The sequence below is a fragment of the Conger conger genome, chromosome 6 (assembly GCF_963514075.1).
Source record: "Conger conger chromosome 6, fConCon1.1, whole genome shotgun sequence".
Classification (NCBI taxonomy): domain Eukaryota; kingdom Metazoa; phylum Chordata; class Actinopteri; order Anguilliformes; family Congridae; genus Conger; species Conger conger.
Window position 1 is genome coordinate 28,994,759 of NC_083765.1, and position 60,948 is coordinate 29,055,706.

The window sequence follows — 60,948 nt, forward strand, 5'->3', positions numbered from 1 at the left end:
GTTACAGGATAGAAACAAAGTGGTACACTTTTTATCCCTCACTGAAAAGATTTTCTGTTTTTAGCTAGATACAGATTATTGTGGCTGTGGCTTGTGTTCTTAAAAACACAATGGAGTCACAACACTGGACAAATCCACATTCAAATTTGAGGACAATATCATAAAAAATTAGCATTCTGCACCACTTTTCTAATCAATGTCTACGCAGTTTACTAAAAAGTACATTTGGAGACTACAAAAGGACACATGGAAACTAAATGATACTATGGCTCGTATGACAAGTAAAATACATTTTACTTGTCATAAAAGCATGTTGCTTACTAAACTTTACAATACTTTATATGCTGAAAAAAAAAAGGATTTGCACATCCCCTAACTCTTTGTCCCAAACTCCCTCAGTTATCCTCAGACAGCAACGGGTCGAGAAGATCATAAAGAATACGATCCATTGAGGTCCATTGATTGATGTTTTTGTCAAATATCCGACTGCCATCAACAAGTCACACACTTTCTATAACTTTCACATGCAATTTATTATTCAAAAGCAGGCTGGCTCCTTATTTATAAGCATACTGCAAAGTAATCAAATATTTATGTAGATGCTCACCAATATAAAATTGGGTCATGTCATTGAAATTTTGTTGTCAATGGTGATTACACTGTATTCCACAGAAATATTCACTAAGATGAGATTCAAAGGAAGTAGTGTATTTAGATATATAGGCATCGTAAAAAAAAGATTTGTTTTAAAAGTCAACATTTTAGGCATGAAAACTCAAGAACTGTTTTTGCCAAAGCACAACACCTTCGTGCTATTGAAAATGCTACAGTTTTGTTACCCAGGCAATTTTTTTTATGCAAGCCTGAAAAATTACACACTGCTGGAAATGTAATGTCAGTAGCTAAAATAATTTTTAGTCCTCACTTTAATAACATGCCTGTAGTTGGTTCTTTGATTAGCTGAAGTTATATAGAATTTTCTTACACACTGATGGGGGTAATGCATTTTCTCTGCAACTACATTACAAATACTGGTCAGAGACAGTTGACAGTTCTACTTGGGAGAGAGCCTATACAAAACAAAGATAATAGAATGTATGTACTTTTGTAGAAGTATTTACGGAGCCCCTAAAGGAATATTGCGTTCCTGTAGCATAGTGGTTAAGGGATATGACTGGGACACTCAAGGTCGGTGGTTCTAATCCCGGTGTTGCCACAATAAGATCCACACAGCCGTTGGACCCTTGAGCAAGGCCCTTAACCCTGCATCGCTTCAGTGGAGGATTGTCTCCTACTTAGTCTAATCAACTGTACGTCGCTCTGGATAAGAGCGTCTGCCAAATGCCATTAATGCAATATTGCAGGGGAAAGAAATCGTAAAGTATCTCATGCCCACAATAAAACTAAGTCATGCTGGCATACCTGTTATCATAGTGTCTCAAAATTGCGCCCTGAAACAAATGAATGAAAGCAAAAGAAAAAACAACCATCCAAGCCCTGGGCCGGTGAGACTTGAGGGGTTAACAAAAGATGATAATATACATTTTAACCGTGTGGGAATTGTTTGACTACAAATCAAAAACTGTGGAGTACATTTGTTATTGAAACAAACAAACCCTAAATGCTTCAAGAAATGCTGAATCACAAGGGTCATTATGTAGAGGACTTGTGTAGCCAAGGGAAATTTCTTCAGTGGGAGGGGTCAGATATAAATCCCTTCTAGCCTTGAACACTTGTCAGCAGTTATTCGAATCTTGTTAACAGCAATATCAACATGTCTTTATTTGTTCATTGATGCTGGTGAGGGTTTTTGCTGAGACATTTCAGTGCTGTGCTTCATACTCTTAACCCTTCAGATCTTAATTTTTCCCATGAGATAAAATAATGTTTTTTCTTGTTCATATTACATTTAGAAATGCAAACATTTCAATTAAACATAGTTTTATGTTTAATTGAAATGTTTGCATTTCCAGAAAGCCTCAAAAGACAGGAAATTAAATTGATCAGCCAGAACGCTAATATCAGCCCACTCTCTGTCAAGGTATCAGCACAGATCCCAGACAACTTCTACAGCCATGTACTGTATAATTCCAATTTTATGGCAAACAACATGTACTCACCACTGGACAGATTGTTTAAGATTCAAAACACTCAAAGAATTCACAATCTTAGAGTAGTAACTCTAAAGTGTATTGCCAATTTTGCATATTAAACTTCTAGGCAATATACTTAATTTGCACTTTTCTCAAGCATGCATTATTTCCACCATGTCCCATGTGTCCTATTTGGCATCGCATATCTTGTATCACTCTTTCAACGTAGCTTGCCCACAAACTGTGCCGTTACATAGTATACCTTTTTAAAGTGTGAATAATTGATAGATCCCACATTAAAGTGTATATTGTAGAGTATAGATTGTATATTGCTATGATCTCATTCATATGAAGAAGAAGATATATAGCCTACAGTATGTACGTATATGGGTCTATACATAATTATTCATATTTGTCCAAAAGTAATTGACCAGTCATGGCTAACTACTGTGCATTCACAGTCACTCAACGATAAGGGCACCCACAAAAAAATGAATGAATGCAAAAAAAACCCTTACCGACCAAGCCCTGGGCCAGGGATTAATAAAAGTGGTTAATATGCTCTTTAACCATATGGGAATTGCTTGACTACAAATCAAAAACTGTGGAGTACATTTCTTGTTGAAACAAACCCTAAATGCTTCAACAAATGCTGACTAACAAGGGTCATTAAATTGAGGACTTGTGTAGCCAAGGGAAATTTCTTCAGTGGGAGGGCTCAGATATAGCCTTGAACACTTGTCAGCAGTTACACAGCAATTTTGTAACATGAAGATATAAAGTTAAAGATTTTGAGTTACATTACAATACGATACACTTTTAAGTGCCGTTCATCGAATGATACATTCTTGTTTGAATTAAGAGTTCTCAGTCAAAGGTTTTGCTTTTCTAGCTAGCATGCAATCATGCATGCATGATTTAAAAGTATATTTTATATATTTTATTCAGTCAAATCTTAAGGAGATGGCAACTGTACGCCATCAACACAGTATTTGCATATTAAGTTCCGTCTAGCTTGCGAAATTGCACATTCTCTCATGTGTAATGAGAAATATTAAGCAAGTTAACTAGCTGGCATTAACACTGTCACTGCCATTTTTCTGTGTAGCTAGAGCTAGCTGGTTAGCTTACTGAACTCATTGTGTTGGTATTTATGACTAGCCTAATAAGATAGCTAAACTAGCTGGTGATTTAGCCGTAAGTTTGTACCGTACGTCGTACGCCAATCAAGCTGGTCATTTTGTTGCTGCCCTTGCTGTAATGTATCCGACACTTTTTATAAAGTACTTGCTTGTGCTTGCTTTCCACTTTGGATGGACATTGAGACAAGTTGCTGTGTTAGTCTCTGTCATCTAGTGATGACCTGGATGCGATAATGTTCCTGAACACAACAGTCTCATGTTGACATAACATTTGTAACTTTTTTTTATTTTTTATTTAGAACGTTCAATTTTCTTCATTCAAGTCTATGGACAATTCATCGTTGAAATGAAGAAATTTTAGGTTGAATTCTAAATGTAATATAACGTACAGTCATGAAATTAGAAAAAATCACATATATTTGTTAATTACCCACAGAATGGATGGTGTTGTGTCGGGATCCATTCGATTTAAGTGGAGTTATTTTTGCGTGGAAAAAACTCTAAATTATCTGTAATATTACTAATATTGTAGATCACCGTTAACTACTTCGTAACTGAAATTAACGCAATGTTATCATCATCGCTGCTAGAAGCCTATCAATATAAAACAAAATTAATGATTTTAAAATGTCCTTTGACCTTCTCAGGGATTTGGAATGGAGTAGGAACTAAAAAAAGGCAAGGCAACATCCTCAGATCGAAATACCAGCAAGACCTCCAAACCCCGTGAAGCAAATGATGACTCATTGCGATACCTGCACGTTATCTGCCAGTGTCCAGATAAACGTCTACAGCAAAGACAAATTACTTGTGTCAGTGTCATCAGGTGTACCGTAAACTAGCAAGCTACCTAGCTAACCTTAGTGCAGTGGGGCATTATGGCTAGTAGCTAACGTTAGCAATACCGTTGCGTATATAGTTCCATTAAAAATACGTTCCGACTGATCTGATATTCCTGGAGAAATGTTTGGGCTTTCATAATCTGTATGTTTTCATGTCTAATTCAGAGTAAAATGAACACACACATTCTATATACGGGGCACTGGAGGAACACGTATCAGTGGGGGGAAGGTATAGCACACAACCTCTGAACATCTGTTTTACTCCAGTCCATGTTCCAGTTTTGGCTCACTTTGATAAATGAGGCCCAATGACTGTGTCTAAACACGATAGGCTATTAAGCATATAATGCTAAACATAAAGATTTCACTGTGCAATACATCACATGTATAAATTCATGTTTAAAAATATGTATGTAATACTCTTATGAATGTTATTCGACAACAGCTGCCATGCTTCAATTCAGTGTAATGTAACTTTCAAATGTCAACCAGTTGAGCCATATATATATATATATATATATATATATATATATATAATTTTTTAACGTCTACTAAATAAGCAATCAGAAGACTGTTATGTATGTCATTCAGTTATATAGAAAAAAACAAAAAAACAAACATGTGCTTGGTCTGAAGGAGTAAAAAAAAAAAAAAAAAGGGCCACATTTCAAAACGTTACGCTTGAACAATGCATGATACAGCCCAAATCTAATCTTAACAAACCAGGAATGCTGAAGTGATGTCATTCGAAGAAGAGCCCTTATTGTTTGTGAAAGCACCAGGCTTGAATGTCTGCATTTGGCCCCATTCACTCATGGCGGGAGCACATTGGTCGTCCCAGGCGTATATTCCATCTGCAACCAACCCAGATCTTCACATAAACTATTAAAATAAGCTTCTCATTTTGTTGGTCACTCGTTAGCTTGATTGATTATTTGGACAAGTGTAAGTGAAAGCTATGCAAATGTACATCTGCTGTGGATTGAACTGTATTATGATAAGGCTGTTGATAATACTGGATAAAATGCATGAGCTTGATGGAAAAACACATTTTCCAGTACAATTGGGCTAGTAAGGTAGTAAGTAATAACTGCGATCTACTTACCCGTTTAAAGACACTGTGTTTTCAAACTTTTATCTGTTTTCAGTCTGCTTGCAACAATAACTCTATATTTTTCAGATAATACATATTTGGGTAATTATTCCATGGCTTTCTGGGCATAGAATTAAGACATTGTGATTCCCTGCATAGCTGGCATTGTATGTAACATATGCAGTAATACAGGAACAAAGAAGTGAAGCACATCAAACTACATGAAGTGCACAGTCATATATCTCGGTATTATTGTAATGCACTGTTGTAGTTTTTATTTCTAGTTTTTAGTTCTCTTGAAATATCCAGACAAGTGACTATGCAAACTCTGTCTACACTTTGATATCCTGGTTATATTTATTCAGGTACATCTGGTTGCACACCCTAGTGAGTAGAAGCAAGTAATGAGTATAATTGTATGTGAAACGCTTATGAAAGAGCTATTATAACAATTATGAAGCATCAGCATACACTAAAAAATCTATAATTGGATGTACTGCATGTATAAAATGTTTTAAGGAGTGATGAGGTTGTCATGAGTGTAGTGCAGTTAACTTACTGGCTAAGAGCATGCACAATAGGAGCCATTTGGACTGGTTTATGAAGTTGAATTTGAATTTGCAATTTTGAGGAAACCACAAATATGTAATCAAAATCTGCCGCCTACTGTACCATTGACTCCCATATATTTATCCTGACACCTGATTTCTCCCTGGTAGTAAGCCTGAGCACAAGGACTTGGACCAGTAGGTGGGTGGAGTTAATCAATCATCATGATCACCAGTACTGGGCATCCTGCTGTATATGTTTTTGCCTGTTAAATGTGTCCCAGCCTCATTGCATTGTGGTTCTCATTAAACTCTACTCTAGACACAGGGAGATTGTGATGGGTGGTGGACACAAATAAAGCTGTTGTCATATACCAGCCTTAGGTCTACAGTTCTCATATGGTCTGGGCTGAAACAACACTTCCACCCCCAGGCTTTTTAGTGCAATTTATGACAATAGACAGATAAATAATTCTACAGAAAATACAAATGGCAAGCAGACATTATATGATTATTATGATAATTATCAAGTGCAGCAACAACAACAACAACAACCAAAATAATAATAACAACCATCATCATCATCATAATTACGCGCGCACACACTACATATTATATCTCAGTCTATATAATTGGACGTTTTTATTTGGTATAGCCGGTGAGCTACCCAGGCATCTTCTAAAAGTGTCTACTATTATTCACTGCATATCGTAGAATACTGCGAAGCGGGTGGAATTTCTTGTCGCTGTCGAATTCCAATGTCAAATATTGCCATTGTGCAGCACTATTTGCCCCGCTGTCGGTTTTCATCCAACAACAAAAAAATCGATGCACTTCCGTCTGTGCACCAGTAACCAGTTACTCCGACGCGTCACTGTGGGCATGGCTGATTAAAACCGAACGTTGTAGCTGTAAATGTAATAAACTGGATTCGCATTAGCAGGCTATTCGGTTTGAGACTTGTTGCTGCTTGTTGCATAGCCTACCATCTGTTTTGATTGCATTCGCTCCATCCACTGCCTTCAGAAACTGCCCTCATAACCGTACCACAGTGCAGCAATCGAATGACCGAAACGTCTCCACATTGAAGCTGACAGCTTCTAGTTGTCAGTTTAGATCAAAGGGTTCCCGTGCGCTTTAGCCAGTTGCTGTGTGGATCACCGCAAAGAAACTTGTACGGTGCGCATCGACTCAGAAAAGAGACTCTGCGAAGATTTCGACTTTAATACAAAGAAAATATAATCTTGGAATGGAAGCGTCAAACAACACATCAAACATCACTGGGAACTTTACGAACCAGTTTGTTCAGCCGCCGTGGCGAGTGGCGCTGTGGTCTGTCGCCTACAGTTCCGTGCTTGCGGTGGCAGTTTTTGGGAACCTGATTGTGATATGGATAATACTGGCCCACAAGCGAATGCGAACCGTAACCAACTACTTTTTGCTGAATTTGGCTTTCTCCGATGCTTCGATGGCCGCCTTCAATACTCTCATTAATTTCATATATGCCGCTCATGGTGAATGGTACTTTGGAGAATCATACTGCAAGTTCCACAACTTTTTCCCCGTTACCGCAGTGTTTGCAAGTATCTATTCCATGACTGCGATAGCCGTCGACAGGTAAGGGCATAGTTGCATATCACAAGTATTAATATCAAAAGAGCAATGTGTAACGAGGAGCTCCTTTACCCTATAAATGATCATGATGATAATGAAAAAAATGTTTTATCGCCAACAACCATTGGTCGTTGTTTCCTGATCGTACGAACACATTAAGGATCTGAAAGTCTGAAACGTAATGCAGTCTGTGCGTAGAATATTGTTGCGATCCAGTTGGAGAAATTCCAGTTCAGCTCAGCTTTACGTGTTTATACGATAGTAACTGTAATGTTCCAGGCAAATAGGATTAACCTATTAATTAATTAATTTATTTATTTATTAATTCGTTTGGCGTTCAATGCGCTGTTTTGTAAACGATGTGGCTTGTCATTCGCAAGCGCGTAGCCTAGTGTTCATCGGCATGAGGACCTTTACAATTTATGCTTTGCGATGTTACTGGCAAATACGCAATCAGAAGATATTTATTAAACACCCTCGTGAAAGCTCACTGAAAAAAACCCATAAATAAATAAAATAATAATAATAAAATTACAAATCACCTTAAGCAATTGTAGCCTCATTTATGAGAGACAAATTATCTAGTCTTCTATCCAGAAACGACTCTAGGATCGGTGCGCATTTGTTGCGCGGTTCCTACCATTTCGTTAAAGCGGACTTTAAATCACGTCGTAGAGGGACACGCCCCACGTTTGATTAGAGTTTGTACAGATAATGAGTGTTGGGATGAAAGTTTTAACCCTTTTCTAGGCTTCTAATCTAACAACAGCGTGCAAAGAAAACAGTTCCTGGAGCTGAATCGGGCATATACCCATAATGCATCTCATTCCCCATTCACAGAAATACTACCGTACATATTGATTCCAATACGCTGTACGTGCACATGCACGCGTTCTAATATGTTGACTAGTCTACGGATTACTGTTGCAAGGATTTTCTAAACGTGTTTAGTTACCCATCGCCATCACTTATTTGAAGTGTGGTCAATGGCAAACAGCCGGCACTTAATCCACTCAAACATTTCTGTAGCTTTCGTAAAAATCAAGAGAAGGTAGATGTTATAGACTTGGATATAGGCTCAACAGTTCTATGTTGCAAGGCAACAGCATGGATACTGATCTAGGAAATTTTAGATTTTTGCCATCTGATACGCATCCTGGAGAAAGGGGTGATGTCAGTCTGAAGTGTGCGTGTGCGTGTTTGTGCATATATGCGTGGATGCCCCATTTAGAAAAGCTCTTGGTGTCAATCAGTTGAATGAATCAAAGGTAATGGAGAGATTAGATGTCTTTGGTGATAGTGAGCCAGGAACTCTCACTGAATAATTGTACCAAGAAATATGATAAATATGCTTTGAATTGTATGGCCACATACAATAGCAAGACAATGAATTATTATTATTATTATTATTATTATTATTATTATTACTAGATATGCACCATTTTTACTACATTGTTAAACTCATTACACCATTTGTGTGTTTCTGAAATGCATTTCCAGATCCATCTATGCATAGTGAAGCAGTGAGTAGGCTATGTTTATTTACAGCTCCAAAAAATAAAAAATAAATTTTTTTTATAAAGAAAATGTTGCTTTCTCAGGGTTTTGCTCCACATCAAACAATGCAGCTTGGCAAATTAAATGTCCACAATATTTTGATCCACAAAAAAGTCTGCTAAATGGGGCTATGTATTCATTTTGACAAATTTGATTGCAAATATGGAAATGTATGCACATTTCAGAAATACTATTGTTATACTGAACATCCTTCAAATGCATTTTGACAGTATTGACATTTCAGCCCTGAAAGCCTTTCTCATAGTGAAGCAACATTAAGCACTGGCTTTCCCCAGTCACAGCACACATTAAGCTCCACAAACGCTAAAGAACACCCACTAGAGATGGATTTGTCGGACTTTGTGGACGAGGGAACGGCTAAAAAAGCACAGACCAAGTTTACCCTGGAAGGCACTTGTTGAATTATTTTGCCATTCATTCAGTTTGCATTGCTCACACAGGCTTACCATAATATAAACACAAACTGTGTGTGTAATCCTCTGGACATAATCCTGTGGGTCTAATAACTGCTAAACCAACTGCAAACTCTATGTATACTGAAGTGTGGTCAATCATACCATTTTCCTGTTATTATTTGAGCTTCTTATACTGAGCAGTTGGCATCAATGCAAACATAGCCAGAGTCCAGTAAAATAAGGTAAACATTGTCAATATCTAGTCTTTTATCCCGAAACGACATTAGGATGGGTGCGCATTTGTCAATATGTGAACAGATGCTTGGGAGACAATCTCAATCAAGGCCTACCCTGAACTGCCTTCACAACTTGAACAGTTAGGTCAATAGGTAATACACTGATTTCAACTGAGAATTATAAACTGTAAATTGGGTGGGTGTAGTTGACAAGCAAATAAATGAAAGTACTTTAAGTAAGGTACCTTGATTTATATCCTGTTACTCAAACAAGTCACAGACAAAGCTTAGTGCAGATTACTTCCTCCACTCTTTAATGGCTCATCATGCCTGGCCACTTTTGTACCTGCAAAACCTGTTAAGCATTCAGGGATTGTTTTTCTAAACTTGATCAATACTCCATTTCATTTGGTTGAAAAGACGATTGAAGGAGGATGAAGGGATTTAGATGAAGTGGATCATACATGACCAGTGTTAATTCAATTCCAATAGAGTTCATAGGAGTCCACTCTGACCATAGTGGACTCAAATAAACTCAGTATATGTGAGTTGATTTAAAATGGAAAACTTTATTGTGTACAGAGTACCAATGTCACTGGCTATTGATTTAAGTTGTTGAGGAGGAGACATTCCCAATGTGTCAATGCTGTGTCACAATTTTGACAGTTTTTTAAAAAGAAATAAAGTAAATAACAAACAAATGACAAAAAACAAGCCCCAGCTGTGCTAGTTGTACTTTTGCATAGCTCACAGTTTCTGCTTTCTAGTGTCATGTGTGAAACATATACACCTTATAACCCACAAGATACTGATTCAATGATGTGTATTTGGAGCCTGTGGCGTTCAAGCTTCATTAGTTAATCGGCCCCCAAATACAAGGTAATATTGCCTACAGTAGGGCCATGAGCACTAGAAGACATTGTTTCGATTTAACTCAATGAAATAAAAGAGCTCTTCTTAATATTTTATATTGTTGGTTGGTTTAATACTGTTGCCAATGAAAAGTCATTGTCCTACACCATGAGTCTCCAACACATTGCTCTGAAGCTGCCAGTTGCTTGCCGCCCCCTTCTGAGTAGCTTGCCAAAGGCTGAAGCAGTATACATATAAACACAATTGTTGCCGCGAGGCATTCCAGCCTACGAATTTAATAAAAAGTCAATCAGGCAAAATTTTAAATTTACTCAATTTAGGCTACTTGGCTACGCAATATGGTTTCCATGTATTTATAGCACAGCGCACGTTCAATGAATGAATGAAAGCGGCTGCCTTGGCTCGCAATAAACAGACGGGTGGAAATCCCAACACTCTTTCAACTACATAAAACTTAACAGTGAACCATCAGATACCCCCCAGATTTCAGTGCCCCTCAGTCCCAACATTTAGCAATAGAATCAAACAGTCCAAAAGTAAATTAAATCCCAAACCAAAGCGAAAATCTTTTGATAGCCTACCGGTATGCTGCTCCAAACGAAACGCATGTCTCACAATAAAACGCACTTTAGGAAAAAAAGATCCTTAACTTGCTGTTATCTACGCTAATTTGTTATTGTTCATGAAGGCGTGTCTGGCAAGTTGTTATTTTATAGATTCTGGACTTGCATGTGATTTATTGTTTTTGAGAATATTTGCAATAAACTAAGTCTGTTAAGACTGACACTCTGACTTACCAAACGGTGTTCCTGATTAGCCTACACTAATTGATTTCTGAACGGTTACAGGAAGTGTTGAACAGTGTTGGCCCACTTTAAGTGTAGCCTTTTACTTTATTTCTAAGAATAAAATTCTACAACAGAAGCTTAATAAGAAATAAAGGCCTGCCTCGAATACAAGCCTGCCCCAAATAAAGGCCTATGCTTTGTGCAGCCTAAGTAAATAAAAGACCCCGGCCATAATTTGAGGATTTACGGTAAGTGAAAACAACCATGCCTTCTTGCACAAATGCAACTACTGTACACAAAATCCCTATGTTTCAACATGCCCCGGGTTAGTTTGTGCTCCCGTCTCCCCTATGGTCCAAACAAAACAAAACTGTATGTCAGCAGAATGATGAAGACCGCAGTGGCCTTTTGTCAAGAGATTTGTATTAACCCAATCCACTTTGCCCGCTTGGAGATGAGTCATTGACATCCCAGATTATTGTTGTATTCATTCAAAAGGCTCAGTAATTTAGATGCTTATCAGCCTCTTAATTGCAAAACAGGGTGATAAAACATCAGCCTCCCCCCTGCCCCTCACCTCACCATAGATTCTGACAATAAAAGGCATATTCTAACAATTCTTGATACCATTTCTCAAACAATTCAGAAGTTGTATGGATAAACACTTTAAAACAATATTTTTTAGCTCACTTTTATTGCACCTCCGGCCAACATATTTCAGATTTGATAGAAATATAACTTTCTTTGGCAAATTATTCTATACAGACATATTTATGGAACCAAATATCCCACCTCATTATGAAGCTACAACTGTTTTCTAATTTACATCGATGTTTATTTCGTAATTCCTTATGTATAATCATAATATATAACGTACTATGAAATAGCGCGGCTAGTATAGCAAAGGCTCATAGCAGGTTACCACCACAATGCTCCCTGATGACATAACTCTCAAACTTAAAAGAATGTCATTGCTCTTGAATAGCAAGAGGCAATTTTGTCTTTAAAGGACTGGTAACATGTTCGTTCAACAAATCTTTGGACGAGTGAGAGGCTGGGGTTCAAATCCTCAACCTCTCTCTTGTTACACTGGTGCCTTGACCCAGATCTGGTGGGCCATAAAGAAAAAGTGGTTGCTGCTTTCATCTTTTGTGTACACTGCTCTGACATAAATTTATTTATTATGTCTCAAATCTCTGAATGGTACAATCCTCTTCTTTAATTTAAGTCTCCAAGCATGTGTGTGCATTAAATAATTTTTCAGATATTGGCACTTTTATAGGACTAGTACAACATACGAGGAATTTGCCCTTCTAGGGGGCCATTATACCAGTTCCAATACTATTATTTAAACATGGCTTAGCACTGAGGCTCATGCTGCTATCCACGTTCTATCAATTTAATCTAGTGTATTTTCCAAACTGTACACCTGAGTGGTCAAGAATCAAGGAATGGCTGCGCATGAAAGTGCTGTAACTACAATGCAGTCAGTAAGTATTTTCTGTTCTTTTGGCTCTGTGCTCCAACTCCAAATACCGTTGAAGGTATTTACATCCATATTCAGTGATTTGTGTAGAAATTACGTCCCTTTTTATACACAGTTTATTTTGGCAAGCATATTGTATGGCACATGTCTCTTCTCTGGCTTCCTTGACTGTCACTCTGGTCCTCATGTTGCCAAATGCCAATAACAGACTGCAAAGACCATTAAATGCCTAGAATGAACACTAAACACTGAAAGCTTTTAACTGCACTAAGGAAGTGACTGAATATGGCGGAATAATCAGAAACAGCTGAGAAGCCAACTGTCCAATTACCTTTGGTCCCTTAAAATGGGGGGACTATGTATAAAAATTGATACAATTCCTACATGGATCACCAAATATGGATGCAAATACTCCTAAATTAAAGTTTTGTTTGTGGCAGCAAAGAAACTTGCTGTGGTAATTTAGTGAAATTTGTGGTGATTTTGTACCATTCGCACATCAAGCTGAATGGACTCAGTTGAACAGTCACAGTGGATTAACCGATTAATTCAGTACGCTGCATTTTTGCGAACCCATCTGTTTCAGATTTCTTTTTTCTTATGATGTACCTCTATGTGTCTGGAGGCATACACAGACACACACACACACACACACATGTAAACACACATTCACATTGACTCCATCCCTTTCCGTGAGACCATGATTTTCACAGAGCTACATCAAATGGAAAACATCTGAAATTGGCCAGATCAGGTCCATGACCTGAGTTGGATGTCCTGCCATTCTAATCTTCTAATCAGTTCTTTTACAGCTCTCTTTAAAGGTGAATGAAAGCAAATTTCCTGCCTGTCTGACCATGGCGATTTACTCTCAATCACCATCTAAGAGTAGCATCTCCCAGCGAGATTATTTACAGAGAACAAATCAACGATATTGAAGAGCGTCACATCTTCCTAGACTCCTTGTTTGCTATATACGTAGAACTACTTGAAGTGTACATATTTGACCTGCCATTAGCCAGAGAAGTCCAAGTGCAAACAACTTAGTGTGGCCTGGTTATTGTTCACCATTTCCATTAAATAATTAATAAAAGATTACAAACTTCACTGCTGCTTCCACTCAAAGTTTCCATAATAACCAGGGTTCAAAGATTCAAAATGTGAAACATTTAAAATGTCAATATTTGAAATATATTCCATATTTGATGATGTGAGACATGGCATGTTGCAATGTCATGTTCTTAGACATGGTCAAATACATAGCCAGTAAAATAAGTTGTCAATTCCATACTATGACAAAAATGAAATACAACGTGCTGCAAAACGGAATGTGAGTAACCTTTCTAATTTTTTCTTTTTAACAATCATATTTCTTCTCATTTGGATGACTCAGAAACCTTCTTAAAAATAAAGTTTCAAGACATAGAACCTTGGATGTTTGGCATAAAGGTGGAGTGTTTCATTGTTTGGCTTGCAGAGACATTATTGTAAGTCCAGAGGTCTGTATGGAATATGACACTTTACATAGGTTTTTTCATTGAGTCTCCAAACAGATTTCATTTTTCATTGAGTCTCCACAGACAGACAGCAGAAGTGCTTTTCAAAATATGCCATCATAGTAGTGGTCTCTAAAATGTTAATATTACACAGAGGCACTATGCAGTTCAGCATAGACCTTGCTTGCCATCTGCCCCGATGTCATCAATTTCTTGATATCTGACCCTTGACCTTGTTGTGGTCTCATTTTATTGTTGTTTTTGTGAAGGTACATGGCTATTATCCATCCGCTGAAACCCAGACTGTCAGCCACGGCAACCAAAGTGGTGATCATCTGTATCTGGGTGCTGGCCGTTGTTCTGGCTTTCCCTCTGTGCTTCTACTCCACCATCAAGAAGATTCCCAGACGGACCCTCTGCTACGTGGCCTGGCCACACCCAGCTGAGGACCCATTCATGTGAGGCCCTGCCGATTCTCATTTCTGTGCAAAAGCAATCTTCAAAATCAATCCAAACCATAGCATCAGTCAACATTTGGATCAATCTCATCCCTGACATACGTTTAAATGCTTAAAGGTACGATAGATAAGATTTTTTCGTATTAAAACATTGTTACAAGACGTTGTAAATCCCTTCCAATCATTGAAAAAGGCTCACTTACATGTTGACTCACCCTCTGCCTGTGCTTATAGTCCTTAAATTCTGGTTTCAAAATATGATGTTGACGGCCTGACACACTTTACCAAAACATTGTAAAAAAGTACAATAATTCAAGCTCATTGGTTGAAAATTGGTTCTAATGGCCACAGCCAATGGCGTTTCAATGTCAGTGTGTTTACAGAGAGGGGGGATGGATAAACAGTGTAGTGGTTTGAAGGTGTTATTCCTCTATTGACTGTTAGAAGTCTGAAATTACCTATTGTACCTTTAACCTTGAGAAAAGGTGGCAAGATTATTTTCCATGATTATAGTGGTTCATAGTGTTCATACAGCTGCGGTTTTGATACTATGTAATCTCTGACTAGCATATGTATGTGTTTGTATTTTACATTGTATTGCTCTTTGCACAGGTACCACATCATTGTGACTGTGCTCGTGTACATACTGCCCCTAGTGGTGATGGGCATCACCTACACCATGGTGGGAATCACCTTATGGGGAGGCGAGATCCCAGGAGATTCAGTAGACAATTACCACGGACAGCTGAGAGCCAAGCGAAAGGTAGGGAGCAGTCTCAGTCCAGGCCGCACATGGAGGGACTTTATATAAGCACTTTGGGAAGCTGAGCAATTACAACAAATACAATCTTGTACATTTTTCACCACCCAACCCGACCAAATGTGGCAAGGTGATGTTTGGGGACTCTAATTCCCCAACTGAACAGGTCAAAGAGCGCTTGCTGTGCTAATTATAGGGACCTTTCTTCACAAAGACACAAAGGAGCTTTTCTCAAGAGTTTGAGCTGAGTTCAGATGGAGAATTACAGCTTTGGATTCAGGGGCCGTGCTGCTTTACCCTCAACTTGCTTGGAACTTGAATGGATGCAATAGATTTGCAAGCCAAGGAAATCACTGGCAGGTAATACAGTTGAGCTAATTCTGGAACAATGCTGTGACTCTAGTTCAGGGGTCCTTGAAAGCCATAGGATCTGTCGATTTATGTTTCACCATTTAAGTGACCAACAAATTCCGCCCTGAGACATAAAATCAGGTGAGTTGCCTGTGCAATAAAGTTGTTTGATTTATGAATTATGTGCTGAGTAACAAGGACACCTAGCAGACTAGATGTGGCTGTCATTGGTCACCCCGGATCCAAATAATGAATCACCAAGCGTATAACTATAGTCATAATATAAAGTAAATACTATGTGCAGTAATTTAGAGCTTCATCCATAATTCCCAGAGCACAGTGAGTGAGTTGCTCATTTCATTTTATCAAGTTCCAATCTGGAGTGCAGGCTACTATAAAGCCTTCCAGATTTCTTGGTCTGGGATGAGTTATAACCCAACTTCAGGCCTAGGGCCAACATCACCAAATATATCTACAGTTTATGTTCCGTCCATATTTCCACTTTACAAAAAAAAAAAGAAAAACCATGAAGGGATTCCAAGAATTAAGTAGCTTAACAGTTATGAAGTATTTTGCTAAATTCTGATAATTAATCAGAGTGAGTTGAATTAGTCAGTCCATTGAGACAGGAAGGAGTTAAAAAGATTATTAAAAAATGATTTGAAAAGTCCTGTGGGATATGTAATGGCCACAGTGAATTATACCTTGTTTTTGCAGGTTTCCTGAATGTGAACCCAGCTGGTTAATAAAGGATTTAGAGCATGCACATTGCACAGGATAAAAGCACTCATAATTGAGGAGAGGAGAGATTTTGAAACTCAAGGGAAGGGTCTTTTTGATTCAGAAGGAAAACTGAAAATAGAACAAAATAATAATGTGTGCCTGAAGCTGGGTCACTGTGTTTTCCCAAGACAAAGAAATCTCTAGAGGAGCCCGGCTATCGAGGGACAGCCTATCTACTGCTGGCCAGCAAGGTGTAAAGGTAGAATGGATATACAAAAGATGTAATAATAAATCTATTACATCAAATAAAATGTATAAAATGGGTAAGAAGCTAGCTGGAAAAGTAGGAAATCCAAATGAGGGGAAGTATAGTTAGAAGTTAAGAGAGGCAGGGTGAGGCATCTGCAGCTCCAGGGTGTGTTGAAGGTGGGGTGGAACAGGGCTGTTTTACAGAGGCAGGGTGAGGCATCTGCAGCTCCAGGATGTGTTGAAGGTGGGGTGGAACAGGGCTGTTTTACAGAGGCAGGGTAAGGTATCTGCAGCTCCAGGGTGTGTTGAAGGTGGGGTGGAACAGGGCTGTTTTACAGAGGCAGGGTAAGGTATCTGCAGCTCCAGGGTGTGTTGAAGGTGGGGTGGAACAGGGCTGTTTTACAGAGGCAGGGTAAGGTATCTGCAGCTCCAGGGTGTGTTGAAGGTGGGGTGGAACAGGGCTGTTTTACAGAGGCAGGGTAAGGTATCTGCAGCTCCAGGATGTGTTGAAGGTGGGGTGGAACAGGGCTGTTTTACAGAGGCAGGGTAAGGTATCTGCAGCTCCAGGATATGTTGAAAGTGGGGTGGAATAGGGCTGTTTTACAGAGGCAGGGTAAGGTATCTGCAGCTCCTGGATGTGTTGAAGGTGGGGTGGAACAGGGCTGTTTTACAGAGGCAGGGTAAGTTATCTGCAGCTCCAGGGTGTGTTGAAGGTGGGGTGGAACAGGGCTGTTTTACAGAGGCAGGGTAAGGTATCTGCAGCTCCAGGATGTGTTGAAGGTGGGGTGGAACAGGGCTGTTTTACAGAGGCAGGGTAAGGTATCTGCAGCTCCAGGGTGTGTTGAAGGTGGGGTGGAACAGGGCTGTTTTACAGAGGCAGGGTAAGGTATCTGCAGCTCCAGGATGTGTTGAAGGTGGGGTGGAACAGGGCTGTTTTACAGAGGCAGGGTGAGACACCTGCAGCTCCAGGATGTGTTGAAGGTGGGATGGAATAGCCCCACTGTGGCCTCAGAGCAGGGGACAGGGCTGGTTCCAGGCAGGGGAGGGACAGGAGCCCCAGGAAAAAAATACCAAAAAAGATAGTTTAGCACTGTAGAAATTATCAGTACATAAAAGATAATTCTGTGCCAAAGGTCCAACTCAAACTGATGTTCTAAAATGGCTAAGTGTCCTGAAGTGGCTAACTCAGTCATACACCTTACCTTACATAAGATAAGTCATAAGACTAGGCTAAGCTATCATCCTCCATCTGTGCCATTGAGCTGCAGACACCCTTCACTTACACCACATGGACCTAGCCCCACTGGCTCCATTGAGGCCTGCTCAGTGCCACCAGTCCCGTATGAATTTCTAAGTAATCACTAGCCTTACCTGGCAACCATCTCCAGAACTATCCACCATTTAACTATTGACTAAAGAGGCATGTTTTCAGCTGACACTTAACCCATTAAGTATCACCCTATTCTTAACACAAGCTTGAAAATGACATACCCAAAATGAAATGGTTACTATTATTGAACCCTTTTGACAACATGCACTATTCTACTTTCTTCTGAAAGGTAACGCTTGGGGGTATGTCTAAATATTACTAAAACAAAGTTACAGATACTCAAACACAGTGGAAGCTTCTTTTTTCTTGCTGAAAAATCCCATGACAATATCACCAAAAAGGAGCATTCTGCATTGCTTTTTCTAAGCTATGTCTAGGCAGGTTTCCAGGTTTTTGGAGTCTCCAAAAGGACACATGGAAACAATGATATTATGGGTTATGCAAGAGATGTAAATGCATAATTGAAAATTGCAATAAATCCCACTCGATTTAAGGGTTAAAAGCAGAGTGTCTGAAACCCAAAAATGCCTAGGGAGATTATTCCATATGATAGTGATGGCTCTACCTCCCATTGTAGTTTTAGATATACAACACTTATTATAGAGATCTTGGAGAAGAGTAAGGAATAAATAACTCACTAAAAGGAGGATATATGAGAAAAGCCTTTACAAATAACAATACTAGTGCGTAACACTAGCAATCTAGTGTGTTTGTGTGTGTGTGCATGTATGTGAGTGTGTATGTCTCAGATATTTCAAACAGTCGGGAGGATATGAAATTTGTCTGTGCGTATATGTTTGCACATTATGTTTGTAAAAGAGTTGTGCAATATTAACAGAAGAATGACAGGAATAGTTTAATCTAATAAAGCAAAGTTTTTCAAAGCAAGAGTTTTCTATTTAAAGAAACTTCATTCTGTGAATGTTCATTTGAAGTATCAAATCATATTTTGTAGCATCTCTTTCATTACCATTTCATTGTCAACAGACAGTTAAATAAAGTATTGTGTGTCCTCTTTCACAAACCTTTAATAAGGTTCAGACACTGGAGGAAATTGCATCCGGGATCTGCAAATAATACAGCAGTGAATACTGTCAGAGAATTTAATTATGACAAAGTGTATGCACAGAACAACACAGGAAGTTAATATTTCCCCATCTTTAAAGCTAAAAAAATGTAGCTTGGTGGCTCTGCATGTGTTACTGCTGAGACTGCACTGTAATGGAATTTAATATAGATTATTCTACAACTTTGCAAAACCAGCATTACTTAAAGTTAAAAAATCCTGGGGCTGTGTTAGTGAAAAGACTAGACAGAACAGGAAGTTTATCCTGGATTCATTACAAATTTTCCTTAACTGACTTACAATCAAGTACAAGGATGCATTTATTATTATTATTATTATTATTATTATTATTATTATTTGTACACATAGTTCCAAGATCATAAGTCATTAAATAAACTAACTGCGATGTATTTGTGAAAAAACTAAAAGTTTTTGCAATACAAGGGGTTAATTAATTTGTTCTCCTTCTTATTCTTGCTCCTGAGCTAGAAATTGATCTAGGTCTGCCTTTTAAAGGATATTCCAACCCATTAAATGTTCCTTCTAAGAGCTAGAAGTATAACTTAGGAACTCCAAATCTTTCCTTTGAGCAAGAAAACATCAGCTCATTTTTTGCGGACATGTCTTCAACATTGCTTGACATTCGAAGGCGCAAGGACATTTGTCTAATTCAGGTTTTCTTGATTTCCCCTCTCTTTATTCCTTAATTTTGCCACTTTTGCTAGCCCCTCCTCATGGTGGAGCTAGGAATAGAAAAAAGAGCAGAAAAAGAGAAAAGAGAAAAATAAGCGATCGAATGAGCCAATGGTTTAAACAAATGTTGATTGATCGATTCTACCATATTCAGCAAACATGTTTGTAAAACAGGAACATAAATTGTATGCATTTTTGCAGGAAAACTACACTGAAATACGTAATATTACAAAACTGGAGAGCATGTTTGATGTAAGAATATATTTTAAAATATTTTAAGGATTTGGGGATGGCATTTGTTGTTTCCACAGGTGCAGCCAAGAGATTTGTTATTTTTTGCCTTTCTGTCTGTGAAAAATTAACAACTACAACGCATAGCATTGGGCCTGGTTTAAGTGTCCCAGATTAAAAGATGTCAGTGTCATTTGAGGAAGGCAGGCAGTAAACCAATTTATTCCTCTTTAAAACAAGAGATCAGGCTCTTGCCCTAAGGTGCTTCTGTCAGATAACATAAATTGGATAAAAATGTTCAGGGAGAGTTTATTTCTATCCTTTTAATGCTAGTCTGAACTCTCAATCTTTGACACAAATGAGGAAGTTTGCAATGATTACTTTTTATCCATAGCTTCATAAAACATTCATAATGCAGCCATGAGGATCACTGAAGATCCAGTCGGCAACACGTCATACTGTAGGCATGTAGGCAGAGCCATGCAATGAGGAAAGCAAGCATGGGTCTGCCATTTCGCTCAATTGAGAGTCGTTGTGGATAATTGCAATTTTAGTATTTTCCATCCATCCATTATCTTAACCCACTTATCCTGAACAGGGTCGCAGGGGGGCTGGAGCCTATCCCAGCATACATTGGGCGAAAGGCAGGAATACACCCTGGACAGGTCGCCAGTATTTTAATAAATAATAATGTCAGCAAATTACATTCAATCATTATATTTAAAGACCAGCACAGGTATTTCGGCAAAATAAACTGAACAGGACTCAAAGAGAGAACAAATGACTCAAATGATCCAACTCAAATGATCCAACTCAATCGCCTGAGGGTATCATTCCCTGACATCTTCTTCTAGTTTATTAAATCCCACGTCAACTAACTGTGTATCAGGATGTTTTAGTTTGGCTAGGTAAGCAGTGCTTGGCTAGTTACGGGGGTTTGTTCATACATTTGCGTTTTGCGGTTTGAAGTAAAATAAATAAAATAAAAAAATCAAATAGGCCCTGGTCCTTATCTTTGCTGTGCAGTTAGCAGTTGAAATTGTACTTCCCTCTAGCGTCTTTCAGCGCACTTATCCCTGGTTATGGGTATGCACTTCGTTGTATGTCGCTCTGGATAAGAGCGTCTGCCAAAAGCCATTAATGTAATGTAATGTAACTACATTAATGATCGATCCATGAAAAGTAACTAGCTGGACTGACTAACTAACTAGACTACCTAGTGATAATAATTGTTTTTAACATCCCATTGCAGAACCTGTGTTAGAGACATCGTTTTATAGGCTAATGCTGTTTCCTGTTGTTAGCCACTGGCTTCTTGGCAATTAAATAAAAGTGCAAATCTGGGTAAGCTTGTTTCCCATGCAGTAAGCCACATATCAGCTTTCTGGTATTTTGAAAATTGCTATGATTTTACTATATGACTATGTTTTGTGCTCATTTAAAGACTTGTTTCCTATTGAAACTCCACCCATGGGGCATGAGACTGGAGAGATTATGATGCGTGTCCGCTCTTGAAGTATTGCTTCATCATATCCATGTGCTCAGGTCGACAGCATACGATTTTTATTAATACTTACTACGCTCTTAATAATGCATTCATTGCTATCATTAAAAATAATTCAAGAGTATGCACTGTTGCCACTTGGTATAGATTTGGCCTGATGATCACAGACATAAGTGATCCGTTGCATAATGCATTTATAATTATGATCCCAACAAGGCTTCCAAAATAGTGACATTAATGATTTCATACTATACCATGTTGATTAAGGGTTCATAATATGGCATGGCTACTCTGTGCAATTGGAAAGAAGAAAAAAATAAAAACCGGGATATGTATGACTTGGATGGTGGAGTGTACCTATCTTTGATATGCTTTTTAACTGAATGACTGTAGCAGTATCCATCTGGTACACTGCACCCTGGTCATTTTAAAGGGTACCTGTACCAAAAACGAGCATATGCCTACAGCTGTTCAATATATCATTCTAGTAAGCATAAGCAAACAACATAGTTAATTTATTTCATCGGACTACGTCGGCCAATAACACTTCAGTGAGCAGACATATTGCCAAATACTTGACGAAGGTGTGACGTCACTCGTTGACAGCTCAAACCGGAAAATGATAAATCCAATGTAAACACAGTGGCGAATACACACAAAAATCATGCAGAGAAGTTTTTTATTTATTTATCTAGGCATCATTATGAGTGGTGAAAATTATTCAGAAACTTCATATGATATTATGGGACCTACAGCACAATCGCGTATAACACACATTGACTCCTGGCACGCAGCGAGTTGATGTCACACCTTAATCAAGTATTTGGCAATATGTCTGCTCACTGAAGTGTTATGGGACTGACGTAGTCCGATAAAATAAATGAAATATGTCATTATGTATGAATTATTTATGTTACGAGAATGGGAAAAGTTATTTCTATGATATATTGAACAGATCTAGGTATATGCTCGTTATTGGTACAGGTACCCTTTTATCTATTTAGCACAAATTGCAAATTAACAATAAATCATGCAAAGATGATAACGATAGGCCAACAATTAAACAAAAGCATGCCTGGATTAAAGACTGAGATCTGTGCCGAAGATAAATCATTTGTCTTCATGGGAATAGACAGCTTTATTTGACAGCTGGATGTCATGCAAAATTTAACAGATGGATTCTTAAATGTTAATATTCTACTGGAAAAAGGGGATAATTCTAAATTGCATGCATTTTTAAACAAGCATGTAATACAACAAGGTAATTGCATCGGTGAGACTTGACAGAAGTATCTGTGTGCCTATTTCCTGTTTAATTGTCCCACTATGCTCTGATTATTTGTGTTATTAAAAAAGAAGAAGAAAGAAGTACATTTTTAAAAGGAGCCAGTGCAATCAGGTAATACCCTACTTACTAAAACCCTCCCTGGATGATGTCACAGCTGATTAGTGTGCAGACTTGCATGGATTCCCAGTCGCAGTCTCCAGCAGCACCATTCAGATTAGATTCCTATCTCTGTGGTGGCATGCCTGCTCTAGGCACAAGTGCTCAGCTCTATATGCTAACTGACAGACACAATTGGAGGTCATATACTTCAGGAACAATGGTAATGCTAGTTCATCTCTTTAGCCATTAGGTTGAAGAATGTGGAGGTATATGAAATCCATTTAGCCTTACATTGGAGTGATTTTTGTTCACCAGGAGCCACCAGGATGGGATCTCAAATGCTAAAAACTGTCATCAGAGTGATTGTCGTCTAAAATGGGTTTGGCTATTGGCGAGCGAGAGTGACCAAAGTAAATGGCAGAGGCGGATGAACTTGCAATTGCCTCTGAAATTGCATTCCTTTACTTTTGAAGCTTTTTTTAAACTTTGTAATGAGCCAAACAGGCTGAGCTCTAACATTTTGTTGTGCAATTTCTGCTGGTACTGCATTGTTTCTTTTTATTCAGTATTGTGTTGTCAACACAGGTTATATGGTTTTATAGCAGTATGTCCCCATGTTGAGTAGACAATTCTGTTCAACAGAGAGAAAATGATTGTGGTCTACAGTATTTTCCTCTTTCGGTTTAGCCATGCGATGTGTGCATTGAATTCTGATTATGTAGATTAACATATAATTCCACAATTATTATTAATTCACAAGAGAAGTGTCCTTGCTCAGAGCCCTAATTTTGCAGTCCAGGCACAATGAAAATCAATAAAAAATACTATTGTTTTATGGCAGACCATGTAGTCTGAGGTGCAGGGTAGTTAAGATATGTAAGTTTTACATATCTTAAGTTGGCGGTAGTACTTTTTATCTGAAGTAATTAGTAGTTTCCCCAAAACTGGCCTTCAGGTACAATAAACCATTCTCATTGGTTAATATCTGTCCACTCAAATGTGTATATTTGAGAGCATTGAGAGAATAAGCTCAAAGGTCATTGACATGCCTATCTTATAATTCCACATTTAAGCTCATCCCACTCATCCCCTTGATTGAAATATCACAGATACAAAATGGTTTCTCAAACAATTGTGTCTGGGAAAGGGATTATTTAAGTTCCACAAAACCAATGAGAAATAAGATCATAAAAATGAGATTTTTCCACTGCCTTTAATCTTTGAAAGTAATCACTTATGGGTGCACGGTAATTGAATCTCATTAATTAGTTCTAAGTAGGACTAATATGTGAGTTAGATTTGTTTGGTGGTGGTGGTGGTGGTGGGTGATGTGGGATGGAGGCAGAAGCTTATGAACTTTATAAAACGCTTATAATGGGCATTTTTATTTTATACATAATGCTGATGATTGGTTGATTCTGCAATGCGTCGCCATCCTACGTCTCTGTGATTGAAACTTCATCTAACTTCAATTTCAATCACAGAGACCCCAGAATTAAAGTTTGAGATATTTAATAACGAAATGTCTTATAAAATAGAATAGTTTTGGTGATAATTCCATCACTTTAAATGGCCCCTCCGGCAAGGAGGGGATGCTGATCTGCCTGTGGGCAGTGGCGATGAGCCATCCTCCCAAAAGAAAAGCTGACCTTCAAAGCAGACGCAAAGTCAACAATGGTGTTGTACTAACCTGGAATAAAACACAAACATGTATTCAAGTTGAAACTATGTGAAATAACATTGATTGCGAGAAGAGCACCCCAAAAGATTATGGCTTATAGTTTGCGGTGGTCTGTATAGCCTACAAGATGAAGGCAAAGGAATTGCCTTAGCCGGTAAGAAGGAAACCAACACCTTCAAACATGAACTGACTCGCTGCACCTTGCATACTGACACCAGCAGACTGGGAGGTCAAGGCTTCCACAGAGCGGACTGGCTTGTCGAGGCTTTCGGTGAACTTGGCTAGAGTTTGGACAGCTGCCAAAAGAGCTTCGGACGGGTCAGCAAAGGAAGATCTGGGATCTTCTGTGCGGATAAGACGGATTAACCCCGGCTGGGAGAGGCAGGCTTGTTGGCGCAGATGCAGCAAGATGCTTGCTTCCGCATGGAGTGGTACTGCCATTTTTTAATTCCTCCTGCGGAAGATTGTTGGTACCTCCACTACTGGAAGGAGCGATTTTGCAATGCGTTGCCATCCTTCGTCTCTGTGATTTAACTTTCGACTCACTTCCATTTGTATATGTGTACATCAGTAACTATTTTAATCTGCATATACGGTTGTAAGGGTAACTTTCCAGATGCATTTGGATACAGAACTAAATATTATTTTACTTCATGCACCCTAATAAAATTACTTTTATATCAATCACATGAGGATTGAACTATTAGCTTAAACTGACTTCATTTTACAAAAACAAATACAGCTTGGATTGATACAGACATGATCAAATTGATTATGTGAAATGTATGCAGGCAAAATCTTTGCGCTAAGTCTAATTTAGTATATGTATAATGCATGTTTCAAGCATTCAACTTTTGGTGATCTAATGTCAAAACATGTATCGCAAAATAAATTCTGCGCCACCTTGTTCTCATACAGTACAGCATGCTGTGTAAATCACATATGCTTCAAAAGATCTGTTTTTTTTTTTTTTCTGGTCTGCATGCTATGTTAATTCCGCCTCATTAATGCAATTTGTCATTAAAATGTTCTAGCTAATGCACCAGTCATTCAAGTAAACTCGTGATTTACAAGCAGTAAGCCTGGAACATGCTTCAAGTGGTAACCATGGAAGCTGAAAATAAATGTAATCTCCACTGCTTGGTAAGGTCAATACTGATGACAGCAAGCCAAAAAAGACACCTGCAACTCTGACAATAGCTCAGCTGATCACGACTGAAATTTAATGCAGTCACTAAAACTTGGGTCCAAGAACTTCTAGGAGTGAGTGGTGAAGGGTCCTCAGTAAAATGAGGGGCTTCTATTGTAGGACTGTTTTATTAAAGTGAAAATTATTTTAGGAAAAGCTGTTTTTCTTAGAAATAAGTTAAACATAGTGCAGCACTCATAAGATAAAAATGTAAAAAATGTATTCATAATGGCGTCATGATTTTTGAATTTGTTATGGACTCGTTTTGAGTGAGTGTGCTATAATGTCCTTTCTCCCTTCTAATGGTTCTTAGATATATCAGAACTACAGAATACACTGAAAGCAGACTTATTTAGTTTCTTTAGTTACATAGACATTGCAGAGGAGATCAAAGGTGTCATTGCAATTTGTTAATTGTGAGACTTCACTTATTGTATGTATGAATATGCCTATATCATATTCACATATTTGGGAGTGAGAAATTGAATCCCTTAACTTAATGGACCACTCCTAATCCTTAATTGGATCAACAACCAACACAGTGATAATTGTATTGTTGATTAAGAATTTGGCAACCTTGAACTGGACATTATGAACTGGCATAACTGGCATTTGGTTTTCACAATCTATGTTTGACTGTATATTTTATCAAAAAGCAATCCAATATACTTTTAAGTATTGTGTGCCTTATGCAAATGTTGGTGCTATTCATTTTTCATGCATGCATGTGAAATAGCTATAATTGAATGCATTCATCCTGTCCTAGTGTTTAGTGTATATACTGTATGTGCACTACACGTGGGTTTATTTTGCAACTCAAAAACCCTGCCTTTAATGTAAGATTATACTATTGCATATTATTCCACATTGATTTATTTTGCTAGTGTTAGATTAGCATTAATGTGCGGAATCTGAGCCGCCCATATCCACAGCTATACAGTGTGTGAGTATGTGAATGTCTCTGCAGTGGGTGTTTGGTGGGCATGGTCATATGAAGAATAACTGGAGACAGCCATATCCTATCTCATTGATGGATTTCAATGAGAGGCCAAATGGCCAGACGTTATATTGCTGCATGCGTCATCTTGCACAGAGACATAACATCATATTCACACCAAAATAAATATTAGCGCTCACTATATGTTTGCGTTGGTTAACACTTCCATTTAAAATAGCACATTTTGAACCTCAATAACTCACCCATTTCAAAACCAGTCTCAATGCCATTTCACAGGTCTACTACAACGGCAAGAGGCTTGGCAACTATTGGTAGCGGTACATTGCACCATTTCTTATGGATACCCTTAAAAAATTGGCATAAAACAGGACATGGTTTCACTGACTGTCCAAAGTGGCAAGTATGCACTCAAATTTGTGAAAACATGTTGGATACAGTAAAGCAAGTGAAGCCAAAAAGAGACCAGCTAGGTTGGCGTACATGAACAGAAAACAGCAGTACAGCTAAATCGGCATGCTATGTTCGTTTATTAAGCTAGTTATGAACACCAACAAAGTGAGTTTACTTGGCTAGCCAGCTAGACATAAAAATGTCAGTGATAGCTTTAATGCCTGCTAGTTAGCTAACAAGCTGACCTATAGTTAGGCTTTTTAAAGTAGGCTAGTTCGATCTAGCTCGCTAGCTAGTTGACTGGGTAATGTTGGATATTTTTCTCTGCAAGTTTCATGTCATGTGTAATCTTGCTAACAAGATAATATGCTTATACTGGGTGGATGGCAGACAACTGGCATTACTGGATTTGATTGGAGAAATGCATTTTTGGCAGCAGAATTATTGGTGAAATGGAAAACTTTTAAATCATGCATCGTTTTGTTCACGAGTGGGCCGAATAGATTATGTATTTTAATGTGAAATGTTTGCATTTGATGTTAGCCTCAAAAGATACATTAAATTGATCAGCCCTAATGCTAACATCAGCCTCTTTTCGATCAGGGTATCAGCACAGATCCTTGACAACATGCTACAGTATATATATGTAGTATATATTCAGTTTGTGCAGAACAAGACTTTCCTTTATACCCAATTATTTGAATAGCATTAACCATCACCTTGTTTTTGTCATCTTAAATACTTGTGGGTGGGTGCACAACACCACAAATTTGTGATAAATTGGGCACATGCTGGGCTCAAACCCTTCTGCCTTGAGTACGTGTAGCTCACTCACTCTTAGCCATTAGCATTGTTAACCAAATAACATTGATTTAATGGGGGCTGAAAATCACCCCCTGGCAACCATCTAACAGGACACTATTAAGAAACCAAACTTAAATAAACACCTTGTCATATGTTTACTTGCCTGAATAAATACATATCTTGTAATGCTAAAATGTGCCAATATAGCCAGAAAACAGTTAGTTTTGGACCATGTTAGTTCTGGATAAGGAAACTATTCCTTTAACCGCCTGTTAATCCTTGGAATGTTCGGAGTGTGGGGGCTGTTGGGTGGGTGGTGGAGAGCAGGAAATTTATATATTTTGACCACCGTCCTCCCATTCACTATACTGTACGTTCCTTAACCCATGTTTGAGTTTGATAAGAGAGGATTACTGTAGGCTCTAAGAAGATCTCTCAGAAGCTTACCAAGAGTCTCTGTGTAATTAACCTGTCCAAGACTGTAAAAGCATGAGTGTGGTATGCAGGTGCTGGAGGAGAAAGATTTTTAAATTTGTGTTATGCTTCACTGAAATGGCACACGGAATACGAAACACATTATCAACAGCAGAGGGACGAGAGTGGCAAGCCTTCAAAAAACATGGCTGTAAATCCCAATATAGAAGCATGTAACAAATGAAAACTCATCAAATGCAACATCCTTTTCAGGATTCCTTCAGGCATTGGCTGTCTGCTTTGAAACCTCAGACAAAAAAGACTGCATGCTAAAAGGAAAACTTTTCACTCGGGGGGAAAAAGAAGTGGCGCATGAGTTTCTGTGAATGTCAACTGGCTACTGATCTGTCATCTTTTTGGAGGTAGCCATCTTGACAGAGTTCAAGCTTTAGGGCCTTCAGGTTCATTTGCATATGACAGATTGCATTTTTCCTTTTTTTTTTTAGCTCAAAGGACTGAGCAGAGTACATGGGGTGCATTAATAGTGCATTGGATACCTGTGGTTACTCTGTCCTCCCTAACACCGAAGGATAACTGCATGTCATAGAACATAATGAATGCATTCCTCCATCATTTGGATTATGCATTTACATATTAATTGTCACAAGTTTTTGTATGACTCATGAACAGCATGCTGTGTTTCAGTGGCAGCATAGCATGGTTATAGTGTATTTTATTCACGTTATTGTAAACGCCTTCACTGCTTTGTATTTATTTAAATATAAGTAACATATGTTTTTAGTAATTTAGGGAGCACTGAGAAAGCCACGTCCAGTAAAATGTTCAGGATAAAATAAGCAATGATACTGCAGTACTTTTATTACTAATTGAGTAAAAATACTGTCTATATTGGCACTCATATTAACACTTTACCACTACCATATTTAATTTAAAATGAGAAATTCTGCTCTGCATGTATGCGACATGTGCAATTTATGGGTTTCAGTTTTATTCATATATAGTATTTATATTTCCCTGTGTCTTGTTATCTGGTCTGATCTGTTTTCTCATCTGTATTGTGATCTGTGGTCTGTGATCTTATCTGTGGTTTGGTCTGTTGTCTAGTCTGTGTTCTGGTTTGTGTTTGGGTCAGTTATCTGGTCTATGGTCTGGTTTGTATTATGGTTGGTGGTATGGTCTGTTTTTATTCACCGTGCTGTAAATGTTTTTTCTGGTTTCTGGGAAGTTCACTCCATTATACATAATTTGTGCATTTAAGGTGCTCATCAATATTCTGTGTTCAATTTGCAAAGCATTCTGATGGTCCAAAAATTCACACAGCAAGCTTGATTGTTCAAAAAGCCTTCCAATTAGTTGAGATACACTTGCTTTTTTCAAATGTTGAGTAGCAGTTTTATGTTAATTATTCAGTTTGCCGCTTTGTACGCAAATGTGTTATACAACAGTTACAGTTTACAAATATAAAGCGTCCATCAAACTGGTGGAAATCAAATGTGTTTTCAGTATCTGTTATTCACAGAGGATATTACAAGAATTTCCTTACAATTTTTTTTTTTTGAAAGAAACTGTCATTGGTCCAAATAGTAATGTTGCTTATATTGAAAACTTAACTCAAAAGAGCCTAATTTCCGGTTTTATTCCATCACTGAATGACTTGCACCAAATTCAACTGCACTTAGCCAGTTTAAGGTCAATTCAGTAAGTTGCTTCATTATCAATCAAGCTGTCAAGTTCTTTAAGACTGAAAAAATGAAGAAAAATGAAAAGGTGTGGCCTGAAGACCATTTTGAGTGATTCCTGTCCTTGATTTCTGTTTGTTTATCAGCAGAACACACAGGACTCCTGTCACATCCACACTGCAAGTACGGGTTTGCATAAGCAGAGCAGTCATTATTCATCGCATTGAATTATTTTCTAAATACACTTGGTCCATTTTCAGAGTTACAATCATTTAGAAAAACTTAAAATAATGATGCTAATTAAGGAAAGGCTGGTTCATACTGTAAGCTTGCTTTGTTTTGTTTTTAATGAAATGAGTGGGTGTTTTTTAATAATGAAGCAAAATGTAAGGCCATTAATTTGGCTTTGTAATCTGCAGTATCGTGGCTCAAGGGAATGTAATAAGCAAACTTATTTCAGAAAGCCATCATTGGAATTGAACGTAATGATGACAGATGGTGTAATGCTGTGTGTATTTTCAGTTTAAGTAAAAACATTTTACCAAGAGCCATTTGACACAAGCATTTCAAATTCAAAATAGCCACACAAATAAGCGGATTGCCAAGACTCCAGCACTCCGGCTCATCCACATTTCTGGCTCACACACAGACCAGTGCAGGAGTGAGGTAGGGACTCATATAAATATATAAATGCTTTACAATGATTTCGGTGCCAGAACAGGCTGAATGACATTTTTTTCCCTTAGATTAGTTGCCATGTGTTCGCGATTATTCAAATGTTATGGTAATTACTGAGCACTTCTCTTGCATGCTATATTTGGAATGCTAGCCATGGTGCTTAACATAGCACCATTAGCTCACAGCAATTTCGGCCCGTTTGTGAAAAACAAACAGAACAGTTTGTTTTGTTTGGTCAATATGCTCCTGGCAGTTGTTTAAAAAATCAATGCTAAGGCAAGATATTCAAACATACCGAGGCAAAATAACCATTATTTCTGGAGGTCACTTTATTTAAATAACTCTTTATTTTTCACTAGTGTGGCACATTCCAGCCACAAGCCTACCGTTTTTCTACAATAACAAAAAAAGAAGTGCAAGCAAGTGCACTGAGAAGCATTGTAATGTGTTTGTTCTGCCAAATACACTCTGTTCTCTCCAGTGTAGAGTTCCATCACCTAGTGGCTCTGTTTTTCAACAAATTCCCAGAAAGGAGGAAGAGTTCATTTTGTTCATTAAATGAAGTGTGAAGAGCAACTTCAGAGAAATACATTTGACTCTGGGTTGTTGTTCTATTCCAGAGTATATAAAGACATTGAATGCTACCCAAGAAACAGCACTATAGAAAAATCCCTTCACAGCAGATGCCACTGTCACTGTCTTCCGCTTTAATCTAGTACAGGTTGACCCAGGACCTCTCAAATAGTGTATTTGTGTTACGCTAATATTTGACTCTATTTCACTCCATCTGACTCCAATTTAATAATTTAACTTTACTTTGAGTTTAGTTATATCTAACTTCAGTAGATTTGTTATGTATAATTTAGACTTGATTAGTAATGAATTCTGTACCTTAACAAGCTCCCTGAACAATTATCTGCTGGTCTCACCGCATGTCACATCGGCCGTTATTGTGCATGACTCTGGCTAAATATCTGTGTCCTTTCAGGGGTCACGTTAATAGCTACTTCTTTAGGTATATCCAATAGCGGCTCAGGGACCCAAGAAGGCCAACATTAGTTATTCCCAAACTAACGTTAGCTAGCAAACCTTGATTGGATTAGAATGCCTATTAGATGCAAACAAGCTTGACCCATTAAAACTAGCTCAATGAGATAGGAAGCCAGCTAATTAATAACGTGTAGACAGACATCACCGTACAGTCTGACAAGGTTGTGCATTTAGCAAGCGGGGATAGCCTTCATATATGTCTACATTAGACATTCTGACATTTGGTCTGAAAAACTGCTGAACCTCTTGACCACGCCTGCATGCATTTATGCATTTAGTTGCTGCCAAATAATTGGCTGATGTGTGTATTAACAAGCTGAGTGTAACTAAATGAAATATGAAATATTGGTTATTTAAGATATAAGCTAAATATATATGTTTAAAATAAGTATTTATTTTTAATGAAATATATTTATTTTTTAATCAGATTTAACATTTAAATAATATATTCAGTCTTTATGTTTTGAGATTTGTCAATTAAATATAAAAATATGAACTAAAAGCATTATTTAGCATGACAGTTAAATCTGAGTAAAAAATATATATTTAGCTTAAACCTTGAAGAAAATGCTGTATTTAGGCTAAATCTGAGGGAAAAAAACAGAAAAAGTGTGACGTGTTTTACTTTACATTTGGCACCCCATTTTTGCGCCACACAGTGCTATGTCAGGTTTATATACAGTACTTTATATACCTAGTTAAATTTTTGATTACGGATTAGTTGCTTTTCAGCCTTAGTTAGCCCAACGGTCTTCAGGAGGTGTGTGCATTTTGACTTCAAATGCAATCCCCACAAATGAAAACAAGGGCTAAAACCATGATTCACTGCTCTGTTATGTGTGAAGAATCCATACAAAATCAAACCCCTGAGCTTAACACTCAGTGATCTGTAACCTAATTTTGCACAGATGAGAGTGAGGGGACTCAACAAAATGTTCAACAAAATGTTAATACATATACAAAAATACATACCAGGAAATGAGAGCTGATTGTCTGTACTTTTGTCTTACATTCACATACTGATCCAAACACCCTAATGTATATAGAAAAAATATGACATTTCCCTCTACGTTTCCATTTTGGAGGGCATTGTTTCTGCTGCTTTGTTAAAGGTTTCATATCACTTTCCAGTTGATGGCAATCTAATCTCTTTGGACTGAATTGCACATTACACAAAATTGCACAGTCCACTAATAACCTGCACAAAAGAAAGACTGGCACCTGCAACCGTTTAGTGTTTGCATATTATCGACTATGGCTTGGTGGGGAGAGGAAGACACTGCTGGCAAATCTGGATGCAGATGTCCTCTTTTTCACCATTTCACTTTCAAGGTCAAGTTGTGCTCTTTCAGAAGATTTGTGGGCTGTCATTGGTTCAGTAGCGATAAAGGACAAAAAAGGATGTCTTTTTCTGTATAACTTTGACATTCTCAAGCCTTTATCAGGTGCGTGTGTGTGTGACTCAATGATCTGCAGTCCTAAAGCCCTCCAGCACAGCGTGTCTTTTCAGAAAGTGTCTCGTAATGGTCACGCCACAGAATCTAAACGGGGAATTTGCTTCAGCAGCTACAATCTACGTAATCCAAGTCATCTTTTATTTTGCCCAGAACCTATGTTACATCACAATTCTTTGACTTTTTTCCATCTTGAAGGCCCAAGTCCTAGTTAATACTACTCAGGAATGCAAGGCTCTCAGTGCTTTCACTCAGTTGTCCTTCAGTAATCCCTATCAATCCTCTGCTAAATGCTGATGTGCCAGTTCACTAAACATAGGCAGTTCCTCTTTTGCGTGTGAGGATGAGTTTCCATTTTTTTAAATCTCCACAGTTAGATAAACTAGGCTTTACATTTGCATTTAGGCATTTAGCAGATGCTCATTGAAACTAAGAAAAATGCATTGATACAGGTTTTGGCAACAAGCAGAGCCGATGCCAAAGTTATCTGTGTTGCAACCAATAGTAGTCAGTCCATAAACCTACGATATAGCATTAAGAGGCATATTTGGTGCAAGAGGGAGATTAAAAATGTAGTGCTTTAAGTAGCAGATGGGTTTTTTGCAGATATAGTGTTAGATGCAGCTCATGCAGAGCTACTACAGCTATTATACATGCTCAGAGTGAGTGCTAGTTGAGCTGAGATTTAGCCCGAACAGGTGTGCTTTCAGTCTGTGCCAGAAGACAGAGACTCAGCTGTCATGAATGCACCAGAGAGCTCATTTCACCTCTGGGGCCTTAAAGGTGCTATCACAGAGGAGCCTGTAAACATGTTCTTGCTGAAAAAGCAAAACTGTCCTAAACTTGATGTTGGCAGACAGTTGACACGAGTACACAAGCAGTGGTTATATTGAATTTTCAGTTCAGCTTGACTGCCTTTGCTAGACATAGGACGTGGTCCATTCTGGATAGAAACCCAGCCGGTTCAACATCGGTTCTGACATGTCCTGTTTTGACTCATTCTCAATCCAGCAACCATAGTATTGGGCTATGTGGAAGAATACTGTATATCTCTGTGAAGTGTTGCGATACATACAGTAGATAATATTTATCAATGTTTTACAATATATTCCAGTCCCATACGTTAGTTTCCTCCCCCAGGTTTAGGCTGAGGCAGTGGGCCTCGACACTAGCTTGGGAAGAGGAGGAACTCCTGTTGTTCCCCTCGCGTCATATTGGAAGTATGTGTTCACAGGCAGACATATTTTTGTTGAACCCATGAACGAAAGTATACAGCATTCAGTATTTATTATTGCACTGATGGCACAGGTCGGGGGAACAGAGGTTTTGTTTGTTCATCCTTCCATGAAAGCGATTTCTGTAAAAAAAAAGATGGATGAATTTGGATTGAAACTAGTGAAATGGTTGCCTTGGGCTAAATAACTTAACTTTGGAACTACTTGGGAACTGACAGCTCTTATAGGTGGCAGAGATATGTAGTTCATAATGTATTTATATTTCTTTACCAGTATGTATGAATGTCAATTGTATTCTACAGCGCAGGCACTGGGAGCCACTGTGGGGGTGGGGGTTGGCCGGGGGTTACTTTCAAAAGTACTTTCAGAGCCAGGCACAAATCTTTCAGAAGATTTCAATGCAAATGTGCCAATCTATCAGGAGATTCCAATATAACAGGTGTTCTGTGAGAGTCGGAACTGAAGTGATAACTTCCACAATTCTTTGGCTGTCTTAGATCATGTTGCCAGCCAGACATGAACCCATCTCTGAGATAGAGCGCTGGATTAAAAACAAATTGCCAACAGTGCCTCCTACAATTGTCTCCTCCAGGAATAACATAGTTTTCACAGAAATCCACCCATTCAAGTCCAACCCTGCGTACCTTAGACTATGGCACTGCCCTGTTGTGTAAACAGAAAGTGGTTCTGTGACAGCTTGCTAAAAAAACCTCAGACCAACGCATGATGTATTGAAATATGTACCAATTGATTAATACTCTGCCCTTTAAATGTAAATGGACTATAAAAAGACCATCCTGGGAGACAAGTCTCCCCTTTCAACATCTGCAGAACTAAAAGAACGATACGTTTGGGAGACAATTTTAATTTGAAAGGCACAATTAACTTCTTTGGTTATGGCTCACACTTAACTTTACTCACTCACATGGAATCCAGCTTAATAGCATGTTATTTAAAGAAAGAAATCTTCCCTTAATTGCAGTTTACTTTTTGAATTGCAGTTCACTTTTAATTTTTTCAGGGTTTAAGATTGCTTTCAAGCATTGAGTTCCTTGAGTCTGAGTTCCTATCAGCATAAAATAAATAAGATTCAACAAGTAATTAAATGTATCAGTGTAAATTGATGTTTAATATTACCCCCCGTTAAAAGCTTTGTAAAATTTTAACTGAGGTTATACCACAGTCTTGGTCTCGACTTGATTCTGACTAGATGGTGGGTGATGATTATTTTCCTATAATTGTTCAGCATTTGGCAGGTAGTCTCGGTCAAGCCTAATCACCATTCTAAATTAATACGCTGCCTGTAGTTTGCTAAGGAGAACCCAAAAGTCAGCACAGCGATACGTGTTAAATGTGGTTTTATTTATTAACCACAACTTTGCCATGCCAATTAAGCTATTTGCATTAAAAAAATTCTGAAACGGCATGTGATATAACCATGAATGGTTTTGCAAAGTACAGTAACGTTGCATCGAGATAGCTAACAGCCGTGAACTCGCAAATGTTTTGGTAGATTGTTAACGTTACTAGCTACTATGTGACATGCTGAAATGGTTGTTTGTAAATGGACAACTCTCAGTTAGCTATAATATTTTCCTTTTTTGGCTATAACCAGCACAAAATGGAGAAGCTGGCTATGTTGGCTAAATTGTGCGATGTTTGTGTAATGTGTGACCGAAGATAATTTTGACCGGGAATTATGGATAAACTCACTGAGCACTTTATTAAGAACATTGTAATGTGATTACTCATGTGATTATCTAGTCAGCCAATCATGTATCAGCAGTTGCAAAAATTGCAATAAACTACGGTATGCTAATTTGGCACTGATATACCCCGAGCAGTGGCTCTCCTCCCACTTCAGCTTGCCGCAAGTCCTGAAATTACCAGAGGCAGCTGGATCATCCGGAAAAAGCTAAATCAACAGCACACCAGCTCGCAACACGACACGGAACATATGGGACTATCACAACTTCAGAACTTCTATATACACTCAGCGATCACAGAACCTTTTACTTATTACTTTTTAAAGTAATAAGTCTAAAAAAATAAGTGTCATACCGAATAAAGTGCTCACTGAGTGTAGTGAAAAGTGTTTGTTTTTTTGGTACTCAATGTTAAAAAAAAAACTAATAACTCATTTTCGACAGGAAACACAATGCAGATATTTTCTCCCACTCACAATCAAAAGGAGATTGTCGATACTGTGCCTGATTAAAAATATCTCAGTGTACATATCGAGAGTCAGATGAAATAGAACACACATATAAAAAAGGTAATTTCAAAGATTAACCAAAGGCTGTACTTTATCAGAAAGCTTCAATACGGACAAACGTAGTGTTACTATTCTATCATCTAATCCATTTTAACCTTCTGTTGCATTGTCTGGTTCAGTTGTCTATCTGCCAACAATACCAATGAAAGGTAATACCAATAAAGAATCACAAAACAAGCAAGCAAAAACATTGGTATCAGTGTCCAGGACTTACGAAGTCAATACCAAAAACTTACACTTTAAAAATTAGACAGTATCCAATCAGACCAAACTCACCCTTTGAACCAGTTACAACCAGAACTGGCAGGATAATTCAACCCAAGGCAAAAACAAAATGACATAGACAGTCCTTTCTATCGACTGCTGGAGCACCTTTCAACTCCAGCCATACTAGGGCAATGAAGTAATACACCATTAGCACTGTTTCCAGTTTGTCTAGTTGCATTGCATTGTCCAATCCCAGCTTGAAACTCATGCACTCTCTGAGACCATGTGCAATGTTGTGTACTCTGCACATTTTTAGTCTATTTATTTATTTATTTATTTATTTATTGAATTAGATGGAAATGAATGTTTCACCACTGTGTAACAATTAATTTCAACCCAGAGTTGTTTATCATTCCAGGGAGATGGTGCGCTACCAACAGATTAAGTGTAGCTTCAGTACCAAAACAACCTATACGAAGAGGTTGTTTTTTAAAAAATAATTATTTTTATTTTAGTTTCATCGAAATTGCTAGACACCTGAGAAAGCACAGGTAATTATTTCTGGTTTTTCTTGGCAAAAGCAAGGACAAAGAGTCTCCCCTCCCTTCTTACACCAAAACAACTTAGTAAGGTGAATTCATTTTACTGCCTGTAGCTTCTTAATTGACTTCATTTACTTCTAATTGAGAGGATTTGTAGAAAATGGCCATTGTGAAATTTGATCAGTTCACTGATTGATGTTTTGAACTAGCGCCCACGCAAGACACAAATTGTAATTCAGTTATAATTGACTAATAAATATTAAATGAGTCAATAATGGCCTGCCATCAGATCCTTGATGAAAGATATAAATTGCCACAGTCCAAGCTCTGTGTACATTTACCATTGTGATTGGATTTCTGCACTGCAGTACACTGACACCGTGCAGACACACAACCTAAATAATGAATGTGAGCATCCACATGTGGAACAGGTCATGTGGTCTTAGGCTCCCGATACTCTTCAGCACTGGCACTTCATACAGAAGCTTGTTTTTTCTCCATTCTCACCATAGACCATTCCAGACCGTTTTTCTTACAATGATTAGAATTTCTAAAATATATATATACATATATATTTAAAAGTAGTTACATTTGTAGCTAATGAAAACACAGTTTGTTACATATGAATAATTTTTTTATGCTAAAATGTGCAGAAAATGTGACAAATATAATTTAACGCCACTACAATGGTTTGAAAATGATACGCATTGTTCTATATTTTTTAGAATATATGTAATTGTCCAGTATGTTCTGCCATGCATTTAAAAGTTTACTTTTAAGAGACTGGCATTAGTGCATTGATTTGCTTCCCATTTGACTTTCCTTTAATGAATAGTTTGACACAGAAAATGTATTCATTGATTTGTTGATCCTGAATTTTGACTTCAATATATTTTACTTTCCACCAGTAACTCCTGAATGGTCTTAAAGTAAGGACTACAATCTCCAACCTGCAAAATATTATGCAGTCACTTGTTTTCACCTGAGTGTAATTCCAGATTCCAGGATTCCACAAGCCACAGTGAGGTCGTCAAGCAAACACCAAGAAATGTGATGGACTGTTTCTTTATACTTTACAGTTCCTGCACTGATGAATTTTTTTACCATACAAGGGTATGATATGAATCGCTTGCAATACTCAAATACCTGTAATCCATTCTAAAAATAACATTAGAATTGGTCCCGAGTGGATGCTCTGCTGGCAGATTTTGAAATTGGATTTGAAGTGCACGTCAACTTTCGGCTTCCGATGTATGGCATGGCCAACGGCCTCCATAAATAGCTCTTCCATGCAGCCGGTAAGGCATAGGGAAGGAAGCGTGGATGTAAACAGCAGTGTGTGGCTGTGCTCGCTGACACGCGGCTGAAAATCGCCAGGGCAGAACTCTCGGCTGATGAGGAAGCGCGGCCGGTCGAGGCCAACTCGGCTCCTCCTCAGCGGCACAATGGAGCGTGTGCGATTTAATTACCGCCATTCGTCAAGCCCAGCGGGAGGGCCTTTCAGCCGGCAGAGACGCAGTGAAATTCCAGATAGCTCGCCTTGCACGTAATGACCTGATCACAACACCCGGCTGGCACGGCAGTCCGCCGTCGTCTTGAACCGTAGCAGAGACCGCGCGCGTGGGTGTTCACACTGTTTTTGTGGCCGATTAGGCTCCAGAGCAGTAAAGAACTGAGGCATTTGCTGCCTGCTGAATTATAGTGGGACAGTACAGGTTTCTGACAAGACCATCAGATGGTCAATGGGTGATCTGGGTGGACGAGGGGGTCTACTGGGTTGTGGAGGAGGTGGGGGGGGGGGTGTCATTCATGACTTCTAACTTGTTTAAACATGTTTTAACACTTTCTGGGGCTGTCTGTCTTTGCTTACCCATTCAGTTTATGGCTTCAGATAAATGTTGCTGTCTTCTCTTGGAATGTGTGTATACAGTGATTTATAGGTGCAGTCGCTGCAGTTTACATGTAGTTATTGTGTATCATATAGGCCTATCTGGCTTTCCATTGGCTACTTAGGTTGCTGAACCAGTTAAATTCAGTCTAAATTTACATGATCCACAGCATATGTGCATATTCACCATGTGTTCCCTGGCAAACAAGCTGTGTGTGGATAGTTTGCTCTAGTACTGAATAGTATGTACAATTGAAGGATAGTGTAGGCCTCTGTCTAAGGTCAAGAGTCCAACCGATTTCCCTGGGACACAGCACCACTCCCGGTGTTCCTTGTTGCACTGCGGGCTCACCTCTCTGCTCTCTGCGCAGGTGGTGAAGATGATGATCATCGTGGTTGTGACCTTCGCCATCTGCTGGCTGCCATACCACATCTACTTCATCATCACCGGGGTGAACAAATGGCTCAACAAGTGGAAGTACATCCAGCAGGTGTATCTGTCTGTGCTGTGGCTGGCTATGAGCTCCACAATGTACAACCCCATCATCTACTGCTGCCTCAATAGCAGGTAGGTGCAGAGGGGTCACCTCTACTGTAGCCAGGGCTAGCCATTGGGTACTTAGCTTTAATCCGCCGCTCCAAAACTGGGGCCAAGATCTAATGGGAGACCTGCCTATAGGCAATGTCATTCTGCAATCTGGGTATGTGTGTGTATGCGTATTGTGGGGCTGGGTGAGTTTTAAATCTATTCACAATATCGCTTAACTTTAAATAATATAATTTAAGCAGTGATATTTTTTTCTGCTTTGACCTATTCCTTGTTTCAGATTATTTTAGTGGCTGTCCATCTCGTAACATTGTGAAAGTAATGAGATACTCACTATTTCCAAAGAAAAACGATTTCAAATTCTAAGTGAAAGGTGCATAATGATAGATTAACATTAAGACGGAATACTGGTTGTGATAAGCCCTGGGTAGAGAATGATAATGCATGCTGATGAAGTTGTGTGAGTATATTCTTAGTAAGGTAGGTAGTGGGGGTGAGCGTGGTTAAATGAATGTCTGCTAGTTTTATATTGCCTTTGAGCCAGTGTGTTCCCCAGACATTTTGAGTAATCATTCTATCACTGAGGGCATGCATAAGGTATAGGTGCGCTAAATTTTGGTCTGTGTGAAACTGAAAAAAAAACAAAAAAAACAGCCATCTCAAGATTGGCTCTTTTCAACCTCCATTTGGTCTTTATTCTGGTGGCCTTTAGTGCACTTCAGCTATGTCTGGGATTGTCTTGCGAATGTCTTCCAGTGTATGTATTATGTACCTGATTCCATACAGGATCCACCCTTCATGGAAAATGCAATGTCTGTCATTTCATTTTTTTCCTATACCTTCTTCACACATAAGTGCTTTGTTATGGCAACCCAGAGAGTACAGCTTCTTCCTCTCTTTTGGCCTGCGAAATCGCAGGTCTCGCAGACCCGATAAGGGAAGGTAAATAGAGGCCGTCAGTGAAAAGATGTGCCACCAGTGCAGCTGAGTTTATTTGCAGCCATAATTTCAGGAAGCAGCTATGCTAATGTATCAATGTTTTTTTGTGGAAATTCATCAACTTTTCAGCGAAAAACAAGGGTCACCTTAATGCCACCTAATCCGCTAAAAGAAGTGGTGGACAAATAAGCTCTTTAGTCATGCTGAAATTCGAGTTTCTGTTATGTTCTGAAAAAATGAGTGGCAATGGCCAGGTGTGGATTCAATCAGATGTTAAAATCCTTGTGATTATCCCTTCTTAGCCTGCAACGATTTTTGCCCCTTCCGTCTGTGTCTTTCCTTTCAAAGGTTTTGCACCTTGTAGTTGACCTGAAAAAGCGAGTTGTTCATTAAAATTGACAGGAGAAAACAGAACAATAATAAGGCTAATCATAGATCGGTCCTTCCAGGACCTCTCTGTGTCAGGCGGAAACAGCACGGACGAGCATTGAAAGTATGCTTCTGTGATATGTTTTCTTATGAGAAGAAGAGCAATTTAACCTCCACCCCTCAGCATACTCACTGTGCTCACTAAGTGGCAGTAATGACAGCAACATTCAAAAGGAAGAAACAATTTAAGTCCAATTCATGTTCAATTTGTGGTAGGAGTCGGAAAATTAAAGTGCATCAAAGACCGTTCTGGGGTTTTCTTGCTCATTCACTGTCTGGTGTATGGCATCCAGGTTCCGAGCGGGGTTCAAGCGAGCCTTCCGCTGGTGCCCCTTCATCAAGGTGTCCAGCTACGATGAACTGGAGTTGCGCTCCACCCGCCTCCACCCCACCCGCCAGAGCAGCATGTACACCGTGTGCCGTGTGGAGTCCAGCGTGGTGGTGACCTACGACCCTGCAGACGGGGACAACCCCCAGGCCGTCCGCAAGAAGAGCTCCACCCACGGCCAAACCGGCACCAACGGCTGTCCTGCCAACGGCGCCAAGGTCTCTCTGAAGTCGGGCCCCTACAGCGCCCCCAACGCCTCACCTGAGGAGTTCTCCTGAAGGGCTCAGGCTACCATGTCAGAGAACACGCCCCTGGGATTGAAAGCATCATAATTACTCCAGGAATACAGATTCCCATGGATTCAGCCCTACGAGCATGATGGATTCCTGCAGGATCATCCATGTTGTTGTTGTTGTTGATTTCCTGTTCTCTTTTCATTCCCCTAGGTTTCCTCCTGGTTTAATTGGAATGCTTAACTTAACTGCAAGAAACGATTAGTATTTTGAAAGGAACCCACACATTTTGTATGCTGCAGGCAATTATTTCTCAGTCGTAGTCAAATATATTTATTTTCCAAATCAGACATTTAGAATTTGCTATTTGCCTCTAATTGGAATCCTTGCGGCCAACAATTTTCCTTCTTGTTGGTGCCATAGAATTTAACTTAAATGAATGATTAGAATAATTTTGTTCTATTATAGGAGAGAGGTAAAAAATTATTTTAACAAAATAGAATATACTTTATTCTTATAATAAATTTAAATCATTGAGAATATGGATTCACTGAGATGAAGAAGTAGACATATTCTTCCCCGGACATGTTTAGATGAAAATGGTCACCTTTGCCCCCTCAGTTCCCAGAATGCACTGCTTAAGCGGAACAACACTACATCTACTGTGTTAACCTTATAATGCATTTAATGATGTACAAAATGTTATCATGGCATTTTATGTGGATCCTGCAGGAATCAGAATACATCATGCTGAACCCCCTGATTGTTCATTTTTGTTTGCTCTCTGTGATTCAGGACTTTACAGTCAGGTCACACACATGTACAATCTTCAAGTCTGAAGAAGAAGGAACACTGGTTGTAGTTCAAAGGGATAAAGGTGACTGTTGTCACATTTGTTCACTCATTGTCTCTGGGATGTGCTATTTAACAATAACAAAAAAGTTTGTACTGTGAGTGAACCATCACTTAAACCAGTGTTTCCCTACTCCAGTCCTCGGGACCCACTTGCCAGAAGGTTTTTGTTGTAACCAGTAACTCACACACCTGATTTAACTAATCAAGGGCATTTTTGTGGTTTGATTGGTTCAATCATTAAATCAGGTGTGTACGTTACTGGTTCCAACAAAAACCTTCTGGCATGTGGGTCCCGAGGACTGGAGTTGGGAAACACTGACTTAAACCGTGTCATTAATATTTTAGCATAGTCTTAATGAACTAATTCAAGGCTAATGCAAAATCTCATGCATGACCCTAATTATCATTTCTTAGAAGCCATTCAGCTGTGCAGGGTATTTTGGCAGTATCTTATAGAGACTATCATGGAAAATAAGTTATTATTAGAAAAGATTTTGCTTATGTCCTGTTTTTTCCAAAATAAATCAAAAACAGTTCCCTCAAACTAAGGAGTTAATATTTTAAATATTCTGTATGGGAATACGTTCATATTCGACAAATTATAGTTTTATGTGTATTGTTGTTTGTGTGTATATTTTTGCATGTGTTAAAAGGGTTGCCATGCCCCATTAAATTGGTTCCATTATATGCATTCTCTGTAATGAAAAAAACACACCATGTGAATGCATATGTCCGTCATCAGTTTCCTTTCCATGGACTCAAATATGTTTGGCTACCACAGGCCACCATATATGTGTTTAATGCCTATTATCTTCAGACAGGACCAACTACACTTCTGCTTGAATGAGGAAGTTTGAACATTGTGTATGTCACAATTCTGTGTCATTCCGTATTTGTTTTTTTAACCACAGATGGACTGTATATAGAAATACCATATCTGCATATCAAGAACATATGGTCATTTTTCCACACTTCTGATGGCTTCTGTTTACTGTATCTCTAATCATTCCCTGTACGATGGAAAAACAACAGTTTGGGTTCCTATGGACAGTTCCTTTGGACATTTCCCAGAAGTCAGCCTTGGTGCATCTGTGTATGCAGATTTTTGTTCCAGCCTATTCCACTGGGACCACTGGACTGTCAAAAATTCAGTCAAGTAGGTGTACATTGTATATCTCCATTTTCATTTTCTTTTCTGTTCCTTCTTGCTTTCTTCTTCTGACTGGGTCACTACTACAGGAACAACTTTTTTGTTCTTATAAAATGTAAATATGTTTGTCTTTCTCTGAGGCCATTTTATTTGTTTTGGGATTTTTTCTTCAGTGACCACAGCCTTATTTGTCAAGATGTACAAAATGATATATTTGTAACAATTGGTAATTTCCAGCATGTGCCAACAATGGTTCAAGTTTTGTTTTGTTCATTTCTTTTTTTAATGTCTGCTCTACCTATGCTACCTCTTATTTGCACTTTAAGTGATATGCTATTATTACTACCTTTAATTGCTTTGTTAAGGTGTTATTAAGGTATTGTTCTAGCTTTACTGTATTTTTGATTAAAACAATTATTATCAGGAGGGGCAACAGACTCTGAATATGAAATGTCCCCATCTGAGAATCAGGCTGTTGCCATTCAACTGAAATGCCAAAGCTGGGCTGTGAGTTGTTTTATGTGACTGTGTCTGTCATATTTTTATCCTCCTTTTATCTTTATTTTATAAAGAGCATTTTTCAGGACTACATTCACATCATAGCTGGACACCTTGATTTTGTAAATTCATTGAACCCCATTGAGTGTATCTAAGTATAAAAATTGTTTTTCCAGTGGAGGAAGAATCTGTTGTTTGCAGCGATGACATTCATGGTGCCTGCTGTTGGGACTGAAAGAAACACACTTCCTGATGTTTATGTCTGCTTCACCTTCTAAAGCTTCAAAATCCCCCATGGTGACAAGCTTCTGCGTAAGGCAGGTCTTGTACAAACCTTCACTGCTTTGCCAATTCATTTCACTTCAGTGAGGTTGTATACATGGTGTACTAATCTTGGCCAGGGCATTGTTCTGTGAGAGACTCCAGGAGTCTACATGCGCTGTGGCCTGCTTAGCAGGAAAATATGACTGCACTGGAATGGAATCTAATTGGAATGTGGTTTTATGATCTATGGCTTTTCTCATCAAATTATGTGGTACAGTAGTTGCGTTGCAAAGTGAAAACATACATGCCTGTCTAGGGTATGGGTTTGGTATTTTGTGTTCAGTCACAATACATTCCTTTGAGTGTATTCAAGAATTTATGGATCTCCTTCAGCGAGGTTCATATTAAATCTAAAGTGCCAATAGTTGGATTGCAGAGCATGTTTTTCAGAGAACAGGTACAAGTTCTCAAGACTCTGAGGATGTGCTCAAGCCTGTGGTTGTGCTGAAAAGCAATGTGGTTCATAGTTACACCGTAAAGAAGAATGTATTCTAGGTGTTACTGTAAGTGTGTCCTAAATTAATCTACTAAGATGTCATATTACATTGTGTGTCACAATTTACGTCTGCATTTCTGGGTTCATAGTGAACATATTACAAAGAAAACAGTGTTAAGTCAAAACGTGTTTACTTGTAAGTGAATGTGCATAGCAAGAATTCACAAAAATATCTTAAAGGTGAACATGGGGTTTAACACAAGTTTTGTTACATAAGAATTCAATTTGTTTGATACTTTCAATTCCACAGCATTTTGTACGTTATCTCTAAAGCTATCAGCCACCTGAATCAACCAAAATCCAAGCAGTACCAATCTGCTGTTTCATCTTTTGATTGTATTGTGATGCTTTTGTGCTGTGGGTTTCTTAAATCCATAATATAAATAGAAATGTCACTCACAGTGTAGTTATATTTAACAAAAGGGGAGAAGATTAATTTCAAGCACTTTGGACTCATTTAAGATGATCCACATGACTGATAATGTGTCTTCATTCCCTTAATAATTGTATTAATAACTGTTTAATCTCTCTCTCTCTCTCTCTCTCTCTCTCTCTCTCTCTCTCTCTCTCTCTCTCTCTCTCTCTCTCTCAGATGTATATTTACTTAAGCTGTGTGCAACCTAGATGGCTGCTCTAAACATGTTTTTTGCTGATAACTCGAGAACTATATATCAGATCGGGTAAAAGAGTATATATTGTCTATATATATACTCATGGTTTGCATTAAATATATGCCTTTAAATGCATATAGCCCAATTATTCAATCTGGACATGAACATACTTTCAAGATGGATTTCAACTTAATAGCTCAGCATAATTTTTCTGTGTCCCAACATATCTACATATTGACAAGGCATAGGTCTCCTGTGGTGAGTCATGGTCTGCAATATAAAAGGGACTTATATTGAAATTGGAATTCCAGTGCATGGGGAAGAAAAACAAACCAGGGCAGGGGGAGGGGGGAGCCTCTTTCCCTGACTGCTCAGCAGTCGGAAGTGTGGAAAGCAAATTCACAGAATGTTTAAGAACATCATGAAAGTATTATTCAAGAATGTTTAGAAATGCATACCAACAATATGCATTATTATTATTAGTATTATTATTATTATTATTATTATTTAATCTGAAAAAAGATTCTAAATGTTTTGATGATATGCCATTCTAATACACTGTATTGTGTTACTTTAAATGAAATTAAAATGTGTATTGAATTACAGAAGTAATTGTGTGTTTGAACAAGGCTTCAGTACCAATTGCAAAAGTGTGTGAATACATTTGTAGTCTTTGTTTATGTATAAAAACTGATTGCATATTTCCAGCAAATGTTTTAGTGTATGTGTTTGTGTCAAAATCATATATGGATATTGTCATATTTTATACAGCCTTGGAAACAGGCAATAGGGCAACACCATCCATCTTAATAGATAAACATTTCAAAACTTTCAAATTGTATGTTTGCTGTGTTATTTGTTATTTGTTGGCTTAGGGCACCTACACAACATCAGGATGGGTGTAAAAAATGGTCTTATCTGCAATGATTATGAGATCCACCCTGGTGTAAAGACCAAAATCTGGAAGCATGTATGGAGTACATATTTATACATGGGATTTCCATCTGATCATCAGATGATTGCTATGTCAATATAGCATATTCATTTTTTGTAGATACAAATCAAGTATTCATGTTAGCTAGATAGCTTAATGGAACTTGCCAGACAACTGGATAGATATTGATGCATCATCACATTCAACACTGACGTAAAAAAAATGGTTGGACTTAAAGAGCTGTGTAAAACTGTGCTGTGGTGTCTACTTCCTGATCTATATGCTTTGCTAATCTAAAACAGAATATGCTTTTACATTGAGCGTACATTTAAAAATACAGTATGATTTTGTGTATTGACAACTGCATAAGCAGTTTCTTGAAATTAAGTGAGGCCATTGTAGCTTTAAATTCAAATAATCTTGCCTGCATATTTGTTGATTGTTCTGTGTAAGCTATTGCAATGTGGATACTTTTCTTCAAAATGTCTCAGTCAAGTAATTTATTTCTATTCTTTGTGTATCATTTTTTTTTAAACGTTGATATAAATAAATGTGAATTTTGTTCATCTGCAAATCTCTGTTGTTTATTTCACAATGATTGAGTCGACACATATTTACATTACATCAGGGTTTTGTTAGCACAGATTTAGATGGTTGTTGTAAAATTAATAGTCCTCCAGATGGAACAGTGAGCTCACTAATGTTATTGCAACAAGGGAGGGCAGCTGTCAAAACAAAGGTGGCCCACAACTAATCTCCTAACCACAAATGGATGTGGTTAAGTCCCTGGGACTCCTACAACAGGTACGTATGTATCTTCCTAGGATGATTTAAAAAAGCATTTGTTAGGATTGCCTATGGTATTTATATCTGCAGGAATGTCATTAAATGTGATTAGTCATGCATACAATTTCCAGTCCCACATGTGCTTACATATTAGTACAGTGAAGTGGAAATAGAATGTGCTTAAAGGTGCATCCCTGATTCAAACACATCATGGATTCAAACATGTTGCAAATGTTTGAACATGTATATGCTAAATGCATGTGCACCCTTCAATTGGCAGGTATCATTGATTCAAATTGAATGAACTCTTCCACTCTCTTTTCCTGATTTTGGATCCAATCTGACTGGCAAACTCTAAGCACTCTGGTCTTAGCACAGATGCATAAAACATGCTAATGTGGCTATAACTTTGTTAATAGCATGATTTTATGTCTATGAAACAGTTATATAGACATTAATATACAGTACTGTGCAAAAGTTTTTGGCAGGTGTGAAAAAATTATGTAAAATAAGAATGCTTTCAAAACTAGAAATGTGAATAGTTTATTTTGTTCTATTGTTAGGGGAAAATGCCCTTTTTAACATTTCACAGGTGAGCATCATCTGATGAAACAGATCCAGTAAAAAACAACTATAGCTATTCTTCAGTTTAACTTTCGTATTTATTTGCAAAGAAATGACAGAAAGTGAGAAAGCTTACCGGCTTTGCATCAGACATAGTAAGACTCTTATACACACTTTTCCAGAAGGGGGGGCTTTACCAAAACAAAAAGACATGACCACGAACATTTATCAGTATTTTGTCTTCTGAATACTCCCTGTTGACCTTGCTGTAAGACCAGAATGTGCTAGCTGAGAAGCCGAGACATTAAGGTCAAAGGCTGTCTGTCCGCTGGAGAGAGACAGAGAAAGACTCATAGTAAGCACTTCATTCAGAAAGTGGTCTAATAGTAATAAGGATTATCACCAAAAGGTTATTTCTAATCATGTGATTGTCTTTATGTTAACACACATTGTCAATTAAGAATCAATTAAGAAAATTGCCCTTACACTATTAACAAAATGCAAAGTGAGTGAACAGAAGAAAAATCTAAATCAAATTAATATTTGGTGTGACCACTCTTTGCCTTCAAACCAGCATCAATTCTTCGAGGTACACTTCTAGTCAGATGTGTGATTAACCAATTTTACCAAACGGGAGCTAATGATCATCAATTTAATATGTAGGTTGAAACCCAATCATTAACTGAAACAGAAACAGCTGCGTAGGAGGGTTAAAACTGTGTGAGGAACAGACAAACTCCAAGGTGAGGTTGCTGAAGACACTTTAATGTCAGTTACCATGGCAAGACTGAGCACAGCAACAAGACACAAGGTAGTTATACTGCATCAGCAAGGTCTCTCACAGACAGAAATTTCAAGGCAGACAGGGGTTTCCAGATGTGCTGTCCAAGCTCTGTTCAGGAAGCACAAAGAAATGGGCTGCATTGAGGACCGTAGACGCAGTGGTCGGCTAAGGAAATTTAGTGCATCGGATGAAAGACACATCATGCTTACTTCCCTTCGCAATTGGAAGAAGCGCAGCAGTGCCATCAGCTCAGAATTGACAGAAACCAGTGGGACCCAGGTACACCCATCTGTGTGGAGAAGTCTGGTCAGAAGCAGTCTTCATGGAAGAATTGTGGCCAAAAAGCCATACCTCCAACGTGGAAACAAGACCAAGCGACTCAACTATGCACGAAAACACAGGAACTGGGGTGCAGAAAAATGGCAGCAAGTTATCTGGACTGATTTGAAATATTTGGCTGTAGCAGAAGGCAGTTTGTTCACCGAAGGGCTGGAGAGCGGTACAAGAATGAATGTCTGCAGGCAGCAGTGAAGCATGGTGGAGGTTTCTTGCAAGTTTGGGGCTGCATTTATGCAAATGGAGATGGGGATTTGGTCAGAATTAATGGTCTCCTCAATGCTGAGAAGTACAGGCAGATACCATCATACCACCATTATCCATCATGCAATACCATCAGGGAGGCATCTGATTGGCCCCAAATTTATTCTGCAGCAGGACGACCCCAAACATACAATGACATCTTCTTTCCGCTGAAGATGTCATTAAGAACTATCTTCAGCGTAAAGAAGAACAAGGAGTCCTGGTATGGCCCCCACAGAGCCTCACAACATCATTGAGTCTGTCTGGGATTGCATGAAGAGACAGAAGCATTTGAGGCTGCCTAAATCCACAGAAGAACTGTGCCTAGTTCTCCAAGATGTTTGGAACAACATCCTGCCGAGTTCCTTCAAAAACTGTGTGCAAGTATACCTAGAAGAATTGATACTATTTTGAAGGCAAAGGGTGGTCACACCAAATATTGATTTGATTTTGATTTTTCTTCTGTTCATTCACTTCTCCTGTTCATGCATTTTGTTAATTGATAAAAATATTAACATTTCTATTTTTGAAAGCATTCTTATTTTATATATATCTCATTCTCATTTTTTCTGGCACAAACAGAGAAACTCATTGAATTTGTACATGGTTATGCAGCATTAATACAATAATACAAGTTCTTCATAGTGTATGGCCTGTTTGGCAATAAAACTGCCAATGTGACACAGATAGGAGTTCAATTTAAATGTTTGCTTCGCTTTTTTTTTCTTTTTGTTTTTGGTCTGCAAAAATCTGTTAGATACTGTTGCCAGAAATTTTATAATTGTGTTGAAATGTAATTAAATTTAAAAGGGCAACAGTTTAATGGGAAACAATCCTCACACAAAACTGAACCCAACAGGGAATATACATTTCAATACTTACAGTAACAGCTCAAATTGGATAAAACTGAATATAATTGTATATATGTACAATAATTTACATATATCAGACCCAGGCAATGAACAAACGACTATGAGCAAACAGTGTGCATGTGGCAAAATCTGCAAAAACAATCGCGGCTTGAAGATCCACCAAGTGAAGATGAAGTGTCTGGCATAGTGCCTGGAGTGTTGCAAACCACTCCATCTTACATCAAGTCTAACAGGATCAAATGGACTGTAGCAAACATGACTTCACTATGGAAGCAGTTTGACAAAGATGTCAACCAAATTATGGAGGCAAAGGTGAAGGGAGAGGAAGCTACAAGCCATGACAACAATCATTGTCAGCATCGCAGCTGAACACTTCAAAGAAGAGGAGAAGAAAGACTCCAGAACACCTTACTCGAAGAAGCGAGTGGTGAGGATCCACAACATCAGGCAAGAGATGAAAGCACTGAAGTCCCAGTGCAAGGAGGCAGGAGAAGAGGGACCCATTGACTTGGGCCAGCTGGTGTGTATCCTTCGAAAGAGGATCAGGGTCCTCCGTTGGGCAGAGGGGCATCGGAGGCGGCATTGTGAAAGGGCCCAAAAATGTGCTGCCTTTATTGCCAACTTCTTCAAGTTCACCAAGGAGTTGCTGGGGCAGAAACACAGTGGGAAACTGGCCTGCTCGCAGGACCACATAGAGCAACATCTGAAGAAGACAAACAGCGACCCTGAAAGAGAGCAGGATTTGGGAGAGTGCAACATCTTAATAGACCCCCCTGAACCGGATGTGCAGTTCGACATGGCAGAGCCGCAGCTAAACGAAGTCAGAGAGGTTGTCGGCAAATGTTATATCCGAACCCCGGTCTTCCGTGTGCAGTTGCAACAAACTGATGCCTTCATCAATGTCTATTACTTTAGCCCTCCTGTTATTGACCAGTTTCAAATATGATTCTTCATGATCAGTCAAAACTTTGTCACATTTCAAAAGGTTCAACAAATTCCTGGAAAAGTTTTAAAGCAGTGCTTATTGTATGAGTAATGCAGCAAACCATCTGAGAACCATCTGAGAGCAAAAACAATTCATATTCCATGAATTTCAATCATTCTGATATTTCAGTTCTATTTGCCATAATAGTGACACAGCAGGAACTTATTTTGTTTTTATTTCCTTTCTTTCTTACCCTCAGTTCACAGTTAACTTTGCATATTGAATCAATTTATAGTTTCTTAAGTGATAATATATTCACAGGTTCTGATTGTGATGGACTACTGGTCCTCAATTTAGGACCATCAAGAGATCCTCTAGTTTCGTGATGGCCCTAAATATTCTCAATGACTGACATATGACAATCCCTTGAATCCCTTATCCTAATCCCTAAAGGGAAGACGTGTCCAGCAGGTGCACAGACATGATTTGTGATATTGCAGCTCTATTCTCTGGCACCAGCTCATGAATAACTCCTCTGTTTTTCTTCAGGGAAACTGCAATACTTGCACACGCAGGGACAAAAATGCATCTTTACTCCGTTTCCTCCTCAATCTTTCTTTCTCTCTTCGTGCATTTGTATGCTTATAAAACACTTTCTGTGCTAATGGTGTATTAATGCATCTCCCCTATTTCTTTGAAACCACAAAGCTTTATAATGGAAAATAGAATCATAAGAGGGAATAAAACGGGGAGAAATGACAATGCTGTTTATCTTCCACGAAATGCAATAAATAGGTCAATTACATGTCTTTCATCCTCTTTCATGACCTGTAAGAGAAGGTTTAGAGGTGAAAATTAGGAGTAAGGAGGATGCAGTCGGTGCATGTTCCTGATTACATGCCCAGAACACCAATACGTTCCGGAACATTAGAGGCGGAACTCATTCCAATCCTTTATTTCTACCTCTTTGTATCTGTTCCGCATGTCCTTTCCTCACCCCTTAGCTCCGCCTATTAGAGTATGCAAGGAAAGGAATCAGGAAAGGCATGCGAAGACAGAGGAATAGAGTGCACATGTATTTGACAAATGCAATGTCCTTGCTCTTTCATCCGTCACTTGGCAGATGTCGAGAGGTGGATCCACAGGTTGATCATTTATATCACAAGTTCCAAAATAAATATTTCCACAGAGGATGCACTCTTGTATCCTTGCTCCTAGCATACTTCTTCAGGGAGTATGTAATGCTACCTAGTCTAATGGGATATACATGCCACTGACCACGTTTTGACAGAGCCACAAAGTAATTAATTAATTATTTTAATTGCATGTCATTCCATTAGACTAGGCTCATTTAATGGGTTGGAATGTTCTAGAACATGGTGAATTTCCAGGTCAGGCGGGGACCAAGGATACAAGGACAGATACAATAAGTAATTGGAATGAGCCCAAAGATACTGAATATGGAGCTCATGTTAGGATCTATGCGCAACCTGGCATCAGTGTGAGTGTCATTTTTCCCGTTTGGTGGGGAAGGGGGCAGTGGTTGGGTTGGACCGAAATTGTCTGTAGCTAATACTTTGTATAATTTACATTAGCAGTGTTCACTCCTAAAAAATGAGAAAGCCAGTGTTCACAGTGTCACTCAAATGTCTTGAATATGTGTATTGAATGTCCTTCACAAAATATTTTGGTGTGGGTGCGTGTGGATGCATGCGTGTGAGCTCTATGGATGAAATATCTACACTGATGTATTGCAAATACAAAATAAATACATAACCCAATTGACCTTTTAACTGCTTTCCCCCAGGGTCTCAACACCATTACCTTTAAATTATTAAACCACAATGACATTCAAATGGGAAAATAATAAGAAAGTTTATTAGAGAAACTCCAAAGCAGGGAAATAGCAATTTTAAGCCCTGAATCAGACTGGATGACCAAACAGCATGGCACAGGCGAATACGATCAGTGGCATGTGTTCACTGTCACATTGTTTCATGATCTAGTCAAAAGCAGTGAATGATTTCTTTAGTAGAACTGAGATGAGGAAAGGAGAAAAAAAACCCCACACACTCTGCCAATTGGCCTTGAATGTGGAGCTGGGATATCACATCCTCAAAGACTGTGAGAAAATGTTATTTACTCCCACCTTATCGAGAGCACTTCAGTAAATGTTTTCATTCATGAAATTAGTGGTTTCAGTCAAATCTTCCTTCTTTAAGACATTAGAAGAAGAGCAAGTTGACTGACACATCACTCATTTTTCTAATTAAAGGGTTCGGAGAGAACTTGTCATGATGATGTGGGAGTTCATTCTACTTTAAATCGATTTTTTATTCACGTAGGATGACGAATAGTAGCAAATTATCTCCTCAAGCAGAAGCTCAGGTAAGATTAGCCAACTAATTACAGGCTTCTAGAGCCATACTACCAAACTTAACTGAATAGGAGTGGGAAATAACTGTTTTTTGCTGTTTTTCTCTTTCGTATTCAGACAAAAATGCACATGACAGCATCCATTTTTAATCTACACTAAACACATTTTTTAAGGAACACGTGTTTATTGCCAAGGAGAGTATGCACAATTATACTATTAACTAAGGTTTTAATATGACTTTCAAAATGAATAAATAAAATCTGCAAAAACCTTTGAAAAGGATCTCATGGAAAGTGGCTTACCTGGCATACATCAGTGAAATCTCCATTCCAAAGCAGATTTATAGACACTTGGTTCAAGTGCAGCCAGCGACTTTCCCCGTGGAACACTCCTGGGTGTCCTTCAATTAAGACCGAGGATCAGGCAGCAGTGCATATCCAAATATGGAAGAAGCCAGGAGTGGAGTCCCCTGGTGCTAACGTTCAATGAGTTGTGACATTGTAGACTGAAAAAATGTATGACATGCTTGATAGAGACACAAGAGAGCTTTGCTGCTGAACCAGCCTTTGGCTTTCCTATGTCTGATTCCTGGCCCTTCAGATGTGGAAACACATTGTGGAATTGCTTCATTTTTATCAACTGGCTTTGACACACACTTCAAAATTGTATGACACACGCACACACATGCACACACACATACATAATGTTTGCCTAATGTGATCTGGCCATTTAATCCAGCCAAGAATATGAAATAATGAATATGAGGTTACAGACTGTTAGCTTTCATGTGACAGTATTGACTGATTGATATCTCATGACCTATGTGAGGACTGGTGGGGAGGGTAGAGTTGCGATCCTACAAGCCAGGGACTGTAACTCTATTCAGCAAATGTAATGGTTTTAGTGAATAGGCCTACTGCTTTTGTTGGGGGACCAGGAGCCAGGGTGCAGTGGGAGTGCCTGTCAATGCAAGGTACAATTATCCATCTAAACAGTTTGTACTTCATTTATTTTATTGTGTGGATATATGTATGTGCCAATTTGTTTGTACTTACCACATTGATTGTGTGTTGTTGCCGGGTTCTGCAGATGGGAGACAAAGGAGGTCCTGTCAATTTACACGGCTCATTTATTGGAAGACTGCTGCCAATGGATGTTGTGCTTTTATTACTTTTTTTATGTCTATAAGATGTACTGCAATTGCAAATTAATTATTCGGATATAACTGAAATGGTAATATGTATGGCATATGATTTTTATACTTAGAACCAAATACATAATTAGTCTTTACAGCATAAAAGAGCCTCTCACTATCATTGATGGTCAGTTGGACGTAGGAGCCGGCAAGGCCATTTTATCCCAATGGGCTGCAGCCCAGGGGCCCAACACTTAGGGAGCACAGACAGCCAGGACCAAAAATTAAAATGAAAGTGCTGTTGATAAAATAGATATAATAAAATCTATTTATGGCATGCATTGTTTCTCTTGTATCTCTTTTACTTTTTTTGACATATAAAGGGTTGAGATTGCAAATGCAGGTACCTCCCTGTGGTATTTGGGTGCCGTGTACAGCACATTTGTTTAATTTAGTTGGCGTTAGGCTACTAGTGTAAAATGCTGCACAGATGCAAACAATTAGAATTTGTTAAAACCTTGTCACCGCAGTCAACTCAATCATTAATTTTGTTAAAGAGCAGGTTTCCCAGTTTGACACTTCTGAGACAATGGCTAACAAAATGTCACAAACACTGTCTCAAGAATAAAAAAGCTCAAAGAGCTGAGAAGTGAAACGCAAACATCAATCTGATGATTCTGATGCACCAGAATATGATGGACCACTGTTTGTCAGGGAAAGACAAATTCTGTGTTGTAGTCTTTTGTGTTATGATGGACAAATACATGTGGAATTAAAGCAAACACAATGCATAATAAGAGAGTGTGCATATTTGAGGTTTTTTACAAATCTAGTGTCCTTCTCCAGTGCTGAACTTCAAACTGCTGCCATCAAACTTCAAACGTATCACGCCGATCTACAGGAGGACTTTGCAGAGGAATTGATACGATGAGTTAATTTCACAAATAATACTGACAACAAGTCTCCAAAGGATTTGCTCCATATGTTCAGGGAGAAATGGCTGCAGTCTGTGTTCCCTAATATGGACATTGTTTTGAGGACCTATCTAAAGAGAAAGGTCATTTTCGAAACTGGCCTTGATTAAGAATCATCTCAGGTCAGCGATGGATCAACGGACACTGAACCAGTTAACTATATGTCAATTGAAATCGATTTGACACGGCAGCTGGACTTCACTGAATTACTTCACTGATTTCCCAAGACTGAAAGCAAGGAAACGGCAGTTCTTTAAGGTAAGGCAACTGTGTTTTAATACTTTGGAGTAGTGCCGACTACTACTGTAGGAAACTTAGATTCTCAGAGACACCCGGAGACACCCGCCGCTAATTTAGAATGTGTGGTTGTCTATAGCCAGAAGTGGGAGGACCATGTCGATCACATGCAGCAGGTGCTTCAGCAGATAACGTCAGCGGGGCTGACCATAAATGCATAAAAGCGTATCTTTGGCAAGCACTGCAGAAATCCATCCACAGCTGGGGAAAGTGAAGGCCATTCAAACATTTGATCCTCCTGCCCCACCAAGAAGAAGGTCAAATGTTTTCTTGACTTAATTGGCTGGTACAGAAATGTTATCCCAGCTGTTTTAACAGAGTGTTGGAGTAATTCATTTATTCTTTGCTTGGAATGGCAATTTGTGCTAGAGATGAATCATTGGACCCTGTTGCGGTAGCCTAATTAGCATTGGTAATCGGTATGTTTTAGTATTTTGTTTATAAAAGTCCTACGCAAAACTCACCTGAACGTATGCCTTGTGAGTACCTCCTTGTTTGCCACCTGACTTCCGCTGTTTGAGAAGTAGGTCTGTTGGTCGCGTTGCAGCATTTTGGCAGAATCAGTTTGCTTGAATTGGCTAACTTTTTCCGAATTGTTTGTATCAGCTTGTCCAGGGAAGCTGCAGTTCTTGTCCGTGTTGCTTGACACCACAATAGTTCAGGTAGGTTTCATTTTAGCTCAGTAGTCCAGTCAGTTTGTGCATTATTGTTTGCAATTGTTGTGGTGCAATTGTTTATTTTTATCTTGTGTTGCCCAACGTCCTCCCGGTAGCATCCCTAGCCAGCACATAGTTTTATTTGTGGGACCTCACTGCCGGTATGTAAACATAGCCACGTAAGAAACAATCTTAGGCTGTACAGTTCCGGGTTGTAATCTTGTCGCCTTATCTTGCAGGGAGCTCGAGGCTGTGCTTCCATTGCAGTCAAGGATGAGGGAGAACTCTGCTGTTTTGTGTAGTTTGAATAGTCTTCTCTATTTTTGATTTGTTTCCGGTTCTTTCATTTTCTGTGTTGGCCTATCCAATGGGAAATAAGTGTATGTGTTTTACTTATTCTGGTTCTTATTTTGGCGGCACGGATGGTGCAGTGGGTAGCTCTGCCTCCTCACAGCAAGGAGGTTCCTGGGTTCGAATCCCCGTCGACCGGGGCCTCTCTGTGCGGAGTTTGCATGTTCTCCCCGTGTCTGCGTGGGTTTCCTCCGGGTACTCCGGTTTCCTCCCACAGTCCAAAGACATGCATGTTAGGCTGATTGGAGAGTCTAAATTGGCCGTAGGTATGAGTGTGTGAGATAATGGTGTGTGTGCCCTGTGATAGACTGGCGACCTGTCCAGGGTGTATTCCTGCCTTTCGCCCAATGTATGCTGGGATAGGCTCCAGCCCCCCTGCGACCCTGCTCAGGATAAGCGGGTTCAGATAATGGATGGATGGATGGGTTCTTATTTCTTGGTATTACTACTTTAATCTTGACCCTTTTTGGGCTTTTTCTGTGTACATGGTTTACTTATAGCAAGCTGATTGGTATTACATTACATTACATTACATTATTGGCATTTGGCAGACGCTCTTATCCAGAGCAACGTACAACAAAGTGCATACCCATAACCAGGGCTAAGTGCGCTGAAAGACCCTAGAGGGAAGTACAATTTCAATTGCTACCCGTACAACAATTTTTTTTTAAATCAACAAATAAACAAACAACAAAGCAAAAGTGACCAAACTTAACTATCCAAATACTGCTTACCTAGCCAACTAAAAATACCAAAACACAAAGTAAATCCCAAAGACAACAATAAAGGTTCACAGGATGGGGAGAGGTGCTGCTTGAAGAGGTATTGAAGAGGTATTGATTGGAGTTGATTTTCTTTCTGTGCATGTTTAAGTTTCCCTTTGACGCATGGTACCAACTGGTATATTTTGATGTGGTTTTGATTTTTTTGCCCTTGCCCTGTTTGATTCCCTGCTCATTATTTCCCCCCTTTTTCTTCAGCAATGGCTGTGTGTCCCAGGGGAGGCTAGGCACCTGGTGGTGGTTCCCTGCACTGCATGTACCTTAAGAGCATGCAGTTTGGCTGATCTCACCTTTTTCTTATGACTTGCTGTGTGCCCATGTGTCTGTCTGGACCCCAAAACACACCTCAGCTAGTCTGCCTCCTCCAGTTAAGCCTTATTATTGTGCTGTACTTGAAGTTCCATTTTGTAATGAAGAAAGCATTTGCCATATTGCTATGTAATCATGCTTGTCTCCTTTTAGTTTACACCTAACTAACTGAATCTCCTTCTCCAGTATTCCCTTTGTCGATGCTCAATAATCATTACTTTTGGTTGAGGAAATTATGTCTCCTGCTTCTTAGTGTTAATGTACCTGTGTGTCTATTCTCTGAGGTTTATTTCCTTGGGTGAAATTCCCTGGGTGGCGTAATCGGTTACTACTTGATTCATTTCTTGGTGCTTTTATAACTGGTGTAGTAGCACACTGTCCCTGGTTACCCTCATGCTACACTTGCATCACTAGATGGTACATTGAGATGCAACCCTTAAATTGCACTGTTCACTACAGGCCAGGGGTGAAAAACCACGCAGTAGATATCTGTCACACATTCCATGGGATGCATGATCTCACTCTTGAAGCCAGTTTCATAGTTAAATGGGAACTCTTCTCGTCTGAAGAAGGAGCAGGACGTGTAATGGAGCTGGTTGTAAATAACACTTTTTATGAACATTTCACCATTCATACACAATCTAAACTGTTTGCACATTGTTCATTTTATTGTGCAGAGGTATGAATGTGCCTATTATTGTTTAAACTGACTGCAATGTTCGTTCTTTTGCTTCCAGGTTCTGTAGATGGGAGACTAAGGAAGTACCATCGGTTTAGATGGCTGATTGTCAATGGATGACTGCTGTCAATGGATATAGTATGTTACTGCACAGTTTTTATGACTTGTGATTTTATATCTATGAGATGTGCAGTTGCCAAAACATTTTTCCTGCTATAATTGAAGTGGTAAATCTGCATGCCATTTAGTATGTTTTTTTTATGCTTGGTAGCAAATGCATAATTAATTGAAAGTAAGGAGCAGGTGGCATATTCTGTGTTCAGCGACTATAATTGATCATTGTAAAGCCATACAACCAGTTACTTATGTTGTTATTTTTTTTTGTATTTTCTATTTTGTTTTTGGTCTCCATTGTAAATACTGTGCACATTCACTGTAAAAAAATAAATAAAAATAAAACTGCCCCAATTAGCATCTTTGTTTTTGGCCTTCAGTTCATCACTGCCCGGGCAGTCCTCTCACATGATCCTTTAACCCTTCTCATCCATAGTTCCCAATCCCAACCCCCATATAAGCGTGTGTGTGTGAGCGAGTAACCCATTACAACCCATTAAAGCAAGCTGTGCTGTCAGGGAATACAAATGGACAAGTGAGGGGGAAGGCTTTACATGCATTTCAAACTTATTTCTCAGTACAGAACCATGGGGCGGGCTTGCTGTGAAGAGGTATTGGAGAGGGAGCAAGTCTCTCACACATTTTAATGAATGAATAATAACTACAGTACCTATACCATGCAATAAAACACATGATTATACTGCGTTCTGCAGCATAGTCATTAAGAAGCTCCCTGCTCTCCTGCCATCTACTGCTCTCCTTTCTGGCTTTCCACAGTAAAGCTCTCTTTTAAGAACAAGCCCTCTGTAGCTTTGAAGTCTGGCCTTCTACCTGACACTTATTGGCCGATACCTTTGAGGTTCATTACTGATGGTAGATACCATGCTAAAATACTAAGCTTCATGCATATGTATAAATAAAGACTTGCCAGTATCATGATGCTATTAACAATGATTATTTGAAGATTCAAAGCAAAAACATCAAAGAGCTTTTGACTACAAAAATGTAGCAGCCCATTATGTGTTTTGTCTTACTTATTCAATACACGATAATGCTGCCTGTCTTCTGCTATTTTCAGCTTTCTTTGTTGGGGGATGGAGAGTGTGGGTGTTCCTCGCAACAGACAGTGATGAAGGAGCTCTGTGTCTGCAAGCCTTCTAACACCAGCATGAGAGGGTGCCACCATCACCCCTGTAGAGCGATAGAAGGTTTAAAGGCACACACCAGCAACAGAAAATGGTTGACATTTCCATAGTTTTGCTCTGAAATCTGGATGTTGTCATGAATTGCTGAATGTTTTTGTTCATTTGTTTGTTCAACCGTGACTTTACCACTAGATTTATGTCTGCAACATGACAAAGTCCTCTGAGAAAAGGCCAGAGGAAGCCGGCTAGCCATCACTCAGTTTTGTTGATGCACTGTCCTGAATTGCTGATCATATTTGACTTGTGCCACAAATACAGGAACAGAGAAGAGGTTTAAGCATTAAACACAATATTAGCATGTGGTTTTTGCTTAATTCATCACATCTGTATTAACTCAGATAAGTTTGCCTAGATCTTAGGTCTGCTTAACAGGCCGTTTTTCTCTATTTGTGCCTTTTCACCAGACATTTCCGTGGTCAACACACACTGGTTTAAAGATAAGTATTATTCATTAGTAACTGTGGAGATGCTAGCAAGTCTTGTTGAAAGAATAAAATAAAAAAATTAAACTAAAACATTTAGCCTTTCATTTGGCACTGCAGGGGTTTGCTCAGAGAAAACAAGAAGACATTTTGTAAATCCAGAGCTGTAAACCAAACATGAAAATGAAGAAAAAGGAAAACCCCATAGATGTCAAACTCAATTACTGACACAGTCAAAACATGTTGGTCAGAAGTATTTATTTTTCAAGTAGAGAATGAGTGAAAAAATGTTCTGGATACTGAAAAACAAATTGCTCTTAAAATTGAATTGAAAACAAACATTCAGTTTGTGTGTAAAATAAAACAAAACAAACAAACACATAAAATGAATT

At 38.7% G+C, this 60,948-nt stretch overlaps 1 protein-coding gene and 1 long non-coding RNA gene across 3 annotated transcripts; both read left to right on the forward strand.

Annotated features, from left to right (window-relative positions):
- Positions 1-3,056: 3,056 nt before the first annotated feature.
- On the forward strand, positions 3,057-41,961 carry tacr3a (tachykinin receptor 3a). 2 transcript variants are annotated; one of them, XM_061246007.1, is made up of 6 exons: positions 3,057-3,078; positions 6,999-7,335; positions 14,454-14,642; positions 15,255-15,405; positions 39,773-39,969; positions 41,610-41,961. In XM_061246007.1, the coding sequence occupies exons 1-6, from the start codon at positions 3,057-3,059 to the stop codon at positions 41,920-41,922; spliced, it is 1,209 nt and encodes a 402-aa protein (XP_061101991.1). In that variant the 3' UTR covers positions 41,923-41,961. The 2 variants fall into 2 exon arrangements, with proteins under 2 accessions (XP_061101991.1, XP_061101990.1); XM_061246006.1 differs by lacking the exon at positions 3,057-3,078 and having other exon boundaries at positions 6,968-7,335.
- Positions 41,962-44,898: 2,937 nt separating this feature from the next.
- Positions 44,899-47,313, forward strand: LOC133130980 (uncharacterized). Its single transcript, XR_009708978.1, has 2 exons — positions 44,899-45,326; positions 45,381-47,313. It is a non-coding gene; the product is annotated as an uncharacterized LOC133130980 (long non-coding RNA).
- Positions 47,314-60,948: the final 13,635 nt, after the last annotated feature.

Bases quoted from the DNA above. Each gene is read 5' to 3' on its own strand.
- tacr3a (XM_061246006.1), top strand. From the start codon at position 6,968: ATGGAAGCGTCAAACAACACATCAAACATCACTGGGAACTTTACGAAC. The intron at 15,406-39,772 runs GTAGGGAGCAGT...CTCTCTGCGCAG, and splicing joins AGCTGAGAGCCAAGCGAAAG to GTGGTGAAGATGATGATCAT. The intron at 39,970-41,609 runs GTAGGTGCAGAG...TATGGCATCCAG, and splicing joins TACTGCTGCCTCAATAGCAG to GTTCCGAGCGGGGTTCAAGC.